The sequence below is a fragment of the Centroberyx gerrardi genome, chromosome 7, assembly GCF_048128805.1.
Source record: "Centroberyx gerrardi isolate f3 chromosome 7, fCenGer3.hap1.cur.20231027, whole genome shotgun sequence".
NCBI lineage: Eukaryota > Metazoa > Chordata > Actinopteri > Beryciformes > Berycidae > Centroberyx > Centroberyx gerrardi.
The window spans coordinates 32,763,472-32,835,560 of record NC_136003.1 but is presented as its reverse complement, the minus strand read 5'-3'; the positions used below and the strand labels follow the sequence as shown (position 1 = coordinate 32,835,560).

The following is a 72,089-nucleotide window of genomic DNA, read 5'->3' as shown; positions in this document are numbered from 1 at the left end:
GTCTCTCCAACATCACTGACATCCACTGAGAGAGAGAGAGAGAGAGAGAGAGAGAGAGAGAGAGAGAGAAACATTAAGGGCTTTAATTTAAATCCAGCCAACCAGCCACTAGATACGATGCATCCCACAACTCTTTACATATATGCAGGAGGCACTGAAGGGACTGAACATTCATCTTGTTTAGTATTAATTTGTGTCACTATTGTCTCACATGAATAGGTCACACACTTTTGTCAGCTATTTTTACTACTTTCACCACTGTACAGACATGCTGTACTGATCGGTCATAATCATGTCAGCAGATGAGTCAGTCAGCTACTCATTCATATCTGCATTCTGATTTAGTGAACAACAGGCCGTACAAACTTCAAACTGTTCACCTGTGTCATCATTATGTTCTTAGGTAGTTAGCATTCATCAGAATAACTACTATGGAAGGCAGAACCATTGCAAACTGTCTTCCTCTGTGCAGACATGTGTTCCTGTTTAATTAAACCTGAATTGACCTGCTGTTTATTTATTTATTGGGGCATCGCAGCCAAAATGTAAGGCACCAAGGCCAAACACAATGGTTATTAAAATCATTTTTTCATTCCTTTTTCCCTCAACAAAATAAATATCCTAATAGAAAAATTAAGTGTTGCAGTAAGATGGCTCAGACTGCAAAGTTAGTTACATGTCCAGTAACACACGATAACGTAAGTGTAACCCAGGTTATTTTCTGTAGCTACAAATTACAGATGTCCCCTAAACCTCACATGTAGACTATCGGTAGATGCTACAATGTTCCCTAAACGCCTCATGCAGACTACTGCTACTGATAGCGTTTTTGCTGCTCTCAACCCGGTTAATTTTGCAATATTCTTCATTACAGCGGCTAATTACCCGCTGTACATTTAAACTTACACTAGTTCTGCTCAAGCACTCATAGCTCTCTCCTTCTTTTAGCGACTTTCTCGCTAATCCCACAGTTGTTTACACGCTTTTCAGATCTGCTAGTTACTTAGCTTAGCAGTTAGCGATAGCTTAGCAGTTAGCAATAGCTTAGCAGTTAGCGATAGCTTAGCAGTTAGCGATGGCTTCTCTCTCTCCCTCTCAGTTTAATTAATAATTAGCTGTTAATGTTTACGTTAACGTTACACACATATATTTGCGAGAGTGGGAGGAATCTCGCGCTACTGTCGATGCCCAGCGTGATGACGGAGACACTGGGAAACGTGAACGTAAACGTTTGTTTATTTACTGCGTGGCATGTAGTTTTAAATGAGGAAATGCTCAACTTTCTTTTAACGGCACAACGGCCAGTTCAAAACAGGGCATGCCAAACTGGCCGTGTGGATAGTTCATTTTAGAAGGGGCATTACGGCCGTGGTATAATTCCTGCCCTGTGACTGAGGTCTGCTGGTCCTGGTCCTGGTCCTGGTCCTGGTCCGGGGTTGACTGCCATCTGAGGCCTTGTGGTCTGATGGAGCTCCAGACCCTTTTCTCTGCCTCTACAGCACTCGATAAATGGGACCAGAATCACAAGTCTCTAAATCTGTGACAAACGTCAGCTAGATTTCCTTAAATCTAGCCTGCCTATTATTGATATTCAGTCAAAAAATCCCTTTATTTTTTCATTGCACAGGATGTAGCTACTGACTGTCCCTAAGCAAGTGGCCCAGCGATAACAGCAGAGCTAACAGACAAACCTTTAACGGCAGATTGGGAGATTTCCTCTTTTTATAGTCTATAAACTGTTAAAATGCTGAGATAGAGTCTAAACTATAAAACACTTTAAACTGTCATGTGAGCTGCTGTTTACAATACCTTTGTTGGTGTCAATCAGTCGAGCTTCTCCAGCAGCCTGTAAGTGACATTAGGTCCGCCGCTTCAACAAGGAAGTCAACGAGGAAATTTCGAGAAAGAAGAGATGGCGCTTGTGCTCCGCGAGCCTGAGTAAGAATAAACACTTCTGGTCGGGTTTTTCAGAATAAAAGCGTAATTTCTACAAATCCGCATCACTCAAACATTCACTAAAAAACTTCTTTCTGCACAAAAAAACCCCAAATAATTAAGCAACAAAATGCAACTATATAATCTGTACAGTGTTCTTCCATGATAAGAATTGTTGTAATTGAAAATTCCCCTCTGCATTTCAACATCTGTTGATTTGTCACTTTTGGACTTCATAGGCTACACAGATTAAACATTATAGTTTGTAACACGCTTGGTCGTGTTTTAGTTTACATTATCTTTAGGGAAGTAGGCTGCTGCGGGATAGCATGACAGAGCCAGACGAGGTCAGTACTGGGATTTCACACAGGTACCACTTTATTCACCTGCACTTGTCAACCATGCAATGCCTGGTCTCTACGGCACTATAATCTCTCAACATACATGTAGATTGATATAGTTTAACACGTACCAAACCGTTACTGAAGAAGACAAGCTACTCGTCGGGAGACTGGGAGTAGTGTTCATCCTGCTGCTGCAACTCAGTCTCAGTAAAAACAAGGAGCGCCACCCAGCGACTTAATCTGTTACTGCAACCTAACAATGTTCCAAAAGCATAGTAGGCGTATTTGCGACTGTTACAAGTTCACCTCTCATTGCTATCACAAGATAGTTTATAGAGTCAAAACACTCCTACAGACACAACACACTGAGAGAGAGGGAGAGGGAGAGAGAGAGAGAGAGAGAGAGAGAGAGAGAGAGAGAGAGAGAGAGAGAGAGAGAGAGAGAGAGAGAGAGAGAGAGAGAGAGAGAGAGAGAGAGAGAGAGAGAGAGAGAGAGAGATTTGATTCAGGAAATACAACTGGTCTGGTGTCATTTTCGGCAACTTGACTGTGGGGAATTGCTAATGGCCAATGATCAAAAGTGTTATGAAATCAAAGGGCAAAAACGATGTTCAAGACTTCTGGATGTGATTTATTACACAAAATAATATATTGTCTGTCAAGATGGTAAGCATCAAAACAGGAGATTTCTGCAAAGTGCGCAGTGACTGTAGGCTTGTAATAAGTTCCATAACTCATATAATATAACTCAATAATGGACTAGAAATACTACACTTTCTCATTTCTCATTTATCTTGGCTAATTTTCAGTCATTGTGAATGGCACTAGCTGACAAAAAAAATAAAATAAAATAGTCGACCATGTTGCATAGCTTTGTGGGTAAATTGTTACTCTGCTAAATTCCAGTTAGTAGTATTACTAAAACCAGGAGAGCTGCTAGAAATATCAAAATACTGACTAGCCTCTGACAAGATGTCACACTGAATACGTATATTAACAGTTAATCACCCATTTTACTCTAGCGGAATAAGAGCTAGAATACTCTGTGTATGTAAACACGGGTTTTCACACCAGTCCTTTCCTTGTCAGTCCAGAGGGGGGAGCTGCTGATATTTGACATTATACAACAGTTAGTTCCGGTCGAGCTCGTGCTGTTGTACTGTATATCAGCATTAATATAGAACCTCCTTGATATCAGCACGGCTGTGATTATCTTCGACCGAATCACAGCCGTGCTGATATCAAGGAAACTATAAAAGATTTTTTATAGATATTATAGATCTTTTATAGTTTCCTTGGCTGATATACAGTACAACAGCACTCCCTCTCATGTGATATTGCTTAATTATACAACAGTTAGTTCCGGTCGAGCAATTTGATTGGACTAGAGGCATTCCATGAGCGCTGATATACAGTATAACAGCAGTGGGACCATAGAGATATAACACTGTTGTATCTCTATGACCGGGACGCTGTACTGTATGTATCACTCCGCTTCACAGGTGTTCTAATGTAACCTTGATCAGGTGCGGTCACACAGCGTTTTTCTGTGCTGAGAAAGCTGCCTGGAGCTTCTTGTGAGGAGAAATAAAAAGCGGATCACCACAACGTCATCAACGTTAGCACTTCTAGCAGACAATACAATGTTGTGCAACAAACAAATGCTTACCAGATATTCCCAGTACACGTCCACACACAACTCTTAACTTCACTCGCACCTAGGGTAGCGACAACGCAAATATGGAGACATTTTGACCGTAATCATGAACGGTCGGCCGAGGCGGAAGATTGGGAAGAAAGTAAGCTGAAATCGTCTGTGCTAACCTCAAAGTAACTAGCTAGCCTGCAGTCGGGAAACAGTTTACCTGTTGCTTGGCAACAAAAGTAAACAAAAAAAAAAAAAAAAGTATTATATACCTCTAAAGACCCATAATGTAATTTGGTTACCAGGTGTCCATTTGGAGTCTCCAAATCGCCATTTGGAAATCCGCCTAGATATTACCCTACAAAAAACATTGCTAAATACTCATTTTTTGTTGTTTTTCCATCTACTGTGAACCTGGATTTGGTCAGGCCTGTGGCTCCACTGAGTTTCTAGGCTGAAATACCACAGCCACAGGTAACTATACACTCAGAAAGTGTTTTTTCTTTTAGGCAGGAATGAAATTGCAATTTCCACTGTGTTTGAGCTGGTGTTGCTCACAGTAATTCTGACACTTGGAGAAGAAACTTCCAAGGCGTAGCTTTCAGGAATGATCAAGCTTTTGCCTGTAGGCATAGGGGTTCAAGAACAGTAACCATTTTATTTTGGGTATGTCATTTTCAGCCTTGTCTTCAGAAATAGGACGGCTATCCATCAGGTTAATGAACAAGTATCATTAATCCAGGGTAGGGCTTTAGGCCTGGATTTCTTAGTCTTATAAGATGCAATATCATTAAGAATTTTGATGACAATGCTTTTTCTTTAATGTGACTGAATGTATTTTGCCTTCTTACATTGATATTGTTTTTCTGCAACTTTTGTTTGTCATGATGTTGCTTTCTTTACCAGATCTCCCTTAAAAAAATATTCTAAATCTTATTGGGAATAAACTGGTTGACGGTTTAATAAAATAAAAAAATAAAAAATCCAAATGCATTACATGAGTTGGTTGAGAATACATTTTAAGGACTGTCATGCTCCTTCACTTACATTAAAAATCTATAGTGGTTTCTTCATAATTCTAGATGCTTTCCATGAATATGTGAATCTGAGTGTCACTGACATTTACTTTGGCAGTGTGAATCAACAATGTCATAGATTATATCTTCATCGACGATGAGAAGTGATGACTCACAACTTATAAAACAACAGAGCAATTTATTGGTTTATTTTAGGGTATAAAAAAAAAATTAAAATGCTTGTTTGAAAAGAAGATAAAACAATATTTAAATTGTAGCTCTGGAAAAAAAATGGTAGAAAACGAGTTGTTTAGGAGTGGTGAGATTAATAAAATACAAAATCAAAGAAAAGCCCAAAATAAAGATATTTTAACCTGTTAGCCATCAACAACAGATGAACAACAATAACTTGTTAACAATAATGAAAACCATGTTCAGTTAGCCAACAGAACACTCTCTATTTACAGAGATTGATGGATCATGTTTGCTTACAGTAAAACGAGTAGTAAACCAATACAAACATTACAGTAATATTATCACGTTAAGATGTAGGTGTGTGTGTGTGTGTGTGAGTGATCCTGTACAGAGTGAACTATCATTTCAGCTGCTGCCTTTGGTCAGCAGTGTGAGAGTTTCTCTACACAGGATGCGACTCTCCCTCCTCTATCTGACACAGAGACACTGAGACCTCGAAATCCACCAACGCAAGCCTAAACGCAGGGTAGAGGGGTTCAGCGAATGTGGAGTGGAAGGTGTAGATGTGGATCAGTGTGTCAGAGGAAACTCTGTAGAAGGACAGAGAGCCAGCAGACCAGTCCAGATACACTGCGACTCTGTCAGAGCCAGGGTCAGAGGAGCGGGGCGGTTGTGTTACTGTATTTCTGTTACTGTGCCAGACAGCGTAATGATGACTAGTGCATTCCAGACACCAGGAATTTTCATTCTCTCCAATCCTGCTGTCATAAGACCTCCTTATTCCTCTGTAAGCCACTCCTATATAAAACCATCCTTTCCTCTCAACCTCCCAGTAACAGCGACCAGTCAGACCAGTTCCACACAGCACCTGACAACAGCCATCAAATCTCTCTGGGTGATCAGGATATGGCTGCTTCTCTCCCACCGCTGTCACCTTTCTGTTGTCTTCAGACAGGAGGAGGTTTCTGTCCGCTGTGTTTGGGTCCAGAGTGAGTTCACAGGCATCTGATGGAGAGAACAAGACTCAATACAGCAGAAGTTTCTGATCTAATACACCTGTGTTCAGTGCCGGAGTGAACCTGGATGATTCCTGGTGGGGCCGCTGTTTTTCATTCATTCATTTTGTAAATGGATCATCATCTAGGCTGATCTTGCTGCAGCACGGCCCATTCATGTGACTTCTGCTCTCTGACAGCCCTCTCTCCTTTTCCTCTGTTTTCCTCACATTCACACACACACTGCTATTGACACACCTTAGTTTCCTCGACAACCTGCCACACCAAAAGCTCTCTGATTGGGGGGGGGGGAGGGGGGGGAGGGGGGGGGGGGGGGGCACTCTATAGACTGTGATTGGTCTAATCTGACGTGACAAGCTCATGTCAGACCTGTGCCAGACGAGACGAAAAGACAATGTAAAAAAATGGAGAATAAAAAGAAAAGGGGGGCAGAAAAGGCAAGGATTAAAAAAAGAATAATTAATAACAAATAATAATTAAAGTTTAGTAATTTAAAAGAAGTTCATCATTTTAAATGTCTTTTTGTGATTTCACTGGTAGAGATGTAACAGTTTCATGCATATAATCTATGGTGTGCTTCTGAAAAAGGTAATTCTGTTGCCTTTCTCTCCTCTATGTATGTACTGTATGTGTACATGTATGTGTAGGCCTCCTTGCTGATGTGTCCTCCTGTATGTACATCTATATATGTACTGTATATGTGCTGCATTTTTTACTTTAATTTGTTTGTGAACTATAACATGTATGATGGATTTAATATGAAATAAGTAGTGAATTGTGCATGTGAATTTATATATTACTTGTACTTTTTTGGAAGTAATCCTGTATCCCATTTGACTGAGTGCCACTCTGGTTAACCTGATTGGGTACCTGTATAAGATGGCCAAGTTTCCTCAATGTAGCGGTCCCAAGTGACAGTAACATTAAAAAGAAGGAATATGAGAAGCTGGAGAAATACCAGGGGCTTAAAGAGGAACGAGAGAGGATGTGGAAAATGAAGTGCAGAAGTGGTCCCAGTGGTATTAGGAGCACTCGGGGCTGTGACACAGCTCCACAACATGTTAATTATTGAAGCTACAGTATATTAATTTGCACTAAAAATATATTGTTTTCCTTAGAAAAGGGTACCATGAAATAACAGGGTTGCAGAGATTAGTGCCATAGGTATTTATTGTTAAGGGTTCTTTTCTTTTGTTCTTTTCTCTAACAAAATGGAGACAAATGCTATTTTATCCATTACCTGTTGCCTTTTACTTTTACATATTACCCAACCCCCCAAAAGTGGGTTGGTCTGATGCATGATCCCACTCCAGCCTGCCTGTGTTTATTATTTACTGATTCATTAACAGATTGATTATTTATTTTTTTCAGCTTCATGATGACACATTTTGTCAGCCGTTTTTTTTCTTCAGAGTAGTATTGAAATGAATAGAAATTGAATATGTGCTGCTTTGTTTTAATGAATAAAACTAAATACACACTTACACTTCCTCAGACCTGGTTTCAGCCTCTGCACTCCACCATGGTCCACACTGGAGAGAGAAGGGAGGGTGTTTCCATAAAACATCACTCATATCCACCACTAAACATTAATCAATATTCCTCATCTTCTCAGTGTGACAGAGAAAATGTGTGTGAGCTCTCAGCCTTCTAGCAGACGTCGCCTCTCCAGACCTGAGAGAGTCCAGTCTCCAGTGTGGATCCTCCAGTCCAGCAGAGAGCAGCTTCACTCCTGAGGCTCCTGGATGATTGTAGCTCAGGTCCAGCTCTCTCAGATGGGAGGGGTTGGAGCTCAGAGCTGAGGCCAGAGAAGCACAGCCTTCCTCTGTGAGCAGACAGCCTGACAGCCTGCACACACACACACACACACACAAACACAAAACATTGTGACAATGCAGTGAAATGCTAGCAAAATGTACAATAACTGTCTGAAATGCAAACATTTGACCCAATGATCGGCTTTGTGGCTTCATTTGGTTCAGTTTGAGGGTTCTCGACTCAGTTTGTGACAGAATCTTCGATACCCTTTCTGGTATTTTAGGTTTCAAAAACTGAGGCCACAAGAAGAGCGAATAGTGAAATATCCTCATGGAAGGTAATCTTGCATAGCCACACCTCCGTCTCAAGCTCATGAAGGTCTGGAGAAATTCTCATCAGAAAATGTTGGATAATGAGACCTTGCAGAGCTAGAGCCAGACATTCAGTTGGCTCCGAGTTTGAAAACACATTACGTCCCCGGAAACTGCACCTCTGTTTGTTTTTTTTTGTCAGTGTAGCTATACTAACCAGCTGTTCTGCTTGAACCTCTCTGGAGTTGTGGCTATGCGAGATTATGGAAAATAATTCACAGGGGCTACAAAGTGCTAAACGTTGTTATCAATTGCTTTAAAAATCATGGAAGCGGAAAAAATCCTACACAGGTCAGTTGTTTATTTACTGACGTTAACCTGCATGTAAAGCAGGAATTAAATGGTCATGTGTTGAGCAGGTTGAGGAATCCTGACCTGAGAGTTTCCAGTCTGCATTGTGGACTCTCCAGTCCAGCAGAGAGCAGCTTCAGTCCTGAATCCTGCAGGTCGTTGTTACTCAGGTCCAGCTCTCTCAGACTAGAGGACTGGGAGCTGAGAACTGAGGCCAGAGCTTCACAGCTTCTCTCTGACAGCTGACAGACACTCAGCCTGAAGGAGAATTAGTGATGAAGACAAACAACAACTTTAAAAATGTTTCTATTCTCTCCTCTGTAAAAAAACAAAAACAAAAAAAGAGATCATAATAAATATACTGTAGGTTGTCAATGGTGAAATAAAGATTAGTTACAGAACAGTACTAGTTACTAGTCTGTACTTCACAGTTACAGTAACACACACACTGTATATATACGTATATATACAGTATACCAGCAATGTAATCTCTTTGTACTTTTTGGTAATTTCATAACAAGCTGACGATTTCATACTTACCCACTCATCATGTTGTTGTTGCATTTTAATAGTCACAGCAATAACAACACTGGGTCAACTGTCCACTACAAATTTGCATCGTAGCAATGGATTCCTGAACTGCACTTTTTCCACTCATGACATTTCTTGTAAAGTTGCTATAATATATCTTTAGCTGTCTTGCATTGTCACAAGATCATGCAGACATAATTTGGTAAGTTGTTAGGCACTTTCATTGCTGAAGCTGAATCAGAAGAAAACTAATTCTGAAAACTTCCAAGATCTCCATTACAACAAAATTGAAAATACTTAAAAATACTTCCTGCTGTAAAATTGCTCTGAAAACCTGATTTAAAACTTGCAGAGCTAATCTTTGCAAATTCATGAATCCTAACCTGAGCGTTTCCAGTCTACAGTGTGGACTCTCCAGTCCAGCAGAGAGCAGCTTCACTCCTGAATCCTGCAGCTCGTTGTTACTCAGGTCCAGCTCTCTCAGACTAGAGGACTGGGAGCTGAGAACTGAGGCCAGAGCTTCACAGCTTCTCTCTGACAGCTGACAGACACTCAGCCTGAAGAAGAATTAGTGATGAAGAGGAACAAGAACTTAAAGAATGTGTCTATTTACTCCTCTGTACAAAAAAAAAAGATCACATTAAAGGTAGGTTGAATGGTGAAATAAGCCAGCAGTGGGAGCTTTGCCTCTGTGTCTTTCTATGAGCAGCAAATTCTCTTTTAAGCCTGTCATTCATATAGAAGTTTAAAATGCACTGGGAAGTCTAAATATAAGAAAATCGGTCAGAGAAGACAAGCTTGACCCTTGTCTTCTGCGTCTTAGGTCGTTTTCACACTTGGTACATTTGCTTGAGTCCGAACCCCGTGTTCAATTGTTCCCAAGTGTCCCGGCGTTGCTGGTCTGGTTTCACACTGTTATAATTCAGCCGAACCACGGTAGGTTTGCGTGAAACATTCGTCATCAACGTGAGTCCTTATGATGCACTTTATCGGTAAAAACGCCACAAATGGAGAACAATGTGTGCCTCGCATTGTTTGCAGTGATTTTGTTTATTTGTTGTCACTACTAAAATGTGCACAGCAGTGAGCGACTCTTGCACCTGTGTGCCTAGTAGTCGATATCGGCCTATTTGTTGCTTTACTTGCAGTGCATCATTCACGCCCCTCTGTTAGGTGAGCTTATCACTACAGCCCCGCTACTGGCCAGGCGTTACAGATTTATTTTCCATCACTTATGAAAACCTGATTTAAAACTTGCACAGCTAATCCTTGCAATTTCATGAATACTGACCTGAGAGTTTCCAGTCTACGGGGTGGACTGGAATAGAGCAGCGTCACTCCGAAATCCTCCAGTTCGTTGTTACTCAGGTCCAGCTCTCTCAGACTCGAGGACTGGGAGCTGAGAACTGAGTCCAGAGCTTCACAGCTTGTATCTGACAGCTGACAGCCACTCAGCCTCAATAGAGATGAAAAGATTTTAAACTTTTGTAAGGTGATTTGGATAATTACATCTACCAAATGGCATACGCTATGTTATGGAATACAGAAAGACAAAAATAAGAACAGTAAAATATATGAAGTGGATATATAGAAATATGGAAACACTTTGAAGTAGTTTTACATAATATTAAAAGCATAAAATACAAAATGACAAGCAACAAAAGCTTAAGAAGGGGGTAAAGAGAAAAACATTACACAAAAGCAAGTAAAAAAGAATAATTGTTTTAAAATTGTTTTAAAAGGTGATAGTGAATTTGCTAGTCTAAGTCCCTCACAGTCTAGATGGCATAAGTGTAATCACCTTTAGTCAGGAGTTTAGACTGAGTGTCAGTCAGAAGGACTTGAAGATCTCAGCTTGCTCTCCAGCTCATTCACTCTTTCAAACTTTATTTAGTTCTCGGAAGACACACTGAGGGTTGGAACCCTATTTTTCAATGATCCGAGATTACAAATAAATACAGTCATGGACAACTGGTTTGCTCTCCAGCTCATAGGGAACCAAGAGGTCCGCAGTGTAACTCAGAGCCAAAACTAGCCATATTCAGTGAAATCTTAATATTTATTCTATATCAGCAGGTACCCAGTGGAAAAATGCTAAATTTGGGGATATATAATATCTGCTTAGCATTAGTTAAAATCCTAGCTCCTTTACGCTGAACAAGCTGGAGATGTGACAGTCAATTTTGACTGAGACAGGAAGAGAGAGGTGCAGTAATCTAAATGACATGAGATCAAAGTATGGAGGATCTTCTCTTAGTCCTCCAGGTTCATGGCTGTGTATGAATTTGGATCAGGACAAAACACATTCTGGAAAAACCCCAAACTTTCTTTTCCGTGAAATTGAAAATGACACTGTAAAGTGGCTCTGAAGTCCTGATGTAAATCTGGCAGGGTCACCTTTTGCAGATTCAGGAATACTGACCTGAGAGAGACTGCACGGACCTTAGTGTGGAGAAATGTGTCAAATCAATTGACAAAAACTGTAAATTGATCTTACCTGAGAGTTTCCAGTCTACAGTGTGGACTCTCCAGTCCAGCAGAGAGCAGCTTCACTCCTGAATCCTGCAGGTCGTTGTTACTCAGGTCCAGCTCTCTCAGACTAGAGGACTGGGAGCTGAGAACTGAGGCCAGAGCTTCACAGCTTCTCTCTGACAGTTTACAGCCACTCAGCCTCAACGGACATGGAAAGATATGAAAATGTAATTCTCTTATATTTTATTGTCAGTGTTTTCTTTCAAATAATTACTACTAATAATGATAATGTTTATTTATGTAGCCCTTACCTAAAAGCAGAGTTTACAGTGCACTTTGCATGGAGCTGTAGCTCATTGAGTTTAGTGTAGCACTAACAATGCCAAGGATATTGGTTTGATTTCCACTGGGGTCACCAATGCCAAAAATGTATTCACATGTTACTGTAGGGTGATCTAGATAAATACATCCACCAAATGGCATACGCTATGTTATGCTTTACATTAACCCATAAAGAAGAATTTAAAGCTATATAAGGCAGATTCAAAGTGTTCTTAAAGATGATATTGAATTTGTTAGTCTACGTTCCTCAGGTAGGCATTCCACAGTCTAGAGGCGCTGATGGCAAAAGTGTAATCACCTTTAGTCTGGAGTTTAGACTGAGTGTCAGTCAGAAGGAACTGAAGATCTCAGCTTAATCTCCAGCTCATTCATTCATTCAACCTTTATTTAGTTCTTGGAAGACACACTGAGGGTTGGGACCCTCCTTTTCAATGGTGCCGAGATTACAAATAAACAGAGTCACAGACAACAAAGCCCCAAAGATCTCCAGATCTTCAGGTCCTTCGGGTCTGATTTGCTCTCCAGTTCATAGGAAACTAAGAGGTCTGCAGTGTAACTCAGGACCAAAACTAGCCAAATTCAGTGAAATCTTAATATTAATTCTATATCAGCAGGTACCCAGTGGAAAAATGCTAAAATTGGGGATATATGATCTCTGCTTAGCACTAGTTAAAAACCTAGCTCCTTTACTCTGAACAAGCTGGACATGTGACAGTCAATTCTGACTGACTTAGGAATAGAGAGAGGTGCAGTAATCTAAATGATATCAAAGCATGGATGATCATTTCTCAATCCTCCAGGTTCATGCTTGTATATGAATTTGGATCAGAATAAAACACATTCTGGAAAAACCAAAAACTTTCTTTTCAGTAAAACTGAAAATGCAAAATGTAAAATGGCTCTGAAGTCCTGATATGAATCTAACAGGGTCACCCTTTGCTGATTCAGGAATACTGACCTGAAAGACACTGTTTTGAAAGTACAGACCTTAGTGTGGAGAAATGTCTGAAATCAATTGTAAATTCATCTTACCTGAGAGTTTCCAGTCTGCATTGTGGACTCTCCAGTCCAGCAGAGAACAGCTTCAGTCCTGAATCCTGCAGGTCGTTGTTACTCAGGTCCAGCTCTCTCAGACTAGAGGACTGGGAGCTGAGAACTGAGGCCAGAGCTTCACAGCTTCTCTCTGACAGCTTACAGCCACTCAGCCTCAATAGACATGAGAAGATATAAAAATGTCATTCTCTTATATTTTAATGTCGATGTTTTCTTTCAAATAATTCCTACAAATAATGCTAATGTTTATTTACGTAGCCCTTATCTAAAAGTAGAGTTTACAGTGCACTTTGCATGGTGCTGTAGCTCATTGAGTTTAGTGTAGCACTAACAATGCCAAGGATATGATCTCCTTCAATATTATTGATCTCCTTCAATGTTATGAACCCACCAGACCCCTCAGGTCTTCAGATACTGGTCTGCTTACTGTTCCCAGGGTCAGAACAAAGCATGGAGAAGCAGCTTTTAGTTTTTCTGCTCCTCATGCCTGGAACAAACGTCCAGAACATCTGAGGTCTGCCTCCACTTTACAATCTTTTAAATCAGGGCTTCAAACTTTTCTGTTCACCAGGGCTTTTTAAGAAATCTAGGGCAACACTCATCTGCACTGGAATATTTATTTATTTTTATCTTTTATATTTTCCTTTAAATGTGATTTTAATGCACTTTCGCTTTTCTTCATCTTTTTAATCTTCTTGCACTGTCGTTTTATCTGTCGTTATTTTTATTTTATTTATGTAAAGCACTTTGAATTGCCGTTGTGTATGAAATGTGCTATATAAATAAACTTGCCTTGCCTTGACTGATTTCCACTGTGGTCACCAACACCAAAAATGTATACACACAATGGTACTGTAAGGTGATCTGGATAAATACATCCACCAAATGGCATGCTATGTTATGCTTTACATTAAGTCATAAAGATGAATATTAAGATATATAAAGCAAATTTAAAGTGCTTTAAAAGATGATATTGAATTTTCTAGTTTAAGTCCCTCAGAAACACATTCCACAGTCTAGAGGCGCTGATGGCAAAAGTGTTTTCACCTTTAGTCTGGAGTTTAGACTGAGTGTCAGTCAGAAGGACCTGAAGATCTCAGCTTGCTCTCTAGCTCATAGGGAACTAAGAGGTCTGCAGTGTAACTCAGGGCCAAAACTAGCCAAATTCAGTGAAATCTATTCACTATTAATAATATATATAATTCTGTACCAGCAGGTACCGAGTGGAAAGATGATAAAATTGGGGATATATGATCTGTGATGGCCCCGGCTGTCTGTCCTCCCCATAGTTGCCTCTCTGTTTGTGTCTGTCTGTCTCTATCTCCATGTCTCCTAGATGCTCTGCCAGCCCACTTGCCTTCCTGCTGGCCCGTCCTGCCCCGCCCTTGGTTGCTGACAGACTGCACCTGTGGGGAAGACCATGAAGGCCTGGCCACCCCACAGTTGTCTCTCTCTCCACTCCCTGGAAGGCTGGTGCCCTCTTTCGTTTGGTTTTCTTCTTCGTTTTCTTGTACCACACAACACTTGCCCTACCCATGCCGTTTTCACTGCATCTACCACCCACACTTCACACTGACACCCGCCTCCACACATCATAACTTTACTTTTTATTTAGTCTTATTAATAAAATAATGGGTTAACCGTTGCTTACATTGTGGATCTCCCCTATTTGTTATGGCCTGAATGAACCGGTCATAACAGATCACTTCTGAACACTAGTTAAAATCCTAGCTGCTTCACTCTGAACAAGTCAATTTTGACTGAGATAGAAATAGAGAGAAGTGCAGTAATATAAATTACATGATATCAAAGCATGGATGATCTTCTCATCATCCAGGTTCATGGCTGTGTATGAATTTGGATCAGAATTAAACACATTCTGTAAAAATCCAAAACTATTTTAAGTGAAATTGAAGTCCTGATACCTGTCACCCTATGCAGATTCAGGAATACTGACCTGAGAGAGACTGTTTTGAAAGCGCGGGCCTTAGTAGAGAAATGTGTCAAATGAAATGAGAAAAACTGTAAATTGATCTTACCTTAGCGTTTCCAGTCTACAGTGTGGACTCCCCAGTCCGGCAGAGAGCAGCTTCACTCCTGAATCCTGCAGCTCGTTGTTACTCAGGTCCAGCTCTCTCAGACTAGAGGACTGGGAGCTGAGAACTGAGGCCAGAGCTTCACAGCTTCTCTCTGACAGCTTACAGACACTCAGCCTGAAAAAAGATTAGAAAAACCTTGAAAACATTTATTTTTTTCCCTCCTGTACATAAGACAACATTTAATGTATTTACCTACAAAAGGTACCTATGTACCTACAAAGATTTATTGGAGGCTTTGACCACTGGCAGCAGTCTCAGCAGACCCTCCTCTGAAGCAGAGTATTTCTTCAGGTCAAACACGTCCAGCTCTTTTTCTGATGACAGTAAGATGAAGACCAGAGCCGACCACTGAGCAGGGGAGAGTTTGTCTGTGGAGAGACTTCCTGATCTCAGGTACTGTTGGATCTCCTCCACTAGAGAACGGTCATTCAGCTCATTCAGACAGTGGAACAGATTGACGCTTCTCTCTGGAGACGGATTCTCCATGATCTTCTTCTTGATGTACTGGACTGTTTCCTGATTGGTGTGTGAGCTTCCTGTCTTTGTCAGCAGGCCTCGTAGGAGAGTCTGATTGGTCTCCAGTGAAAGACCCAGGAGGAAGCGAAGGAACAAGTCCAGGTGTCCATTTGGACTCTGTAAGGCCTTGTCCACAGCACTCTGGTAGAGGTATTTTACTGCTGATTTGTCTCTGAATAGTGTAGACCACCAGGAGGCTTCTGACAGCAGATTGACACCAGAGCTGATGAATGAGACGATGACATAAACAGCAGCCAGAAACTCCTGAATGCTCAGATGGACAAAGCAGAACACCTTGTCCTTGTACAGCTCACACTCCTCTTTAAAGATCTGTGTGAACACTCCTGAGTACACTGAGGCTGCTCTGATATCAATGTCACACTCTGTCAGGTCTGCTTCATAGAAGATCTGGTTGCCTCCCAGTTGGTCAAAAGCCAGTTTTCCCAGAGAGAGAATCATCTCCCTGCTCTGTGTAGTCCAGTGTGAGTCTGTCTCATCTCTCTCATGATACTTGACGTTCCCCTGTTTGGACTGAACCACCAGGAAGTGGATGTACATCTCAGTCAGGGTCTTGGGCAGGTCTCCTCTCTTACTGGTTTTCAACACCTGCTTCAGAACTGTAGCAGTGATCCAGCAGAAGACTGGGATTTGGCACATGATGTGGAGGCTTCGTGAAGTCTTGATGTGGGAGATGATTCTGCTGGCCAGCTCCTCATCTCTGAATCTCTTCCTGAAGTACTCCTCCTTCTGTGGGTCAGTGAACCCTCTCACCTCTGTCACCAGGTCAACACACTCAGGAGGAATCTGATTGGCTGCTGCAGGTCGTGTGGTTATCCAGAGGCGAGCAGAGGGAAGCAGTTTCCCCTTGATGAGGTTTGTCAGCAGCACGTCCACTGAGGTTGACTCTGTCACATCGGTCAGGATCTTGTTCTTCTTGAAGTCTAGAGGAAGTCGACACTCATCCAGACCGTCAAAGATGAACACAACCTGGAACTTGTCAAACCTGCAGATTCCTGCTTCTTTGGTCTCAGTAAAGAAGCGATGAAGAAGTTTCACCAAGCTGTACTTTTCCTCTTTCAGCAGATTCAGCTCTCGGAAAGTGAATGGAAATGTGAACTGTATATCCTGGTTGGCTTTGTCTTCAGCCCAGTCCAGAGTAAACTTCTGTGTTAAGACTGTTTTCCCAATGCCAGCCACTCCCTTTGTCATCACTGTTCTCATTGATTCATCTTGTCCAGGTACGGGTTTAAAGATGTCTTCACTTTTGATTGTGTTTTCTGGTCTCACTGGTGTCCTGGATGCTGTTTCAATCTGTCTGACTTCATGTTCATTGTCGGCCTCTCCAGTCTCTTCCTCTGTGATGTAGAGCTCTGTGTAGATCTCGTTCAGAAGTGTCGACTTTGATTTTTGTGATTGTGATTTTGTGATTCCTTCAAACAAAGGCTGGAACTTCTTCTTCATGTCGGATTTGAGTCTACGCTGGCACTCGGCAAGAGTCTCTGAATGAATAAACAACAGATGACATCAGTAAGAGGATGTTATAGTAAATATGAGTAGTATTTCTTGTTAAATATACATTTCCCAACCCCATGGTATCTATTCAACTCATTACTGTTTTGTGGACAATCAGATTCTGACCACATTGTCATCACCATTTTCATTTCCACTTTGCACACTAAAGAAGGGCGTCTGGCCCAAAACGTCTGTGCGGCAAATTAACATACATGAAGGAGTGCTGTCCTGTAATCTTAAATAGAACATATTGCACTGGACCATCTCTGAGGAAAACATTGTTTTGAACATTTATACCATTAAAAATAAACTGACATCACACTAAGCTCACCTCCCTCAGTTGTTGAAGCTTGTTCATCAGATAGGTGTGGTAGGTCGGCACTTGGTCTTGGTCTGCCTAACAATTCATCCCTATTTAGTGCCCATCGTCCTGACTGCGTATAAGGTATAAAGTAACTGTTGTTGTGCCATTCATTATTATTCAGCAGTTTTCATTGAAGTAACCTGATTTGGCAAAGACACATTCAAGCCACGCTGCTAATTCCCATTAAGCACTTCTAGCTGTGCTTTATTAGTTGAGCTGTTGCACTTTTCTTACTTTCTGTTACTTACATTTCAGACAGTACACTTGTGTTGGTAACCCTTGTTTAAAAGCCACAATAAAATGGTTACAATGGTGATGCAGCATGTACAAGGCTGTGTAGCCCATCAAAAAGCAGTCACTCTCTCACTCTCTCTCTCTCTCTCTCGCCCTACAGTTTCAATGTGAGATACAGAGCAGGCAAGATGAACCTATTTGCTGACTACCTGTCCTGCCTGCCTGAGCTTCCTCCACAACATTTTGCTGTGGGTAGATCTGCCTGCCACTAACTGTTTTGTCATAACAACTTACTTTCGGGTGCTGAGCTGGTGTTTGACAAACTCTGCACTAGATCATTCTTGTTGATCTTCATTAAAACCTCTTTGGTCACCTCCAGAGTGTATTCGCTGTAGGTCTGCACCATCTGATCCACTGTGTCCAGCCTGTCTGTCTTCTCCAGCCGGCTCTTTGGGATGGCTGGGAAGCCTTCCAGGATGTCATCCTGCTGCAGGAACCACTTGAACTTCTTAAACTCTTCATCTCCCAAATCCTCCAAAGTTCCCAAGAGCAGCTCTATAGGCGTCGTCATCGTTTCTCCCTGGTAAAATCAGGGGACATTTTCAACTCTATGGACAATTTTGAAATTTCCCCACCTGAATGATTAAAGATTCATCTCATCTAAACTCATCAATACCATTGTTTTAGACATGTGGGTCTAGTATTCGTATATATATACATATGAATGTCTTCAGGAAGGTCAGAGGACAGGGTAATTTTTTTCTCTTTCCATTTCCCTTTATTCCTGTGAACTGATAAAAAAAAAAAATTCTATTACCAGGCCTATTCAACTAGTGGCCTACAGGCCAGATACGGCCCGTTTCTATGCCAAATAACTATTCCATCGCCCTGTATGCAATAAACTGGTGCACATTCATGCAAACAGCCACTGAGTAATTCTGAGACCTCGAACCAATGACAAGTGATGCACAGTATTCGCAACCTAACTACCTACAACCTAACTGATATTTATCAGGCTACCACTAAGTATAAAATGCATGATCTTTAGCACCATGTCTTGCAAAAGTCTACCATAGCATACAGTGCCAGCTAGCCTATTCATCAAATGTTTATAATTTTACCTTGGAAGATGTTCGCCTGGTGAATTCACATCCAGATCAAGTCACAGAGACTTCCTAACTTCATCTGTAGAGGAAACAGAGAAGGTGCTGCTTATTCTCCTTTGTCAGTCCTGAGTGTCTTTGTTCATTTGATCTGAGGCTGCTGTCACATCCTCATAACTTCACTATCAAACTCTAGAAACATCAGTATGACGTCAAACCAGTCTAACCTGTGGCCAGAAACCGTAAGTTATGCATAAAACTATGGATCTGTGAGACCGAAGGATGACCATCACTATGGTCTTTTATTGACTGATAGCCTTCGTTCCGCCTATCCTTGAGACCATATATCAACAGCATCATGCCCATGACCCTTGGAGGCGGGAGCTCCTACTATATAAAAGCGGGGTTAAGTTCCAGCTCCTCCTCTTGCCTTGAATGCCTCAGGGTGTTCCGAGCGACAAGGATAGTGACGGTCATCCTTTGGTCTCACAGATTCATAGTTATATGCATAAATTACAATTACAGTAATTACATTACTGTTGTGAGGAAGAGAAGAACCCTAGTTGTCAGAACCTCGCTGGGCAGGCAGCAGACATCAGGATCGTAGAGCTCAGTGGCATTGAAGAAGCCACATCAACCCCGTAAAACCTAAGGTACATGGGGTAGACCAAGTTGCTGCAGCACAAATCTCCCCCAAGGGGACCCCTTTCAGAGCAGCCCATGAAGCGGCCACACTCCTGGTTGAGTGTGCCTGCACCCTGCTAGGAGCTGGAAAGCCCTGTCCCACATCAGCTTGGGAGATGGCATCAACCAACCAGTGCGACAGGTGGTGATTGGAAAGAGGCAGCCCCAGAAATTGATGAAATTGAAGTCTGTACCCATGAACTACTATAGTCAGTACCCAAGGACCTGACACCTTTCTCTCCCTACTGGCCCGAGAAAGTTGAGATGGAAAATCGGCAGCCGGCCCCCTGGCTATCCTGCCAAGAGGAGAGCCAGGGCATTACCCGCACGGGCTGCCGCACACTGGTATTGAACCCACAGGAAACCAGGTGGTCAGTCTTGGCACACTCCTTCCTGGGCCAGTGTGGGTTAGCAGTAGCCAGTGCCGGTCCCAGTGATGTCCAGGAGGCTATCTCCTGTTCCCCAGCCCCGTCTCCACTGGGTAGGGTGCATTGGCCAACCGCCTACAGCCTGCATTGAACTGAGGCTTCTGAGTTGAGTTGCCCCATGCTGTCTTCAGCATTGAAGAGTAGTCTTCTGCCACTGCCAGGTGGGGAATGCACCTGTGTTATGCCATCCCAGACTCCTCCGGCTGGGCCCCTGGCTGGGGCTCAGGGGAGTCATGGGGATCCATTAGAATCTGGCAAAAGCATCAGCACTGTGAGGCCATGATGCCACCTGAGCAGAAATGGCTGGCCAAAGTACGTGAGAGTAGCAGGACCGAAATATAAACCCTAACGGCTGCTAACAGTGGTATAGGATGCACTAAGCCCACACTTAAATAGAAAATGGCGGGTAACAGTATGTGAACATATCCAGCAGGACCAACAATTAGCCCACACCAACTGCAAACAGTGGTATGGGGCAAACTAGAGGCTTGCGGTACTTAACTAAATAAGAAACAGGGTGTATGTATGTGTGCCTTCAGCCAACTAGTAAACCTGGAAACAAAGAGATTAGCACAAAGAGTTCCCAGGTAGCAAATATCTACAAGCAAGCTAGCAATTAGCATTCCAAAGTACACAAACAAATTATGTAGGGCTAGCAGCTAATGTGCTAGCAAACTAGCTTCTAGCTTAGCAACAAGCTAACAATTAGCATACAGCTGGCTAGCTGTCACAACAAACCAAGTGGTTATCTTCCAGCTAGAAGAGGGACCACAAATGTACTAACACAATGCAATGATAAGCCACCACAATACACAGGGACACAAGGCACCTGCACCCCACGGGTGATATCGAGAAGGCAAAGAGGAGGAGCCGGAACTTAACTCCACTTTTATACAGAGGGAGGTGCTGCTTCCTAGGGTCATGGGCATGATGAAGGCTATCATTTAATATTAGACCATAGTGACAGTCAGAGTGAGGTTGAAACAGATCATGTCTAAGGCAGAGAAATCACAGATCAGTTGATGTAGTTCTACTACGTGTCCACTAGATGGTGAACCACATCATCTACAGTGAACTAAAGAGCAGCCCAGCACAGAGCACGGAGCCCCTCTGGGATCACATGGTAGAAAAAAAAACTCGATGTGTAAACTGTGCAAACGGATTTCAAAACCGTGCCCTCGGATTCACAATCCGTGCGAACAGTTTTGTAAACTGTGCGAATAGATTTGTAAACTGTGCGAACGGAAACGGTTTACAAATCCGTTCGCACGGATTGTGAATCCGAGGGCACAGTTTACAAATCCGTTCTCACAAGAAGCGCTCCAGGCAGAGCTTTCCCACACAAAAAACGCTATGTGTGAACGCAGCCTAATCAAGGTTACATTAGAGCACTTGTGAAGCAGAGTGATACATACAGTACAGTGTCCCAGTGCTGTTATACTGTATATCAGCACTCATGGAATGCCTCTTGTCCAATCAAATTGCTCGACCGGAACTAACTGTTGTATAATTTAATATTCTATTTGTATCCTTCGCTGTAAAGTGTCTTTGAGTGCCACGTAAAGTGCTCTAGAAATAAAATGTATCATTATTATTATTATTATAATTGTCTTCACTCAGATTTTGCTCACAATATCGGTATAATATTGAACCATGAACCCAGGATCATGTATCGAACCGTGAGTTGAATGTATGAATGTAGAATCTTTGCATTTTTCAAATTAAGGTTTATACACAGAGAAGATTTTTTTAAGTCTTGGGGACAGCTAAGACTTTAATCGTACGGTGACCAGAAGTCCTGGTTTGTCCGGGATTGACACCAAATGTTGCATATTTTGGCACTATGAACGCCATATGCAAGCAACAGTTGCATGAATGGAAAGACTTGAGCACCATGTCTTGCAAAAGTCTACTATACAGTCATAGCATGCACTGCCTCAAACGAAATAATTTTACCTTGGAAGATGTTTTCCTGGTGAATTCACATCCAGATCCAGTCACAGAGACTTTCTACCTTCATCTGTGGAGGAAACATTGAGAGAGAAGGTGCTGTTTATTCTCCTTTGTCAGTCCTGGCTGTCTGTGTTCATTTGATCTGAGGCTGCTGTCACATCCTCATGACGTCACTATCACAGTCTAGAAAACTTCACTATGACGTCAAACCAGTCTATAAGTCTATATATGAATTGTATCTTTTTATCTGTCTTTTATCTGCCTTTTATCTGGAGAAGACATTTGTATTACTTTAAAATGGGTCACATGACTTTGAAGCTATTGGGGACAAAAAAATCCATTATTTCTGCATTAAAATGTTTATTGAAAATAAATAAAGCATTTATTGACAACAGAAAGAGAGTGTCCCATGTGAGCCTTGTATTAGAATTGTTTGATATTGATATTGAGTCATTGGGTCACATGACCTGGAAGCTATAGCTTTATTTTTTAATTACACAGGATGTAGCCTACTGACTTTCCCTAAGCAAGTGGCCCAGCGATAACAGCAGAGCTTCCCCGAGCTCTGACTACTAACACTGAGTAAACGTGTCGGAGAACACACCGCCGAGTTCAGTAAGTTGAATCTGAATATCTGTCGGATATCCAACATCAATCTGTCTTTACCGGAGGGTTTTCAGACAGACAGACAAACCTTTAACGGCAGATTGGGAGATTTCCTCTTTTTATAGTCTAATAAACTGTTAAAATGCTGTGACAGAGTCTAAACTATAAAACACTTTAAACTGTCATGTGAGCTGCTGTTTACAATACCTTTGTTAGTGTCAATCAGTCGAGCTTCTCCAGCAGCCTGTAAGTGACATTAGGTCAGCCGCTTCAACAAGGAAGTCAACGAGGAAATTTCGAGAAAGAGAGTGGCGCTTGTGTGCCGCCAGCCTGAATAAATACTTCTGGTCCGGTTTTTTCAGAATAAAAGCGTAATTTCTACAAATCCGTATCACTCAAATATTCACTAAAAAACTTATTTCTGCACAAAAAACCCCAAAATAATTAAGCAACAAAATGCAACTATATAATCTGTACAGTGTTCTTCCATGATAAGAATTGTTGTAATTGAAAATTCCCCTCTGCATTTCAACATCTGTTGATTTGTCACTTTTGGACTACATAGGCTACACGGATTAAACATTACACAGTTCACCTCTTGCTACTTCACAATGGCCTATAGTGTCAAAACACTCCTACAGTAGGCTACTTTCACCACACAGTGAGAGAGAGAGAGAGAGAGAGAGAGAGAGAGAGAGAGAGAGAGAGAGAGAGAGAGAGAGAGGTTTTGACTCAGGAAATACAACTGGTCTGGTGTCATTTTCGGGAACTGTGGGGAATTGCTAATGATCAATTGTGCTTTTAAAAAAAAAATTAAATCAAGTGTTATGAAATCAAAGGGCAAAAACAATGTTCAAGACTTCTGGATATGATTTATTACACAAAATAATATCTTGTCTGTCAAGATGGTAAGCATCAAAACAGGAGACTACTGCAAAATAGTATAATGGGCTAGAAATACTAGCTTTCTCATTTCTCATGGCTAATTTTCAGTCATTGTGAATGGCACTAGCTGACAAATAAATAAATAAATAAAATAAAATAGTTGCCCATGTTGCATAGCTTTGTGGGTAAATTGTTACTCTGCTAAATTCCAGTTAGTAGTATTACTAAAACCGGGAGTGCTGCTAGAAATATCAAAATACTGACTAGCCCCTGACAAGATGTCACACTGAATACGTATATTAACAGTTAATCACCCATTTTACTCTAGCGGAATAAGAGCTAGAATACTCTGTGTATGTAAACACGGTTTTTCACACCAGTCCTTTCCTTGTCAGTCCAGAGGGGGGAGCTGCTGCTATTTGACAATGAATGTTTCCTGAAGCTGCCCTCATTAGTTTGCAGTAGTACAACATTGTCTAGCCTACATGCTGTCTATCAAGACACCAACCAAAACCATTTACTATACTACTCCTGTATCTGTACAGGCAGAAAAAGAAAATTGTCAACATAGCGCTTCTTTACTTTCAGAGTAGAAACAGAATGCAGAGCCATAAAAATAGAAGACCCCTATACTGACCTGCATCATGCTGTAGCCTGCACACTCCACTAGAGGGCGACGTCACTCCACACAAAAACCTCATGCTTAATATTTAGCAAAGGCAGACAAAATGCAGAGAGATGAGGGGGAGAAAGAAGAGGACAGTGAGACAGAAAGACAAGAGATGGAAGCAAATATAACAGATGAGTAAAGTAAAGGGAGATAACAACACTGCACTCCTAAAACACAGAGATTATTCCACAGACTGTTTGACACTGTAGATGCCCCTTTTTTTCATCTGAGCACCTGAAGGACTCTCTGCACGTCCCTGTTCCAGTATGGTCTGGTCTTTGTTAGTGAATTGGACAATCGTTGGAAGTTCAGCGCTGATTTGTGAAAAAGAACAAGGTTGCCTCATAGCTAGAAGCGAGAGAGCCAAGACAAGACAAGCAATAAATCCTGGAGTTCCTCCATAAAGGGAGTGGACCTGTGATTTATTTGTCTTCATTATCTCACTTTTGATGACCGCAGCTCTGAATAATGTGGAGGTGATGAAAGATTATCAGTTCCCTGTGTGTGTGTGTGTGTGTGTGTGTATGTGGCAAAGAAAGAAACTGGCAGCAAATGGCACTGTTGAGATAGAGTAAAGAAAACAGGATATGAAGGGTATGAGAAGAAAACAAATGTGAATTTACAGCATATACATGCGGGATGTGTAAATAAGCCACATATTCACATCAACGTCTGCAGAAGGTTGTGTTTACTGAAGTTGATCACATATTCTTTATTGTCATAATTTGATAGAGACGCTGAATATTCTGCTGGGTCTCAAGAGAAAAAGAAAACAATGTGAATTTACAGCCTGGTTTTTGGTGTTTCATCATTTATGTTTAGTGACTTGTTCCTTCCATTGTACACTCGGTACAAAGCAGAACGACTGCTAGTGCAAAGCTTGTTTTGTTTCGTTACACAATTTTAATGATTTTCACCATAAACATGGTGAAAAACATGGTACAATCAATTATTATCATGTCAGACACAGGAGAAGCAGAGCAGAGTGCTGCAGGCAGCAGCAGCATCCAGGCGGGTTGCTGTAAAGGATTTGGGAAGTTATGTTCATCTAGAACCATGATGGAGTCAGAAAGATGCTTTTAAACATCAGCACTGTCACACTGACCATCTGCTTTATTTCAGATGATGGTAGAGGAGGGGACCAGGGGAGGTGGAGAGCACGGCAAGGCATGCCGACATAACAATATTTTCAGTTTGTAATAAACAAAACTCTGAAATAAACTTGAACCTTGCTTTAAAATAAATCAATAAATAAATACTTACATTAATAAATGGATAAAAAAAAATGTATAGGGCTAAATGGGAGAATAGGACATGAACCCGGGATAGGGTAAGGGATATGGTGGGGCATTTTTTGCAATTTTTCTTTTCGTTTGTTTTCCTCTTTTTCCTTTTTTCCCCCGTTATTAGAATAATAATGGTAAAATAGCAAATAGTAATAAATAATGTAATAATAAAAGAGCTAAACAGACAAATAAAAGAAGTGTGTGTGTGTGTGTGTGTGTGTGTATGTTGAATGGTTGAAAGTCCAGACAGATGGTGGATGTACAGCCTGTTGATGTTGGGTGGTAATCTGAAAGTCGGAATTAAATTTTATTGCCTTGTTTTGATGTTTTGAATGATTTGGAGTCTGTTCATTCAATATGGTGCGGCTGTTATCCAGGATGAACTACGAAACGTCCTTTATTTCTCATTACATAAACATGAATTATCCATTAAAAATAACAGCTTTAATAAAGTAAGGTTAGTATCATGAGTTTATAAGGGATTTATTCATGGGTTAGTTTCACAGAGACTCTAGAAATTAAGGGATTTTTTTGTGTCTTTTGTGCAGGTTTACATGTTATTAATGAGTTATTAATGGAAAGTTCCTGTCTCCCTGAATTTTACATTAAATTAGGAAGTAAGCAGTCAAACATTAGTATGTCAGTATCAGTAGGTCAGTATGTAGACAGTCAGTAGATACTATTGTACCAGTATAAACTGGAGAGGGCAGTTTCAGGAAACATTCACTGTCAAATGTCAGCAGCTCCCCCTTCTGGACTAATAAGGAAAGGACTGGTATGAAAAAAAAATGTGTGCTTAGTATTCTGGATACTCGGTCAAATCCCCATTAGAGTATTCATATCTATTTTAATAAATCCATGCATACATGAATCAACAGAATAATCTGAATATTACCATGGAAATAGACCTTACACAAACAGTAAAAAACCAACAGTAAACAGGATAAGATCACAGGATCCTGACTGAAAGGCTTAGGCAGTGGGTGGGTGTCTCTGGCAGCACCCTGGACTGGTTCTCCTCCTGTCTCTCTGATAGGAGTTTTTCTGTGTCGCTTGGTCCCTACACGTCTGAAACTGCTGCTCTTTCCTGTGGTGTGCCTCAGGGTTCTGTCTTGGGTCCTGTATTATTTGCTTTGTATATGCTTCCCTTAGGTCATATTATCAGCAAATTTAAAGGTATCTCATATCACTGTTACGCTGATGATATCCAGCTGTATGTCTCTTTTAAGCCTGATGAGACTGACAAACTGACTGTTTTGCATGATTGTCTGACTGCCATTAAGGACTGGATGGCGAACAACTTTTTACAGCTGAATGCAGACTGAGGTCCTTATCATTGCTTCAGATAGCATAGCTTCCAAGATTGCTCAGTGTATTGGGTCCCTTTCTTCAGCTGTACAGTCTAATCCTAGAAATCTCTGTGTTATATTTGATCAGTCTGTGTACTTTGATCAGCATATCAAATCATTGACCCGTACATGCCTCTTCCATTTAAGAAACATTGCCAAACTCAGGTCAGTTGTATCACAACCCGAGCTAGAGATGATCATTCACGCTTTTATATCATCCCGGCTAGACTACTGTAATTCCCTTTTCACCTGCCTCAGCAAGTCGTCTCTGGACCGTCTCCAGATGGTCCAGAACGCTGCTGCAAGGCTGTTGACCAGGTCCAGCAGGACGACTCACATCACACCCATCTTAGTTTCATTACATTGGCTTCCCATCAAGTTCAGGATTCATTTTAAGGTTCTTGTTTTCACATATAGAGCCCTGCATGGTCAGGCATCTGTGTACATTTCTGACCTGCTCCATCCTTGTATCACCAGTAGGTCACTTAGGTCCTCTGACCAGGGCTGTCCCTTGCGCCCGCCTGAAAACAAAAGGGGATCGTGCCTTTGAAGTGGTGGCTCCGACACTGTGGAACACTCTTCCTATAGACATACGATCTGAGGTCTCTGTTGATGCCTTTAAAAAGCAGCTGAAGACTCATTTATTCAAACTGGCCTTTGTCTCGCCTTGTGCTGTCTAGTGGTTTCTCATAATTATGATACTAAGTCATAATTACAAGAAGACTATGTCGTAATTATGAGATACATACAACATGGGTTGTAAAGCTCTTGGTTTCCTAAGTTTGTATCGGCCTCGTAGCCTCCGGCATGAAGCTTGTGCCCAAGATTTAATTTGGTTGTATCAAAATATTTTATTACATTTTAACTTAGTTGCTACTTACGCATTCAATTGATCAGCAATTTCTTGCCAGGCGTTCTCTCTTGTTTTGTTTATGGCAGCTGTATTACCTTTTTTGGTTACTATATGTTTCATTTCTTCATATATTTCTACTAATAAGCGCCACTCGGTGGCCGTGAACATCACTGCTCTCTCTTTACCGTTGCTTTTTGCCATGGTGTATCGATTGGATCCATGATCGACCTCTCGGGCTGCTTAAGAATGGTGTGCACACGCAATTATCTTGACTACTTGAACCTGTCTTGAATTAGTCTGATTGCGTGAACTTGAATTGAGCTTTATGGAACCGCCCGCTTTAGCCCCGACTGATTTGTAAGGTTCATTCAAGTCAGGTTTTGGATTTTAATCCCCACTTTTCTTAGCGCGCTTTATGGAACGGGCCTCAGGTGTGCAAAAGTTGAGCTGGAGCTACAAGTTGTGTAAAAGTGTAAACTTAGACATAGAATGAGCCTAACTAGATCCAACTAATCAACCATAGAACAGAATTAATCATTATCATTAATAGACACACACACACACACACACACACACACACCACAAACTGAGCAGTTAAATGGTCACTCTCCTGTGTGGACTCTCATGTGTCTCTTCAAGTTTCTTTTATGACAAAAACTTTTACCACAGACCGAGCAATTACATGGTTTCTCTCCTGTGTGGATTCTCATGTGTGTCGTCAAGTGTTTATTTTGACCAAAACGTTTACCACAGACTGAGCATTTGAATGGTTTCTCTCTTGTGTGGCTTCTCATGTGTAACTTCAAGTGTTTATTTTGCGTATAACGTTTACCACAGACTGAGCATTTGAATGGTTTCTCTCGTGTGGCTTCTCATGTGTCTCTTCAAGTGTATATTTTGCTTATAACTTTTATCACAGACTGAGCAATTAAATGGTTTCTCTCCTGTGTGGACTCTCATGTGTGTAATCAAATCTTTTTTAGAACCAAAACTTTTACTACAGACTGAGCAATGAAATGGTTTCTCTCCAGTGTGGATTTTCATGTGTCTCATCAAGTATTCTTTACTACCAAAACCTCTGCTACAGACTGAGCAATTAAATGGTTTCTCACCTGTGTGGTTTCTCATGTGTGTCTTCAAGTGTCTATTTTGCGTATAACTTTTATCACAGACTGAGCAATTAAATGGTTTCTCTCCTGTGTGGACTCTCATGTGTATAATCAATTGTATTTTACAACGAAAACTTTTACCACAGACTGAGCAATGAAATGGTTTCTCTCCTGTGTGGATTCTCATGTGTGCCTTCAAGTGCTCTTTATAACCAAAACTTTTACCACAGACTGAGCATTTAAATGGTTTCTCACCTGTGTGGACTCTCATGTGAATCTGCACAGTTCCCTTGCGGCCAAATCTTTTACCACAAACTGTGCAACTAAAGCGTTTCTCCCCAAGTACTTCACTGTTTTGCAGTGAGTCTGAACCTGACTGAGGTTCACTAGTTTCCATCCAATCATCATCACTGTCTTGAGGTGCAGGTTCAGAAGAGTCTGAAGTGTTTCCATCACTAATTGGTTGTAAATCACTAGCTGGATCTAAGTTCCTGGCTGGTTCTGATACTCCACAGTCCTCTCCATCAGCTTCTGTTTTCATCTGTTCAGTTGAGCTGCTGGCTAGAGGCTCTGCCTTTCTGTTCTCCTCAGTTTGGCTTTGATGAAGCTGTGAGGACTGAGGTTTCTCTTCATCATCATCTTCACTCTTCACAGGGACAGTAGTGAATGGGAACTTGGTTATATCAGCCTCCAGCCCTTGAAGCTGCTCTCCCTCCTGACTGGTCCAGAGTTCCTCCTGTTCCTCTTTAATGTGTGGGGGCTCTGGGTCCTCCTGGTCCAGACTGGGGCTCCACTCCTGCTGCTCAGGGGGAACCTCTTCTTTACTGACCAACAGCTGCTGGAGGTCTGGAGGTACGGCTGAAATACAGACATATTCACATTAAGGAAAACTGTGACTGTAAGTCAATCTAAACTTGTTACTGGGGATGGGATGATGTGGTATCTCACGATGCGATTCAGACCCGTCTGTTCTCCTCCCATTACACACGCAGGCGTGCGGGATATTTTTTTTTCCATGTCAAGAAGACGGCTGGCTGAATTCCCGAAAACTAAAATGAACAGTTAACGTTCCTCGGAATACAGCAGGGTTTCCGAGATTAGCACGCGGTCTAGCTGCTAGTCAGTGTTGCGTTAATATTACCTTTTTAACTCTGCATGTTTGCTCCCTCAATCCAGATTAATATAGAAACATATTTTCAAAGAAGGCAAAGGACTTGTCCTGAGGAGGAGCAGGGACAGTCTAGACCAGAGGAGCTGCTGAGCAGTAAAACAAAGTAGATAATGTCACAATGTTAAAGGCTAGCAATTTAACGATGTAAAGATACAGGTGAGACTGACAGCACAGAGAGATGCAGCAGGGCAGAGGGGTAGAAAAGATGATTTTTCTGTAAAAGGGGCCTCATTTCTATTCTTCTGTGCCTTGTACACAAAAGCAATCAACAAACAGAACAGTGTAGCACTGTTTCTATTTTGAAGTTAGGTTCTTTGACACAACATTGAAAGGGAGCACTTTAGATATTTACAGGTGGGCCCACGTGGGTCTGAGAGTATCTGTCCAATCAGTTGTCAGAATTACATGTCAATCTATGATGACATCACAGCTGGATTAGCCTACTAACACAGGAGTAGCCTATGGAGCAAATTGTGGAATTTTAAGTTTCACTTTCAGACTCTGCTGCTGCTGCTCTGGAATCACCAAATGGCAAACATAACGTGATGCGCACATTGGCGCATTAGAGATCGATTTGGATCAATTTGACCAACCACAAACCGATTTTGTGGCTTCCATGTTGATATTGAGGCAGTGCGCCGCAGAAGAGCCCGACGTCGCTCACCTCACACAGCAGCAGAGAGCCGGTAGGACCAAAACAACTTTTTGTTCCCACAGCAGCGACCTCTCAGTGAGTTCAGACAGGCACAGAGCAGTAGCTAAAACATCTGGGGTAGTGATGCGAGGGTCAGGTTCACCTGCGCATCACTATTTGGGTGTTTATAGCAAAGATTTGTAGCCCTATTCAGTAGTGGAAGATTTCAGGAGGTAGGCTACATGATTTAAGTTGCATTTTATGTTGATGCCCTGGAGTAAAACCACTGAAGGTTGCATTTTATGTTGCTGTTGGCCTATATAGCCTACAATGCAGGGATATTATGTTAAAATAACAAAGAGCCAGTAGTATTTACTTTACTTTTGAAAGAAAGTCTGTTGATTTAGTTATACTGAACTTTAATTTTCAGTGAAAAAGTTTTAATTCAGGAAAACTTAAGATAAATACATTGTGTAAATTGGAATTTGCAATTGTACTTCCCCTGCCCAGTGGTGCACCAGATATAGGCCTATATACCGAACCGAAACAGTGACCCCAAAGCCGCGATAGGAACCGAACCGTGAGTTTTCTGGACAGTTACACCCCTAGTCGGTACTGATAATAATAAAAGAAACTGAATGATACCTCTTGGGAGATGTAACTGTAAGTACTGTCTAACTCGGACCATGAGCACTAACCACCAGGTAAGTTCTGCAAGTTCTATCAACGGTACTCGCATTCGTCTTGCAATATCCGACAGCTACCCTGTTCTTACAGCACCGTATGTTAAAGTTGTACCATTACCATTATAGTTAATCGTTCTAGATGTGAATCGACCGAATACAGCCAATCTCCTCAACCGTCCTGTTTTCCTCCAACTCCAAATTTCCTCCAACTGTGTCGAGGCCAACAAGTCTAACAGACATCGAGTTACAACGTGAGTTTATTTCGACCATTTGCCGACATGACAGTATATAATCTTCGGGGAATGGTAATTTCAAGGAAAACTTGTTTTACAGTGGTTTAACCGAATAAACACTGTATTAAATTACAAGGATATCATTTTGTAACATGAGTGCGAACGGTAATGTTTAAGCATGAATTGCAAAGGTTATTATTCTAAACGCAGTATGCTATCATGTATATCATGCTATATTTAGTTTGGCAACTTCTAATCATTTAATTCCATTCTCTCCCTTGTAAAACATTTCAGTCTTTAGTCAAGAGGTTATGTTTAACTGTAAACTAGCTAAAAAGTGTTCTCTGTCTGTAGAACACAGACTGTGTAGAAAACTGTTATTGTTACAGTGTGCTGGAGTCACACACAGTACCAGAAACAAGACCAAGACCGCGACGCTGAAGTTTGTGGAAGCGTCCCTGCCGGGAATCGTACTCTGCTCTCCCGATTGAGAGTCTGTAATCTAACTGCCTGCGGCACACTTTTACCCACGTGACCATAAAATGGTGAACAAAGAACGACCACAAAGCGACCCATAGAGCCGCTGCTGTCGCGGGGATAAAAAGTAACATAATGCAATTAAATGGTAACACTCTGGAGCTCTGGTTTTAGGATTAATAAAATCACCTTTTGTGGATCAGAAGTAGAAGGAAACCCACAGACCGCTGGCCAAATTGTGTCCGCAAACAATGACGCCCATGGTCTACTGCCCTGCTTTGCTCACAAGAATATCATAGCATGTGTGTGAATTATTTATGTGAAAGTAACATTTAATTGTCACAAACCTGCTCTGTGTAACCGCACTTCAGGATTTAAAAGAGCGTCCAGCAGCTTTCGTTGTCGGTCGATCTCCTCTTTTGAACGAGAAGCTTCCTCCTCGTACTCTGCTATCGTTCTTTCAAACAGCCCAAATATCTCTTCAACAGCCGCAGTTAGTCGCTGCTTCACCAACGCTCTCAGCTTTTGGACTTTAGACATTTTCACACAGTGACAGGAACTTTTCCTCCTGAACTATTTACTGACAAACTTTGTCCTTCAAAGCTCCAATAGCTGCACAGCTAAACCATTCATCTGAGTCCATAAGAGAGAGGAGCTTCTTCTTCTTCCTCTCAGAGCTAAACGGAGCCTCGGCTCCAGCTTCTTTATCCGTGATAGTATCATCCATACATACAGAGTCTTCTGTTGGTCAGGTGAAGGTGTAAACTATACTTTTGAATGGAAAAAATCGGGAAGTAGGTCTCGTTCAAGCATGCTTGCATACACCGTCCGCCATCTTGCGCAACGTCACAAAGCTTTTTTCCTGACTCCACCTTTCCTTCACGCTTCTTTTTTGCAGTAGTTTAGACGCTTCCAGGCGTGTTACCTCCCTCTACAGGTCAATGTAAAAAGGTTATAATGCCGTGGTTTTCAAAAACTGCACAATTCTTCATTCAGTTAGTTGATGGTTCTTTCGGCCGAGCAAAGTTTAAAAAGAAAAGGAAGAAACTCCTAAATGTTTAACATCTTTTAATTAAACCTCCCTTTCTTTACTGTGTTTCTGGAAGCTAAAATGAAGTGGTGGAAAGAGTACTAAAATGTCCAAGTCCTACTAGAATAGAACAGAACAGAATACTTTACTATCACACAGGGAAATTTGTTTTGCAATAGTAAGCATTAGATAGATAGATAGATAGATAGATAGATAGATATTTTTATTAATCCCGGAGGAAATTTAGGCAGCCAGTAGCTTAAATATGGCACACAATTAAATACACACAATAAAAATGTATGTATTGTATTTGTGTATGCTAATGCATACATAAAGGCGTAACTTTGGTTTGAGTACTGGGGGGTTTGAGATGCATAGTCCCCAAGAACACCAACCCGGGGGTCCGTGGCCGTGCCCCCTGGGAGATTTCTTTTTAAAGAACAGCTGTGAAATGATCATTGAGGTGAATTTTCGGGGGAAAATACTTAAAGACTACCGATCAATAAATCAAACATGAAATCACAAGATTTGTAAACAGTGGATCAAACCAACAGTTCAGAAAGTCACAGACTTCAGTGGGCTGGTCGGTGGTCAGCTGAGAGAGATGACTGGAGCTTCTGACTTCTCTAACTTTTACTAATTAATAGATTAAAGTAAACTTGTTCTTAAAATAACTTTTGAAACAGTAGTCACCGATGTTAACAATAAAAAAAGGAGGTTCCCCTTCAGAGTAGGCTATGTGGCTTGTAGAGAGGCAGAATAAAACTAGGACTGCAAGCGGTCATGGACGGGGCCGGCCAGATGTAGCGTAAGACGAAAAAGAGAGTTACAGCAAACAAAGCACATTTACTCAGCATCACCCAGGACTCCAACTCACAACCTTTGACACCATGGGAAGTCATGAACTTGTTGAGCTATCTGTCAGTGGTTTAAAGACAGGAGGCGTCACGCTATGACTGAGGCAACCAGCAGGGTGCATGATAAGATCTGTCCATCCATATTAAGGCAGATTTCAAGCTAGTGTGAAATATTCTGTTTTCAAGATAAAATTCTGAGAATTTGCGTACTTTATCTAGACAACATAGAGCTGTATGTAATTTATTTGTACAAGTATGGAATGCTCCATAAGAGAATAACTGATGTTTAAAGATGCTCCATTTTCCATTGACTACAATGGTTTCCATAAGGGCAGAATTCAAATCATTTTCAAAAATTCAAAAATTCTGTTTTTCAGATAGAACTTGAGAAATTTTGTACATTTCATCTACCAAGACAGGAAAATATTTTCTATTTTTTACATGAAGATTGGACATCAAGTAAGCAGCAATTCACCGTGGCTGTGTACAGTACCATTTACAGTCAGACATTTTGATGAGCTGTGGGCTCAATTTTTGATCAAATGAAAAACCCAACGATTGCTTTATTTGGGCAGGTCTAATGATGATCTGTAGTGATGTGATAATGTGATAGTGCTAATGATTTTCATGTAATTTGTGCAAGTATGTGGGACTAGTTAGAATTAATTAGTTTTACAGTTTTTAATAAAAACAGAGTGGTGGACTTCATAATTTAATATAGGTAAGAGTGTATGAAAGTTTTGTCTTGTTTGGGCCGATAACCTCAGAAAATTACAGCGCTGTAGCATGGATTGTTGATTTTTTATGATTTTCTAAAGTTTTAAACTTTAGGCCGCTGCTGTAGCGCCACCATCTGGGCTATTTGCCCCATACTTTAGTGAGTGTCGTTTGGCATGGAACTGGAGCTATGTGCTCCAGCAGCGGAGCTGCTGCCGGCCCCTAATGAACGACAAAGAGTACAAAGCAGTGAAATTTGAATCTCCGATCTTAAGTCTTAGTTTGTTGGTCTTGACATTTCGTATTGCCGTTTATGGCCTCCGGCATGCAACATGGGTTGTAAAGCTTTTAGTTTCCTAAGTTTGTATCGGCCTCGTAGCCTCCGGCATGGAGCTCAGGGTGTGAAGCACACAAGGGAACAATACGGCAGTCCATAGAGGACATACATAAAAACTGGAACCGCTGCACACTGCCTCGACATCCACACATAACGTGGCACCTTTCAGCAGCATGGAGCAGGCCGGTTCTAGTCTGCTTTGATTAGGTGCAGGAACTACGGAGCCCCCCTGGGGTCACCTGAAAAAAAAGAAGAAAAAAAAAAGACATGGAAATCTGTAACCTCGGATTTGTAAACCGTGCCCTGAATACGAGGGCATGGTTTACCAATCTGTGGGTACTGATTACCAGGTCTTTTTTTTTTTTTCCTCAGGTGACCCCAGGGTGGGCTCCGTAACAAACATTTATGGATTGCCTAAAACAATTACATGCTGGAGTTGGGGAGAGTTGGGTAGTAGTAATAATACTACTAATAGTAGTTGCAGTACTAGTTATGTAGAGCTGGGCAGGACAGCTGCTGTCAAATCTGTTGAAGGGCAAATTCACATTATTGGCCCTATCTAGGTTCTTAAACTGTAAGTAATAGAGTACTAATACCATTTCTGGTCCTATCCACTACCTAAAGTTAAAATTAATAAAGTACTACTATACTATTTCTAGCCTGTCATCTTTATGCTATTGAATGAAAACGGTTGCACTCCACATAAATAGTTCTATAGCAGATCACTTTATTTCCATTGCAGACACACAGAGTACAAAATTAAGTATCCAATCACGTGTAATACCACCCAAGTGAGACATTTTATTTTGCCAGTGCAAAATATAGTATGTTGGTCAAACGTCCCGTAAACTAAAGCCTGTAGCATAAAAAGAGATAGTTAGATAAGATAGAGATATGACATTTCCTGTAGCCCGCCACTTTATAGAGTGGGCACATGGTGGAGGACCTAAAATTTATCGGGATTGAAAAAGTGGCAAAAACGATGGCGATATTGAAACAGGGACACACCGTGTCACAGATGTGAAGCATGAGGTGAGTGAATAATCCTGGTTCAGTGTGTCTGTAGACATTGGAATGCCACCTAACGGCCGCAAGGCAAGGCAAACGTTATTTTTATATAGCACATTTCATACACAAGGCAAATACAATGTGCTTCACATAAAACAGAAAAAATACATAAAACTCCTCATAAGCCAACTTGCTCAGGGCCACACACCACAACTATTTAAAATGACGTAAAAAAAAAAAAAGATAAAATAGGTAAAACATAAATAAAAGAAATAAATGATAAACATCTTACATCTTTTGAATACCTTGCTTTTACTTAAATGTACTCTGAAATGTACTCTTCAAGTTTTATTTCTGATTGAATATAGACACCTAAACAGTCTAACAATTTCTTTGACGATTTTGTTGAACTACTGTCCAAAATCTCCACAGATTGTCTGCCTATATCGGTTGATCATTGATAATCCAAATGATAACCATGCTATAGAGCTGACTAGCATGCTTGAGGCTTTTGGTCTGTCTCAGCATGTGTCGGGGCCCACCCACAATCAGGAGCATACCTTGGACTTGATTATCACTAGGGGTCTCAATATCACTAAAACTGCTGCTACTGATGTTGTCATATCTGATCATTTCTGTGTTTTCTTTGATGTGTCTATACATCTGGAACAAGAAGCTAGGCCAAAAATAAAAAAAACAAAAAAAAAAAAAAAACGCTACATCAACAGCTTTTATGAATGCCACGTCGCCAATGACCACTGCGAATTGTACTAATAACCTTGTTGAAAACTTTGTCAAATTAGGAATGCCACTGATGACATTGCACCAGTTAAGGTGGAAATCTCTGGTGAGCAAAAAGCACCCTGGAGAAATGCTGTGTCTGAAACACAACGGAAAAGAAAATGCCAGCGACCACCTACAACAGTGTTTCTCAGCTCAGTCCTCAAATGCCATCTGTCCTGCAACTGCACTTTCGTACACCTGATTCAATTTAGGGCCACCCGTTCTCATGACACCCTAACTGAATCAGGTGTGCAAAAGTTGAGCTGGAGCTACAAGTTGTGTAAAAGTGTAAACTTATTGTTCCACTCTGGCTGAACATTTTACAACAAGTTTTGTTTATTTCTATAGCACTTCATCACATGCATGTCTCAAAGAACTTTACATAGAATGAGCCTAACTAGATCCAACTAATCAACAATCAACCATAGAACAGAATGAATCATTATCATTAATAGACACACACACACACACACACACACACACACAACACAAACTGAGCAGTTAAATGGTCACTCTCCTGTGTGGACTCTCATGTGTCTCTTCAAGTTTCTTTTATGACAAAAACTTTTACCACAGACTGAGCATTTGAATGGTTTCTCTCTTGTGTGGCTTCTCATGTGTAACCTCAAGTGTTTATTTTGCGTATAACGTTTATCACAGACTGAGCATTTAAATGGTTTCTCTCCTGTGTGGACTCTCATGTGTGAAGTCAAGAGTTCATTTTTACTAAAACCTTTACCACAGACTGAGCAATTAAATGGTTTCTCTCCTGTGTGGACTCTCATGTGTAACTTCAAGTGTATATTTTGCGTATAACTTTTATCACAGACTGAGCAATTAAATGGTTTCTCTCCTGTGTGGACTCTCATGTGTATAATCAATTGTATTTTAGAACCAAAACTTTTACTACAGACTGAGCAATGAAATGGTTTCTCTCCTGTGTGGATTCTCATGTGTCTCGTCAAGTATTCTTTACAACCAAAACCTTTGCTACAGACTGAGCAATTAAATGGTTTCTCACCTGTGTGGTTTCTCATGTGTGTTTTCAAGTGTTTATTTTGACGAAAACTTTTACCACAGACTGAGCAATTAAATGGTTTCTCTCCTGTGTGGATTCTCATATGTGCCTTCAAGTGTCCTTTATAACCAAAACTTTTACCACAGACTGAGCAATTAAATGGTTTCTCACCTGTGTGGACTATCATGTGAATCAGCACAGTTCCCTTGCGGTCAAATCTTTTACCACAAACTGAGCAACTAAAGCGTTTCTCCCCAAGTACTTCACTGTTTTGCCGTGAGTCTAAACCTGACTGAGGTTCACTAGTTTCCATCCAATCATCATCACTGTCTTGAGGTGCAGGTTCAGAAGAGTCTGAAGTGTTTCCATCACTAATTGGTTGTAAATCACTAGCTGGATCTAAGTTCCTGGCTGGTTCTGATACTCCACAGTCCTCTCCATCAGCTTCTGTTTTCATCTGTTCAGTTGAGCTGCTGGCTAGAGGCTCTGCCTCTCTGTTCTCCTCAGTTTGGCTTTGATGAAGCTGTGAGGACTGAGGTTTCTCTTCATCATCATCTTCACTCTTCACAGGGACAGGAGTGAATGGGAACTTGGTTATATCAGCCTCCAGCCCTTGAAGCTGCTCTCCCTCCTGACTGGTCCAGAGTTCCTCCTGTTCCTCTTTAATGTGTGGGGGCTCTGGGTCCTCCTGGTCCAGACTGGGGCTCCACTCCTGCTGCTCAGGGGGAACCTCTTCTTTACTGACCAACAGCTGCTGGAGGTCTGGAGGTATGGCTGAAATACAGACATATTCACATTAAGGAAAACTGTGACTGTATGTCAACCTAAACTTGTTACTGGGGATGGGATGATGTGGTATCTCACGATTCGATTCAGACCCGTCTGTTCACCTCCCATTACACACATTTTTTCCATGTCAAGAAGACGGCTGGCTGAATTCCCGAAAACTAACGTTACACGGAATACAGCAGGGTTTCCGAGATTAGCACGCGGTCTAGCTGCTAGTCAGTGTTGCGTTAATATTACCTTTTTAACTCTGAATGTTTGATCCCTCAATCCAGATTAATATAGAAACATATTTTAAAGAAGGCAACGGACTTGTCCTGAGGAGGAGCAGGGACAGTCTGGACCAGAGGAGCTGCTGAGCAGTAAAACAAAGTAGATAATGTCACAATGTTAAAGGCTAGCAATTTAACGATGTAAAGATACAGGTGAGGCTGACAGCACAGAGAGATGCAGCAGGGCAGTACAGCCAATTTCCTCAACCGTCCTGTCTTCCTCCAACTCCAAATTTCCTCCAACTGCATCGAGGCCAACAAGTCTAACAGACGTCGAGTTACAACGTGACTTTATTTCGACCATTTGCCGACATGACAGCATATAATCTTATGGGGAATGGTGATTTTGAGGAAAACTTGTTTTACAGCGGTGTAACCGAATAAACACTGTATTAAATTACAAGGATATCATTTTGTAATATGTTTACACATGAATCGCAAAGGTTATTATTCTAAACGCAGTATGCTATCATGTATATGGCCAATATAGGGGCTAAAATAATATTATTAAGACAGCATTCAGGATATAAAGAAAAGACAAAAAACATTGAAAATAAAGTCCTAGGGCTGCTTTTTTGTTTCCTGTGGCCTTCACCTTCCATCTCTTCACAGCAGCTGGAAAAAAGGCACAAAAAAAAAAAATATTCATCTTGACAGAGCCTCTTCTGATGCTGGAGCATGTTTTGACTGAACGGCGGAGGCGCCTGTCTGCGGCCAGGTCCTGTTGGAAATTAACGCCATCTAGCGTCCCAGTCTAAAGGGCTTTCTGTCGGCTACACCAGCTCCATTTAGCTAGCAACATCAGAAGCTACCACCCCCCTCGCTATGAATAAAGACTTGAAAATAGAGAAGAGTGGGTCCTGAAAACAACCAAAAGCTCACAGGATTAATGCACGGGAAAACGGCTTTGCCACACGAACACGCACGTTTCATTTTCCACTAAAGAACACATACCTAGCATGCTAGCTGTGTCGCCCCCCCTTCTTATTTACGAATACGAAAACCAGCTATCTAGAAAAAAAAGCAACGTAGCCTCAATCTCAAAAGTTTTGAATGCAAAGGGTAAAAGTACATTACGTCTTTGCAAATAAATTTGCATTTTAAATCGAACTGCCTTGTTAACTCACCTGACCAGCTGAAAGCGCCTGATTTCACCGGTTTGATTGATGCGCAAGGACAAATAGTTCCTATAAAAGGCAACTAGAGGAAATGCTGGAATAAAAGATAAACCTATTTTAGCCTATATATTGGACATATACATGATAGCATACTGCGTTTAGAATAATAACCTTTGCGATTCATGTGTAAACATTGCTGTTCGCACTCATGTTACAAAATGATATCCTTGTAAATGAATACAGTGTTTATTTGGTTAAACCACTGTAAAACAAGTTTTCCTCGAAATCACCATTCCCCGAAGATTATATGCTGTCATGTCGGCAAATGGTCGAAATAAAGTCATGTTGTAACTCGACGTCTGTTAGACTTGTTGGCCTCGACGTAGGTTGAGGAAATGTTTGCAGGGAAGTCAGATAAGAAAAAAAAAAGACCTAAATATCCTTGTTTAGTTTGGCAACTTCTAATCATTTAATTCCATTCTCTCCCTTGTAAAACATTTCAGTCTTTAGTCAAGAGGTTATGTTTAACTGTAAACTAGCTAAAAAGTGTTCTCTATCTGTAGAACACAGACTGTGTAGAAAACTGTTATTGTTACAGTGTGCTGGAGTCACACACAGTACCAGAAACAAGACCAAGACCGCGACGCTGAAGTTTGTGGAAGCGTCCCTGCCGGGAATCGTACTCTGTTCTCCCGATTGAGAGTCTGTAATCTAACTGCCTGCGGCACACTTTTACCCACGTGACCATAAAATGGTGAACAAAGAACGACCACAAAGCGACCCATAGAGCCGCTGCTGTCGCGGGGATAAAAAGTAACATAATGCAATTAAATGGTAACACTCTGGAGCTCTGGTTTTAGGATTAATAAAATCACCTTTTGTGGATCAGAAGTAGAAGGAAACCCACAGACCGCTGGCCAAATTGTGTCCGCAAACAATGACGCCCATGGTCTACTGCCCTGCTTTGCTCACAAGAATATCATAGCATGTGTGTGAATTATTTCATTATTTATGTGAAACTAACACTTGTCACAAACCTGCTCTGTGTAACCGCACTTCGGGATTTAAAACAGCGTCCAGTAGCTTTCGTTGTCGGTCGATCTCCTCTTTTGAACGAGAAGCTTCCTCCTCGTACTCTGCTATCGTTCTTTCAAACAGCCCAAATATCTCTTCAACAGCCGCAGTTAGTCGCTGCTTCACCAACGCTCTCAGCTTTTGGACTTTAGACATTTTCACACAGTGACAGGAACTTTTCCTACTGAACTATTTACTGACAAACTTTGCCCCTCAATCCTCCAATAGCTGCACAGCTAAACCATTCATCTGAATCCATGAGAGAGAGGAGCTTCTTCTTCTTCCTCTCAGAGCTAAACGGAGCCTCGGCTCCAGCTTCTTTATCCGTGATAGTATCATCCATACATACAGAGTCTTCTGTTGGTCAGGTGAAGCTGTAAACTATACTTTAGAAAGGAAAAATAGGGAAGGAGGTCTCGTTCAAGCATGCTTGCATACACCGTCCGCCATCTTGCGCAACGTCACAAAGCTTTTTTCCTGACTCCACCTTTCCTTCACGCTTCTTTTTTGCAGTAGTTTAGACGCTTCCAGGCGTGTTACCTCCCTCTACAGGTCAATGTAAAAAGGTTATAATGCCGTGGTTTTCAAAAACTGCACAATTCTTCATTCAGTTAGTTGATGGTTCTTTCGGCCGAGCAAAGTTTAAAAAGAAAAGGAAGAAACTCCTAAATGTTTAACATCTTTTAATTAAACCTCCCTTTCTTTACTGTGTTTCTGGAAGCTAAAATGAAGTGGTGGAAAGAGTACTAAAATGTCCAAGTCCTACTAGAATAGAACAGAATACTTTACTATCACACAGGGAAATTTGTTTTGCAATAGTAAGCATTAGATAGATAGATAGATAGATAGATAGATTGATAAATAGATAGATAGATAGATAGATAGATATTTTTATTAATCCCGGAGGAAATTTAGGCAGCCAGTAGTTTAAATATGGCACACAATTAAATACACACAATAAAAATGTATGTATTGTATTTTGTGTATGCTAATGCATACACAAAGGTGTAACTTTGATTTGAGTATTGGGGGGTTTGAGATGCATAGTCCCCAAGAACACCAACCCGGGGGTCCGGGGCCGTGCCCCCTGGGAGATTTCTTTTTAAAGAACAGCTGTGAAATGATCATTTAGGTGAATTTTCGGGGGAATATACTTAAAGACTACCGATCAATAAATCAAACATGAAATCACAAGATTTGTAAACAGTGGATCAAACCAACAGTTCAGAAAGTCACAGACTTCAGTGGGCTGGTCGGTGGTCAGCTGAGAGAGATGACTGGAGCTTCTGACTTCTCTAACTTTTACTAATTAATAGATTAAAGTAAACTTGTTCTTAAAATAACTTTTAAACAGTAGTCAACAATGTTAACAATAAAAAAAAACGGAGGTTCCCCTTCAGAGTAGGCTATGTGGCTTGTAGAGAGACAGAATAAAACTAGGACTGCAAGCGGTCATGGACGGGGCCGGCCAGATGTAGCGTAAGAGGAAAAAGAGAGTTACAGCAAACAAAGCACATTTACTCAGCATCACCCAGGACTCCAACTCACAACCTTTGACACCAAGGGCAAGTCATGAACTTGTTGAGCTATCTGTCAGTGATTTTAAAGAGAGGAGGTGTCACGCTATGACTGAGGCAACCAGCAGGGTGCATGATAAGATCTGTCCATCCATATTAAGGCAGATTTCAAGCTAGTGTGAAATATTCCGTTTTCAAGATAAAATTCTGAGAATTTGCATACTTTATCTAGACAACATAGAGCTGTATTTCATTTAATTGTACAAGTATGGAATGTTCCATAAGCGAATAAGTGATGTTTAAAGATGCTCCATTTTCCATTGACTACAATGGTTTCCATAAGGGCAAAATTCAAATCATTTTCAAAAAACTCTGTTTTTCAGATAGAACTTGAGAAATTTTGTACATTTCATCTACCAAGACAGGAAAATATTTTCTATTTTTTACATGAAGATTGGACATCAAGTAAGCAGCAATTCACCGTGGCTGTGTACAGTACCATTTACAGTCAGACATTTTGATGAGCTGTGGGCTCAATTTTTGATCAAATGAAAAACCCAACGATTGTTTTATTTGGGCAGGTCTAATGATGATCTGTAGTGATGTGATAATGTGATAGTGCTAATGATTTTCATGTAATTTGTGCAAGTATGTGGGACTAGTTAGAATTAATTAGTTTTACAGTTTTTAATAAAAACAGAGTGGTGGACTTCATAATTTAATATAGGTAAGAGTGTATGAAAGTTTTGTCTTGTTTGGGCCGATAACCTCAGAAAATTACAGCGCTGTAGCATGGATTGTTGATTTTTTATGATTTTCTAAAGTTTTAAACTTTAGGCCGCTGCTGTAGCGCCACCATCTGGGCTATTTGCCCCATACTTTAGTGAGTGTCGTTTGGCATGGAACTGGAGCTGTGTGCTCCAGCTGCGGAGCTGCTGCCGGCCCCTAATGAACGACAAAGAGTACAAAGCAGTGAAATTTGAATCTCCGATCTTAAGTCTTAGTTTGTTGGTCTTGACATTTCGTATTGCCGTTTATGGCCTCCGGCATGCAACATGGGTTGTAAAGCTTTTAGTTTCCTAAGTTTGTATCGGCCTCGTAGCCTCCGGCATGGAGCTCAGGCTGTGAAGCACACAAGGGAACAATACGGCAGTCCATAGAGGACATACATAAAAACTGGAACCGCTGCACACTGCCTCGACATCCACACATAACGTGGCACCTTTCAGCAGCATGGAGCAGGCCGGTTCTAGACTGCTTTGATTAGGTGCAGGAACTACGGAGCCCCCCTGGGGTCACCTGAAAAAAAAAAAAAGACATGGAAATCCGTAGCCTCGGATTTGTAAACCGTGCCCTTAATACGAGGGCATGGTTTACCAATCTGTGAGTATGGATTACCAGGTCTTTTTTTTTTTTCCTCAGGTGACCCCAGGGTGGGCTCCATAACAAACATTTATGGATTGCCTAAAACAATTACATGCTGGAGTTGGGGAGAGTTGGGTAGTAGTAATAATACTACTAATAGTAGTTGCAGTACTAGTTATGTAGAGCTGGGCAGGACAGCTGCTGTCAAATCTGTTGAAGGGCAAATTCACATTATTGGCCCTATCTAGGTTCTTAAACTGTAAGTAATAGAGTACTAATACCATTTCTGGTCCTATCCACTACCTAAAGTTAAAATTAATAAAGTACTACTATACTATTTCTAGCCTGTCGTCTTTATGCTATTGAATGAAAATGGTTGCACTCCACATAAATAGTTCTATAGCAGATCACTTTATTTCCATTGCAGACATACAGAGTACAAAATTAAGTATCCAATCACATGTAATACCACCCAAGTGAGACATTTTATTTTGCCAGTGCAAAATATAGTATGTTGGTCAAACATCCCGTAAACTAAAGCCTGTAGCATAAAAAGTGGAGATATGACATTTCCTGTAGCCTGCCACTTTATAGAGTGGGCACATGGTGGAGGACCTAAAATGTATCGGGATTGAAAAAGTGGCAAAAACGATGGCGATATTGAAACAAGGACACACCGTGTCACAGATGTGAAGCATGAGGTGAGTGAATAATCCTGGTTCAGTGTGTCTGTAGACATTGGGATGCCACCTAATGGCCGCAAGGCAAGGCAAACTTTATTTTTATATAGCACATTTCATACACAAGGCAAATACAATGTGCTTCACATAAAACAGAAAAAATACATAAAAATCCTCATAAGCCAACTTGCTCAGGGCCACACACCACAACTATTTAAAATGACTTTAAAAAAAAGACAGATAGAGATAAAATAGGTAAAACATAAATAAAAGAAATAAATGATAAACATCTTACATCTTTTGAATACCTTGCTTTTACTTAAATGTACTCTGAAATGTACTCTTCAAGTTTTATTTCTGATTGAATATAGACACCTAAACAGTCTAACAATTTCTTTGACGATTTTGTTGAACTACTGTCCAAAATCTCCACAGATTTTGATTGTCTGCCTATATCGGGTGATCATTGATAATCCAAATGATAACCATGCTATAGATCTGAGTAGCATGCTAGAGGCTTTTGGTCTGTCTCAGCATGTGTCGGGGCCCACCCACAATCAGGAGCATACCTTGGACTTGATTATCACTAGGGGTCTCAATATCACTAAAACTGCTGCTATTGATGTTGTCATATCTGATCATTTGTGTTTTCTTTGATGTGTCTATAAATCTGGAACAAGAAGCTAGGCCAAAAAAAAATAAAATAAAATAAAATAAAAAAAAAAACACTACATCAACAGCTTTTATGAATGCCACATGTCACCAATGACCACTGCGAATTGTACTAATAACCTTGTTGAAAACTTTGTCAAATTAGGAATGCCATTGATGACATTGCACCAGTTAAGGTGAAAATCTCTGGTAAGCAAAAAGAACCCTGGAGAAATCCTGTCTGTAACACAACGGAAAAGAGAATGCTGAAAGACTGAAGGTAAATGGCGAAAAACAAAACTCCAGGTCCACTATGATATCTATAAAGAGGAGCTTCAAAACTACCTGTAAATGAGCGAAATGAAACTGACATCAGAATGCCAGTTTCGACCACCAACAACAGTGTTTCTCAGCCCAGTCCTCAAATACCATGTGTCCAGCAACTGCACTGTTGCAAACCTGATTCAATTTAGGGCCACCCGTTCTCATGACACCCGAACCGAATCAGGTGTGCAAAAGTTGAGCTGGAGCTACAAGTTGTGTAAAAGTGTAAACTTATTGTTCCACTCTGGCTGAACATTTTACAACAAGTTCAAGTTTGTTTATTTCTATAACTCTTCATCACATGCATGTCTCAAATAACTTTACATAGATAGAGCCTAACTAAATCCAACTAATCAACAATCAACCATAGAACAGAATTATATCATTAATACACACACACACACAACAAAAACTGAGCAATTAAATGGTCACTCTCCTGTGTGGACTCTCATGTGTCTCTTCAAGTTTCTTTTATGACAAAAACTTTTACCACAGACTGAGCATTTGAATGGTTTCTCTCTTGTGTGGATTCTCATGTGTCTCATGAAGTATTGTTTACAAACAAACCTTTTACTACAGACTGAGCAATGAAATGGTTTCTCTTCTGTGTGGATTCTCATGTGTCTCATGAAGTATTGTTTACAAACAAAACTTTTACCACAGACTGAGCAATTAAATGGTTTCTCTCCTGTATGGTTTCTCATGTGTGTCTTCAACTGTGTATTTTGACGAAAACTTTTACCACAGACTGAACAATTAAATGGTTTCTCTCCTGTGTGGGCTCTCATGTGTTCCTTCAAGTATGCATTACGACCAAAACTTTTACCACAGACTGAGCAATTAAATGGTTTCTCACCTGTGTGGATTCTCATGTGTGCCTTCAAGTGTCCTTTATAACCAAAACGTTTACCACAGACTGAGCAATTAAATGGTTTCTCACCTGTGTGGATTCTCATGTGTGACTTCAAGTGTCCTTTATAACCATAACTTTTACCACAGACTGAGCAATTAAATGGTTTCTCACCTGTGTGGACTATCATGTGAATCAGCACATTTCCCTTGCGGTCAAATCTTTTACCACAAACTGTGCAACTAAAGCGTTTCTTCCCAAGTACTTCACTGTTTTGCCGTGAGTCTGAACCTGACTGAGGCTCACTAGTTTCCATCCAATCATCATCACTGTCTTGAGGTGCAGGTTCAGAAGAGTCTGAAGTGTTTCCATCACTAATTGGTTGTAAATCACTAGCTGGATCCAAGTTCCTGGCTGGTTCTGATACTCCACAGTCCTCTCCATCAGCTTCTGTTTTCATCTGTTCAGTTGAGCTGCTGGCTAGAGGCTCTGCCTCTCTGTTCTCCTCAGTTTGGCTTTGATGAAGCTGTGAGGACTGAGGTTTCTCTTCATCATCATCTTCACTCTTCACAGGGACAGGAGTGAATGGGAACTTGGTTATATCAGCCTCCAGCCCTTGAAGCTGCTCTCCCTCCTGACTGGTCCAGAGTTCCTCCTGTTCCTCTTTAATGTGTGGGGGCTCTGGGTCCTCCTGGTCCAGACTGGGGCTCCACTCCTGCTGCTCAGGGGGAACCTCTTCTTTACTGACCAACAGCTGCTGGAGGTCTGGAGGTATGGCTGAAATACAGACATATTCACATTAAGGAAAACTGTGACTGTAAGTCAATCTAAACTTGTTACTGGGAATGGGATGCTGTGGTATCTCACGATTCGATTCAGAGCCGTCTGTTCTCCTCTGTAATGTAACGATGTAAAGATACAGGTGAGACTGACAGCACAGAGAGATGCAACAGGGCAGAGGGGCAGAAAAGCTTATTTTTCTGTAAAAGGGGCCTTATTTCTATTTTTCTGTGCCTTGTAGACAAAAGCAATCAACAAACAGAACAGTGTAGCACTGTTTCTATTTTGAAGTAACATTCTTTGACACAACATTGAAAAGGAAGCACTTTACATATTTACAGGCTAGTTATTTGTTTGACAAATGGACCTATTTAAAATGGAGTACATTAGATACCACCCCCACTACCCACCACAAATAGATTTGAATTCTGTGGGAAACACTGTCCTGTAAGCACCGGGTAGTAGTTCATAATTATAAGGTCGACAGTAGGGGTGAACGGATACCGGAAAAAAATGGAACCGTTCGGTTCGCCACACACGGTTCGGGTCGCGCATGCGTGCCGAGGTTCATTCGGTTCTGTGTGTCCCCACTCCCAACGTGGGTCTGATCTCCCTGGAGAGTATCTGTCCAATCAGTTGTCAGAATTACATGTCAATCTACGATGACATCACAGCTGAATTAGCCTACTAACACAGGAGTAGCCTATGGAGCAAATTGTGGAATTTGAAGTTTCACTTTCAGACTCTGCTGCTGCTGCTCTGCTGGTCTGTGAATCACCAAATGGTAAGTTCTGCAAGTTCTATCAACGGTACTCGCATTCGTCTTGCAATATCCGACAGCTACCCTGTTCTTACAGCACCGTATGTTAAAGTCGTACCATTACCATTATAGTTAATCGTTCTAGATGTGAATCGAAAACAAGTTTTCCTTGAAATCACCATTCCCCCTAAGATTATATGCTGTCATGTCGGCAAATGGTCGAAATAAAGTCACGTTGTAAGTCGACGTCTATTAGACTTGTTGGCCTCGACATAGGTTGAGGAAATGTTTGCTGGGAAGTCAGATAAGAAAAAAAAATTGACCTAAATATCCTTGTTTGGTTTGGCAACTTCTAATCATTTAATTCCATTCTCTCCCTTGTAAAACATTTCAGTCTTTAGTCAAGAGGTTATGTTTAACTGTAAACTAGCTAAAAAGTGTTCTCTATCTGTAGAACACAGACTGTGTAGAAAACTGTTATTGTTACAGTGTGCTGGAGTCACACACAGTACCAGAAACAAGACCAAGACCGCGACGCTGAAGTTTGTGGAAGCGTCCCTGCCGGGAATCGTACTCTGTTCTCCCGATTGAGAGCCTGCAGTCTAACTGCCTGCGGCACACTTTTACCCACGTGACCATAAAATGGTGAACAAAGAACGACCACAAAGTGACCCATAGAGCCGCTGCTGTCGCGGGGATAAAAAGTAACATAATGCAATTAAATGGTAACACTCTGGAGCTCTGGTTTTAGGATTAATAAAATCACCTTTTGTGGATCAGAAGTAGAAGAAAACCCACAGACCGCTGGCCAAATTGTGTCCGCAAACAATGACGCCCATGGTCTACTGCCCTGCTTTGCTCACAAGAATATCATAGCATGTGTGTGAATTATTTGATTATTTATGTGAAAGTAACACTTAATTGTCACAAACCTGCTCTGTGTAACCGCACTTCAGGATTTAAAACAGCGTCCAGCAGCTTTCGTTGTCGGTCGATCTCCTCTTTTGAACGAGAAGCTTCCTCCTCGTACTCTGCTATCGTTCTTTCAAACAGCCCAAATATCTCTTCAACAGCCGCAGTTAGTCGCTGCTTCACCAACGCTCTCAGCTTTTGGACTTTAGACATTTTCACACAGTGACAGGAACTTTTCCTCCTGAACTATTTACTGACAAACGTTGTCCTTCAAAGCTCCAATAGCTGCACAGCTAAACCATTCATCTGAATCCATGAGAGAGAGGAGCTTCTTCTTCTTCCTCTCAGAGCTAAACGGAGCCTCGGCTCCAGCTTCTTTATCCGTGATAGTATCATCCATACATACAGAGTCTTCTGTTGGTCAGGTGAAGTTGTAAACTATACTTTTGAAAGGAAAAAATCGGAAAGTAGGTCTCGTTCAAGCATGTTTGCATACACCGTCCGCCATCTTGCGCAACGTCACAAAGCTTTTTTCCTGACTCCACCTTTCCTTCACGCTTCTTTTTTGCAGTAGTTTAGACGCTTCCAGGCGTGTTACCTCCCTCTACAGGTCAATGTAAAAAGGTTATAATGCCGTGGTTTTCAAAAACTGCACAATTCTTCATTCAGTTAGTTGATGGTTCTTTCGGCCGAGCAAAGTTTAAAAAGAAAAGGAAGAAACTCCTAAATGTTTAACATCTTTTAATTAAACCTCCCTTTCTTTACTGTGTTTCTGGAAGCTAAAATGAAGTGGTGGAAAGAGTACTAAAATGTCCAAGTCCTACTAGAATAGAACAGAACAGAATACTTTACTATCACACAGGGAAATTTGTTTTGCAATAGTAAGCATTAGATAGATAGATAGATAGATAGATAGATAGATAGTTTTATTAATCCCGGAGGAAATTTAGGCAGCCAGTAGTTTAAATATGGCACACAATTAAATACACACAATAAAAATGTATGTATTGTATTTGTGTATGCTAATGCATACACAAAGGTGTAACTTTGGTTTGAGTATTGGGGGGTTTGAGATGCATAGTCCCCAAGAACACCAACCCGGGGGTCCGGGGCCGTGCCCCCTGGGAGATTTCTTTTTAAAGAACAGCTGTGAAATGATCATTTAGGTGAATTTTCGGAGGGAAATACTTAAAGACTACCGATCAATAAATCAAACATGAAATCACAAGATTTGTAAACAGTGGATCAAACCAACAGTTCAGAAAGTCACAGACTTCAGTGGGCTGGTCGGTGGTCAGCTGAGAGAGATGACTGGAGCTTCTGACTTCTCTAACTTTTACTAATTAATAGATTAAAGTAAAGTTGTTCTTAAAATAACTTTTAAACAGTAGTCAACAATGTTAACAATAAAAAAAGGAGGTTCCACTTCAGAGTAGGCTATGTGGCTTGTAGAGAGACAGAATAAAACTAGGACTGCAAGCGGTCATGGGCGGGGCCGGCCAGATGTAGCGTAAGAGGAAAAAGAGAGTTACAGCAAACAAAGCACATTTACTCAGCATCACCCAGGACTCAAACTCACAACCTTTGACACCAAGGGCAAGTCATGAACTTGTTGAGCTATCTGTCAGTGATTTTAAAGACAGGAGGCGTCACGCTATGACTGAGGCAACCAGCAGGGTGCATGATAAGATCTGTCCATCCATATTAAGGCAGATTTCAAGCTAGTGTGAAATATTCCGTTTTCAAGATAAAATTCTGAGAATTTGCATACTTTATCTAGACAACATAGAGCTGTACGTAATTTATTTGTACAAGTATGGAATGCTCCATAAGCGAATAAGTGATGTTTAAAGATGCTCCATTTTCCATTTACTACAATGGTTTCCATAAAGGCAGAATTCAAATCATTTTCAAAAAATTCTGTTTTTCAGATAGAACTTGAGAAATTTTGTACGTTTCATCTACCAAGACAGGAAAATATTTTCTATTTTTTACCTGAAGATTGGACATCAAGTAAGCAGCAATTCACCGTGGCTGTGTACAGTACCATTTACAGTCAGACATTTTGATGAGCTGTGGGCTCAATTTTTGATCAAATGAAAAACCCAACGATTGTTTTATTTGGGCAGGTCTAATGATGATCTGTAGTGATGTGATAATGTGATAGTGCTAATGATTTTCATGTAATTTGTGCAAGTATGTGGGACTAGATAGAATTAATTAGTTTTACAGTTTTTAATAAAAACAGAGTGGTGGACTTCATAATTTAATATAGGTAAGAGTGTATGAAAGTTTTGTCTTGTTTGGGCCGATAACCTCAGAAAATTACAGCGCTGTAGCATGGATTGTTGATTTTTTATGATTTTCTAAAGTTTTAAACTTGAGGCCGCTGCTGTAGCGCCACCATCTGGACTATTTGCCCCATACTTTAGTAAGTGTGGTTTGGCATGGAACTGGAGCTGTGTGCTCCAGCTGCGGAGCTGCTGCCGGCCCCTAATGAACGACAAAGAGTACAAAGCAGTGAAATTTGAATCTCCGATCTTAAGTCTTAATTTGTTGGTCTTGACATTTCGTATTGCCGTTTATGGCCTCCGGCATGGAACATGAGTTTTAAAGCTTTTTGTAGCTGCCATCAGAGTCAGTTATGCGGTTTGAGTTAATTTAATAGATTGAGTTAAATATAAGAATAATTTACGTTTTTTAATACAGGTATATCCTTTGTTGATTAACATAAATTATTTTGGGCACATATGTCTAGGGGGACCTGTCTGGTGTTTCCATGGCGGAACATGTGTTCTTGTGTTGCAGTGTGGTCAGGTTATTGTTGTTGGTTGCGCATTACCACGAGAGGCAGACCGCCTGCCGGTTTCAACTGAGGAGGTTGTTTTGGGTTGTGTTGCTGTGCAGTGGTGTTTCATGAAGTTGGAATTAAGTGAAGACTTATAAAGCTGAAGGTTTCCTTTCTTACTCCCCTTGAGTTAACGCGGCCAATGAGGTATGCAAGGTTATCTGTACGTTTTTCTACATTATGCTTATAGCTATTGGATATGCTAGCGGAGTTCATGATAGCAACGTGATAGCCTACCTACGTTTCAATGAATGTTAGCAAGTTAATTTTCCGTAAATTTAACAGCTTATAGTTTCAAAGTTAATGGATTATGCAAACTACATATTTGTGTTTGTTTAGATATCTGTTTTATGGTTATTCTCTATGAGAATGTTCTGTATTGCACTGAACTCATTTTATGATTTTGTGTATTTTATGCTATAGTTCTCACGGCATGTTTGACGGCATGGATGTGCAAAATAAATGCCTGTAACCGAAAGGACGCCTTGTGTTCGTGATTTTAACCGGAGGGGAGCTACACTTTTGGTTTCCTAAGTTTGTATCGGCCTCGTAGCCTCCGGCATGGAGCTCAGGGTGTGAAGCACACAAGGGAACAATACGGCAGTCCATAGAGGACATACATAAAAACTGGAACCGCTGCACACTGCCTCGACATCCACACATAACGTGGCACCTTTCAGCAGCATGGAGCAGGCCAGTTCTAGTCTGCTTTGATTAGGTGCAGGAACTACGGAGCCCCCCTGGGGTCACCTGAAAAAATAAAAAGACATGGAAATCCGTAACCTCGGATTTGTAAACCGTGCCCTTAATACGAGGGCATGGTTTACCAATCTGTGGGTATGGATTAGGTCTTTTTTTTTTTCCCCAGGTGACCCCAGGGTGGGCTCCATAACAAACATTTATGGATTGCCTAAAACAATTACATGAAACATGATCAGACAATAGCTGTATCTGTCATGCTGGAGTTGGGGAGAGTTGGGTAGTAGTAATAATACTACTAATAGTAGTTGCAGTACTAGTTATGCAGAGCTGGGCAGGACAGCTGCTGTCAAATCTGTTGAAGGGCAAATTCACATTATTGGCCCTATCTAGGTTCTTAAACTGTAAGTAATAGAGTACTAATATCATTTCTGGTCCTATCCACTACCTAAAGTTAAAATTAATAAAGTACTACTATACTATTTCTAGCCTGTCGTCTTTATGCTATTGAATGAAAACAGTTGCACTCCACATAAATAGTTCTATAGCAGATCACTTTATTTCCATTGCAGACATACAGAGTACAAAATTAAGTATCCAATCACGTGTAATACCACCCAAGTGAGACATTTTATTTTGCCAGTGCAAAATATAGTATGTTGGTCAAACATCCCGTAAACTAAAGCCTGTAGCATAAATAGTGGAGATATGACATTTCCTGTAGCCCGCCACTTTATAGAGTGGGCACATGGTGGAGGACCTAAAATGTATCGGGATTGAAAAAGTGGCAAAAACGATGGCGATATTGAAACAAGGACACACCGTGTCACAGATGTGAAGCATGAGGTGAGTGAATAATCCTGGTTCAGTGTGTCTGTAGACATTGGAATGCCACCTAACGGCCGCAAGGCAAGGCAAACTTTATTTTTATATAGCACATTTCATACACAAGGCAAATACAATGTGCTTCGCATAAAACAGAAAAAATACATAAAAATCCTCCTAAGCCAAATTGCTCAGGGCCACACACCACAACTATTTAAAATGACATAAAAAAAGAAAGATAGAGATAAAATAGGTAAAACATAAATAAAGAAATAAATGATAAACATTTTACATATTTGGAATACCTTGCTTTTACTTAAATGTACTCTGAAATGTACTCTTCAAGTTTTATTTCTGATTGAATATAGACACCTAAACAGTCTAACAATTTCTTTGATGATTTTGTTGAACTACTGTCCAAAATCTCCACAGATTTTGATTGTCTGCCTATATCGGGTGATCATTGATAATCCAAATGATAACCATGCTATAGATCTGAGTAGCATGCTTGAGGCTTTTGGTCTGTCTCAGCATGTGTCGGGGCCCACCCACAATCAGGGGCATACTTTGGACTTGATTATTACTAGGGGTCTCAATATTACTAAAACTGCTGCTATTGATGTTGTCATATCTGATAATTTGTGTTTTCTTTGATGTGTCTTAAAATCTGGAACAACCTAGGCCAAAAATTGTAATAAAAAAAACAACAATACTGCTGCAGCTTTTATGAATGCCATATCTATGTTACCAATGACCACTGCACATTGTTCTAATAACCTTGTTGAAAACCTGTCAAATTAGGAATGCCATTGATGACATTGCACCAGTTAAGGTGAAAATCTCTGGTGAGCAAAAAGAACCCTGGAGAAATCCTGTCTGTAACACAACGGAAAAGAGAAGGCTGAAAGACTGAAGGTAAATGGCGAAAAACAAAACTCCAGGTTCACTATGATATCTATAAAGAGGAGCTTCAAAACTACCTGTAAATGAGCGAAATGAAACTGACATCAGAATGTCAGTTTCGACCACCAACAACAGCGTTTGTCAGCCCAGTCCTCAAATACCATGTGTCCAGCAACTGCAATGTTGCAAACCTGATTCAATTTAGGGCCACCCGTTCTCATGACATCCGAACTGAATCAGGTGTGCAAAAGTTGAGCTGGAGCTACAAGTTGTGTAAAAGTGTAAACTTATTGTTCCACTCTGGCTGAACATTTTACAACAAGTTCAAGTTTGTTTATTTCTATAACTCTTCATCACATGCATGTCTCAAATAACTTTACATAGATAGAGCCTAACTAAATCCAACTAATCAACAATCAACCATAGAACAGAATTATATCATTAATACACACACAACAAAAACTGAGCAATTGAATGGTCACTCCCCTGTGTGGACTCTCATGTGTGACGTCAAGTTTTTATTTAGACCAAAACTTTTACTACAGACTGAGCAATTAAATGGTTTCTCTCCTGTATGGTTTCTCATGTGTGTCTTCAACTGTGTATTTTGACGAAAACTTTTACCACAGACTGAACAATTAAATGGTTTCTCTCCTGTGTGGATTCTCATGTGTTCCTTCAAGTGTCCTTTATAACCAAAACTTTTACCACAGACTGAGCAATTAAATGGTTTCTCACCTGTGTGGACTCTCATGTGTGCCTTCAAGTGTCCTTTATAACCAAAACTTTTACCACAGACTGAGCAATTAAATGGTTTCTCACCTGTGTGGACTCTCATGTGAATCAGCACAGCTCCCTTGCGGTCAAATCTTTTACCACAAACTGAGCAACTAAAGCGTTTTTTCCCAAGTACGTCACTGTTTTGCTGTGAGTCTAAACCTGACTGGGGTTCACTAGTTTCCATCCAATCATCATCACTGTCTTGAGATGCAGGTTCAGAAGAGTCTGAAGTGTTTCCATCACTAGTTGGTTGTAAATCACTAGCTGAATCTAAGTTCCTGGCTGGTTCTGATACTCCACAGTCCTCTCCATCAGCTTCTGTTTTCATCTGTTCAGTTGAGCTGCTGGCTAGAGGCTCTGACTCTCTGTTCTCCTCAGTTTGACTTTGATGAAGCTGTGAGGACTGAGGTTTCTCTTCATCATCATCTTCACTCTTCACAGAGACAGGAGTGGATGGGAACTTGGTTATATCAGCCTCCAGCCCTTGAAGCTGCTCTCCCTCCTGACTGGTCCAGAGTTCCTCCTGTTCCTCTTTAATGTGTGGGGGCTCTGGGTCCTCCTGGTCCAGACTGGGGCTCCACTCCTGCTGCTCAGGGGGAACCTCTTCTTTACTGACCAACAGCTGCTGGAGGTCTGGAGGTACGGCTGAAATACAGACATATTCACATTAAGGAAAACTGTGACTGTAAGTCAACCTAAACTTGTTACTGGGGATGGGATGATGTGGTATCTCACGATTCGATTCAGACCCGTCTGTTCTCCTCCCATTACACACGCAGGCGTGCAGGATATTTTTTTTTCCATGTCAAGAAGACGGCTGGCTGAATTCCCGAAAACTAAAACGAACAGTTTACGTTACTCGGAATACAGCAGGGTTTCCAAGATTAGCACGCGGTCTAGCTGCTAGTCAGTGTTGCGTTAATATTACCTTTTTAACTCTGACTCTGAATGTTTGCTCCCTCAATCCAGATTAATATACAAACATATTTTAAAGAAGGCAACGGACTTGTCCTGAGGAGGAGCAGGGACAGTCTGGACCAGAGGAGCTGCTGAGCAGTAAAACAAAGTAGATAATGTCACAATGTTAAAGACTAGAAATTTAACGATGTAAAGATACAGGTGAGGCTGACAGCACAGAGAGATGCAACAGGGCAGTACAGCCAATTTCCTCAACCGTCCTGTCTTCCTCCAACTGCGTCGAGGCCAACAAGTCTAACAGACGTCGAGTTACAACGTGACTTTATTTCGAAAACTGCTTTGCCACACGAACATGCACGTTTCATTTTCCACTAAAGAACACATAACTAGCATGCTAGCTGTGTCCCCCCCCCCATTGTTATTTACGAATACGAAAACCAGCTATCTAGAAAAAAAAGCAACGTAGCCTCAATCTCAAAAGTTTTGAATGCAAAGGGTAAAAGCACAATACGTCTCTGCAAATATATTTACATTTTAAATCGAACTGCCTTGTTAACTCACCTGACCAGCTGAAAGCGCCTGATTTCACCGGTTTGATTGATGCGCAAGGAAAAATAGTTCCTATAAAAGGCAACTAGAGGAAATGCTGGAATGAAAGATAAACCTACTTTAGCCTCTATATTGGACATATACATGATAGCATACCCACGTGACCATAAAATGGTGAACAAAGAACGACCACAAAGCGACCCATAGAGCCGCTGCTGTCGCGGGGATAAAAAGTAACATAATGCAATTAAATGGTAACACTCTGGAGCTCTGGTTTTAGGATTAATAAAATCACCTTTTGTGGATCAGAAGTAGAAGGAAACCCACAGACCGCTGGCCAAATTGTGTCCGCAAACAATGACGCCCATGGTCTACTGCCCTGCTTTGCTCACAAGAATATCATAGCATGTGTGTGAATTATTTGATTATTTATGTGAAAGTAACACTTAATTGTCACAAACCTGCTCTGTGTAACCGCACTTCAGGATTTAAAACAGCGTCCAGCAGCTTTCGTTGTCGGTCGATCTCCTCTTTTGAACGAGAAGCTTCCTCCTCGTACTCTGCTATCGTTCTTTCAAACAGCCCAAATATCTCTTCAACAGCCGCAGTTAGTCGCTGGTTCACCAACGCTCTCAGCTTTTGGACTTTAGACATTTTCACACAGTGACAGGAACTTTTCCTACTGAACTATTTACTGACAAACTTTGTCCTTCAATCCTCCAATAGCTGCACAGCTAAACCATTCATCTGAGTCCATAAGAGAGAGGAGCTTCTTCTTCTTCCTCTCAGAGCTAAACGGAGCCTCGGCTCCAGCTTCTTTATCCGTGATAGTATCATCCATACATACAGAGTCTTCTGTTGGTCAGGTGAAGTTGTAAACTATACTTTTGAAAGGAAAAAATCGGGAAGTAGGTCTCGTTCAAGGATGTTTGCATACACCGTCCGCCATCTTGCGCAACGTCACAAAGCTTTTTTCCTGACTCCACCTTTCCTTCACGCTTCTTTTTTGCAGTAGTTTAGACGCTTCCAGGCGTATTACCTCCCTCTACAGGTCAATGTAAAAAGGTTATAATGCCGTGGTTTTCAAAAACTGCACAATTCTTCATTCAGTTAGTTGATGGTTCTTTCGGCCGAGCAAAGTTTAAAAAGAAAAGGAAGAAACTCCTAAATGTTTAACATCTTTTAATTAAACCTCCCTTTCTTTACTGTGTTTCTGGAAGCTAAAATTAAGTGGTGGAAAGAGTACTAAAATGTCCAAGTCCTACTAGAATAGAACAGAACAGAATACTTTACTATCACACAGGGAAATTTGTTTTGCAATAGTAAGCATTAGATAGATAGATAGATAGATAGATAGATAGATATTTTTATTAATCCCGGAGGAAATTTAGGCAGCCAGTAGCTTAAATATGGCACACAATTAAATACACACAATAAAAATGTATGTATTGTATTTGTGTATGCTAATGCATACATAAAGGCGTAACTTTGGTTTGAGTATTGGGGGGTTTGAGATGCATAGTCCCCAAGAACACCAACCCGGGGGTCCGGGGCCGTGCCCCCTGGGAGATTTCTTTTTAAAGAACAGCTGTGAAATGATTATTTAGGTGAATTTTCGGGGGGAAATACTTAAAGACTACCGATCAATAAATCAAACATGAAATTACAAGATTTGTAAACAGTGGATCAAACCAACAGTTCAGAAAGTCACAGACTTCAGTGGGCTGGTCGGTGGTCAGCTGAGAGAGATGACTGGAGCTTCTGACTTCTCTAACTTTTACTAATTAACAGATTAAAGTAAACTTGTTCTTAAAATAACTTTTAAACAGTAGTCAACAATGTTAACAATAAAAAAAAACGAGGTTCCACTTCAGAGTAGGCTATGTGGCTTGTAGAGAGACAGAATAAAACTAGGACTGCAAGTGGTCATGGACGGGGTTGGCCAGATGTAGTGTAAGAGGAAAAAGTGTCACAGCAAACAAAACACATTTACTCAGCATCACCCAGGACTCAAAGTCACAACCTTTGACACCAAGGGGGAAGTCATGAACTTGTTGAGCTATCTGTCAGTGATTTTAAAGACAGGAGGCGTCACGCTATGACTGAGGCAACCAGCAGGGTGCATGATAAGATCTGTCCATCCATATTAAGGCAGATTTCAAGCTAGTGTGAAATATTCCGTTTTCAAGATAAAATTCTGATAATTTGCATACTTTATCTAGACAACATAGAGCTGTACGTAATTTATTTGTACAAGTATGGAATGCTCCATAAGCGAATAACTGATGTTTAAAGATGCTCCATTTTCCATTGACTACAATGGTTTCCATAAGGGCAGAATTCAAATCATTTTCAAAAAATTCTGTTTTTCAGATAGAACTTGAGAAATTTTGTACGTTTCATCTACCAAGACAGGAAAATATTTTTTATTTTTTACATGAAGATTGGACATCAAGTAAGCAGCAATTCACCGTGGCTGTGTACAGTACCATTTACAGTCAGACATTTTGATGAGCTGTGGGCTCAATTTTTGATCAAATGAAAACCCAACGATTGTTTTATTTGGGCAGGTCTAATGATGCTCTGTAGTGATGTGATAATGTGATAGTGATAATGATTTTTATGTAATTTGTGCAAGTATGTGGGACTAGTTTGAATTAATTCGTTTTACAGTTTTTAATAAAAACAGAGTGGTGGACTTCATAATTTAATATAGGTAAGAGTGTATGAAAGTTTTGTCTTGTTTGGGCCGATAACCTCAGAAAATTACAGAGTTGTAGCATGGATTGTTGATTTTTTATGATTTTCTAAAGTTTTAAACTTTAGGCCGCTGCTGTAGCGCCACCATCTGGACTATTTGCCCCATACTTTAGTGAGTGTGGTTTGGCATGGAACTGGAGCTATCTGCTCCAGCAGTGGAGCTGCTGCCGGCCCCTAATGAACGACAAAGAGTACAAAGCAGTGAGATTTGAATCTCCGATCTTAAGTCTTGGTTTGTTGGTCTTGACATTTCGTATTGCCATTTATGCCTCCGGCATGGAACATGGGTTGTAAAGCTCTTGGTTTCCTAAGTTTGTATCGGCCTCGTAGCCTCCGGCATGGAGCTCAGGCTGTGAAGCACACAAGGGAACAATACAGCAGTCCATAGAGGACATACATAAAAACTGGAACCGCTGCACACTGCCTCGACATCCACACATAACGTGGCGCATTTCGGTAGCATGGAGCAGGCCGGTTCTAGACTGCTTTGATTAGGTGCAGGAACTACGGAGCCCCCGTGGGGTCACCTGAAAAAAAAAAAAAAGACATGGAAATCTGTAACCTCGGATTTGTAAACCGTGCCCTGAATACGAGGGCATGGTTTACCAATCTGTAGGTACGGATTACCTTTTTTTTTTTCCCTAGGTGACCCCAGGGTGGGCTCCGTAACAAACATTTATGGATTGCCTAAAACAATTACATGAAACATGATTAGACAATAGCTGTATCTGTCATGCTGGAGTTGGGGAGAGTTGGGTAGTAGTAACAATACTACTAATAGTAGTTGCAGTACTAGTTATGTAAAGCTGGGCAGGACAGCTGCTGTCAAATCTGTTGAAGGGCAAATTCACATTATTGGCCCTATCTAGGTTCTTAAACTGTAAGTAATAGAGTACTACTACCATTTCTGGTCCTATCCACTACCTAAAGTTAAAATTAATAAAGTATTACTATACTATTTCTAGCCTGTCGTCTTTATGCTATTGAATGAAAACGGTTGCACTCCACATAAATAGTTCTATAGCAGATCACTTTATTTCCATTGCAGACACACAGAGTACAAAATTAAGTATCCAATCACGTGTAATACCACCCAAGTGAGACATTTTATTTTGCCAGTGCAAAATATAGTATGTTGGTCAAACGTCCCGTAAACTAAAGCCTGTAGCATAAAAAGAGATAGTTAGATAAGATAGAGATATGACATTTCCTGTAGCCCGCCACTTTATAGAGTGGGCACATGGTGGAGGACCTAAAATTTATCGGGATTGAAAAAGTGGCAAAAACGATGGCGATATTGAAACAAGGACACACCGTGTCACAGATGTGAAGCATGAGGTGAGTGAATAATCCTGGTTCAGTGTGTCTGTAGACATTGGGATGCCACCTAACGGCCGCAAGGCATGGCAAACTTTATTTTTATATAGCACATTTCATACACAAGGCAAATACAATGTGCTTCACATAAAACAGAAAAAATACATAAAACTCCTCATAAGCCAACTTGCTCAGGGCCACACACCACAACTATTTAAAATGACATTAAAAAAAAAGATAAAATAGGTAAAACATAAATAAAAGAAATAAATGATAAACATTTTACATATTTGGAATACCTTGCTTTTACTTAAATGTACTCTGAAATGTACTCTTCAAGTTTTATTTCTGATTGAATATAGACACCTAAACAGTCTAACAATTTCTTTGACGATTTTGTTGAACTACTGTCCAAAATCTCCACAGATTTTGATTGTCTGCCTATATCGGGTGATCATTGATAATCCAAATGATAACCATGCTATAGAGCTGACTAGCATGCTTGAGGCTTTTGGTCTGTCTCAGCATGTGTCGGGGCCCACCCACAATCAGGAGCATACCTTGGACTTGATTATCACTAGGGGTCTCAATATCACTAAAACTGCTGCTATTGATGTTGTCATATCTGATCACTTGTGTTATATTTGATGTGTCTTAAAATCTGGAACAACAACCTAGGCCAAAAATTGTAAAAAAAAAAACACAAAAAAAAAACAATACTGCTGCAGCTTTTATGAATGCCATATCTATGTTACCATTGACCACTGCACAGAACAGAATCATGTCATTAATACACACAAATGGTCACTCTCCTGTGTGGACACTCATGTGTAACTTCAAGTGTTTATTTTGCGCGAAGGTTTTATCACAGACTGAACATTTAAATGGTTTCTCTCCTGTGTGGCTTCTCATGTGTGAAATCAAGTGTTTATTTTGCGTATAACTTTTATCACAGACTGAGCAATTAAATGGTTTCTCTCCTGTGTGGCCTCTCATGTGTATAACCAATTGTATTTTAGAACCAAAACTTTTACTACAGACTGAGCAATGAAATGGTTTCTCTCCTGTGTGGATTCTCATGTGTCTCATGAAGTATTGTTTACAAACAAACCTTTTACTACAGACTGAGCAATGAAATGGTTTCTCTTCTGTGTGGATTCTCATGTGGCTCATGAAGTATTGTTTACAAACAAAACTTTTACCACAGACTGAGCAATTAAATGGTTTCTCTCCTGTGTGGTTTCTCATGTGTGTCTTCAACTGTTTATTTTGACGAAAACTTTTACCACAGACTGAACAATTAAATGGTTTCTCTCCTGTGTGGATTCTAATATGTTCCTTCAAGTATCCTTTACGACCAAAACTTTTACCACAGACTGAGCAATTAAATGGTTTCTCACCTGTGTGGATTCTCATGTGTGTCTTCAAGTGTCCTTTATAACCAAAACTTTTACCACAGACTGAGCAATTATATGGTTTCTCACCTGTGTGGACTCTCATGTGAATCAGCACAGTTCCCTTGCGGTCAAATCTTTTACCACAAACTGAGCAACTAAAGCATTTCTCCCCAAGTATTTCACTGTTTTGCCGTGAGTCTGAACCTGACTGAGGTTCACTAGTTTCCATCCAATCATCATCACTGTCTTGAGGTGCAGGTTCAGAAGAGTCTGAAGTGTTTCCATCACTAGTTGGTTGTAAATCACTAGCTGGATCTAAGTTCCTGGCTGGTTCTGATACTCCACAGTCCTCTCTATCAGCTTCTGTTTTCATCTGTTCAGTTGAGCTGCTGGCTAGAGGCTCTGACTCTCTGTTCTCCTCAGTTTGGCTTTGATGAAGCTGTGAGGACTGAGGTTTCTCTTCATCATCATCTTCACTCTTCACAGTGACAGGAGTGGATGGGAACTTGGTGATATCAGCCTCCAGCCCTTGAAGCTGCTCTCCCTCCTGACTGGTCCAGAGTTCCTCCTGTTCCTCTTTAATGTGTGGGGGCTCTGGGTCCTCCTGGTCCAGACTGGGGCTCCACTCCTGCTGCTCAGGGGGAACCTCTTCTTTACTGACCAACAGCTGCTGGAGGTCTGGAGGTACGGCTGAAATACAGACATATTCACATTAAGGAAAACTGTGACTGTAAGTCAACCTAAACTTGTTACTGGGGATGGGATGATGTGGTATCTCACGATTCGATTCAGACCCGTCTGTTCTCCTCCCATTACACACGCGGGCGTGTGGGATATTTTTTTTTCCATGTCAAGAAGACGGCTGGCTGAATTCCCGAAAACTAAAACGAACAGTTTACGTTACTCGGAATACAGCAGGGTTTCCGAGATTAGCACGCGGTCTATCTGCTAGTCAGTGTTGCGTTAATATTACCTTTTTAACTCTGACTCTGAATGTTTGCTCCCTCAATCCAGATTAATATACAAACATATTTTAAAGAAGGCAACGGACTTGTCCTGAGGAGGAGCAGGGACAGTCTGGACCAGAGGAGCTGCTGAGCAGTAAAACAAAGTAGATAATGTCACAATGTTAAAGACTAGAAATTTAATGATGTAAAGATACAGGTGAGACTGACAGCACAGAGAGATGTAGCAGGGCAGTACAGCCAATTTCCTCAACCGTCCTGTTTTCCTCCAACTGCGTCGAGGCCAACAAGTCTAACAGACGTCGAGTTACAACGTGACTTTATTTCGAAAACTGCTTTGCCACACAAACATGCACGTTTCATTTTCCACTAAAGAACACATAACTAGCATGCTAGCTGTGTCCCCCCCATTGTTATTTACGAATACGAAAACCAGCTATCTAGAAAAAAAAGCAACGTAGCCTCAATCTCAAAAGTTTTGAATGCAAAGGGTAAAAGCACAATACGTCTCTGCAAATATATTTACATTTTAAATCGAACTGCCTTGTTAGATAGATAGATAGATAGATTTAGATTTATTTCGAACATGTTAAAAAGACAAAAAAAAACAATAAATATACACATTTATATATATATATATATACATACATACATATATATACATACACATATATATATACATACATACATACATACACATATATATATATACACATACATACATACATACATATATACATACATATACATATACATATATATATATATATATATATATATATATATGTATATATATATATATATATATATATATATATACACACATACGTAAGAAAACAAAACAAGAATAACCAATAAAATTAACAGTAAACGTATACAACAAATTCTCATTAAACAACATAAATAAATAAATATTACATGTCCGAAATGGAGTAGGAAGAAGTAAAATACTTATTTGGTCCTACCCCTTTGCTAAGCTTAATCAATGAACTTACTGTTTATAGTCCAACTATCCACCCCAGTATCCATCATACACAACTTAAATAATTACTTCTATGTTCATCGTCTTTATACATCGTCTTTATACATAATCAACTTGTAGGCGCCCATCCAGCATGTCCCAACACTCACAGCGAGAAAACAAAAAAAGAAAAAAAAACCAAAACAAAACAAAAAACAAAACAAAAACAATAACAACATCATCATCATCAGCGAGCGTCACATTCTTGAGACTAACAAGGGCCCTTCCTCATCCCTGTACCTCGCGAAAATCATTTTTTGTACATCTTCTTAAACTGTTTGCTATTCTTACTCTGCTTGAGTTCTACATCAAGACCATTCCACAAAGTCACCCCACAAATTGTAATACACATACTCTTAAGATTGGTACGAACACAACGTTTTTTCAGATTCAGGTTTCCTCTTAAGTTATACCCCCCCTCTCTGTCTAAGAACATTTTTTGTATGTTGCCAGGAAGTAAATTATTTCTTGCTTTATACATTATTTGTGCAGTCTTAAATTCCACCAGATCCATGAATTTCACAGCATGTGTCTTTAAAAACAGCATGTTAGTGTGTTCACGATATCCTACATTGTTTACTATCCTTATGGCTCTTTTTTGTAGTATACATAATGAGTGTAAGGTGCTTTTGTAGGTGTTACCCCACACCTCCACACAGTAATTCAGATACGGTAATACAAGTGAACAATACAGAGTGTGCAATGCTTTATGATCCAAAATATGCCTTGTTTTTCCCAGAACTGCAACACTCCTTGCCAACTTTGCTCGCACATATTTTATATGAGGTTTCCAGCAGATTTTGTGGTCTAATATCACACCCAGAAATTTATTTTCATATACCCTTTCTATATTCTATATTTCTATTCTATATTTATTTTTCGATTTCCAAATAGCATAAGTTTGGTTTTGTTCAAATTTAATGATAACTTGTTTATGTCAAACCACCGTTTTAATTTACTCATTTCTGCCGTAACCACCTCCAAAAGCTGCTGCAAATTCTCCCCAGAACAAAAAATATTGGTATCGTCCGCAAATAAAACACATTTCAGTATCTTTGATACCCTGCATATGTCATTTATGTACAAAATAAACAATTTCGGGCCTAATACTGACCCCTGTGGGACTCCACAAGTAATATCCATACATGTTGATTTGTAGTCATCTATCTGTACAAATTGTTGCCTATTTCCTATATAGCTTTTCAACCAATTCAGCACAACCCCTCTGATACCATACCTTTCCATTTTATTGAGTAATATATCATGATCAATGGTATCAAATGCTTTTTTTAAATCTATAAATACTCCCACTACATACTTCTTTTTTTCTATACAACTAGTTATTTCTTCTATTAGCTCAATTAATGCCATAGATGTTGATCTGTTTGTTCTGAATCCATATTGACTGTCATTCAACAATTTATGCTTCTCAATAAAACTGTCTAACCTTTCAATGAATAGTTTTTCCAATACCTTAGAGAACTGGGAAAGTAAGGAAACAGGCCTATAATTGGTAAAGTGATGTCTATCCCCAGCTTTATATAATGGGATAACTTTAGCAATTTTAATTTTACCTGGAAATGTGCCCGTTTTGAAGGACAAGTTACAAATGTAAGTTAGTGGTTTTACAATGCCGTCAATGACTTTCTTGACTAGTGTCATATTAATTTCATTCCAGTCAGTAGACGTTTTATTCTTACACTTACTAACAATATCGATAATTTCCTGTTCTTCTACTGCTCTTAGAAAAATTGAGCTTGGATTTCTATCCCCATAAACATCAACAGCCCCCCCCTCTTCTGGCTGTGGGCCATTGATTTCTTCTGCCAATTTTGGTCCCACATTTACAAAAAAATTGTTAAACCCATTAACCACATCATTCTTATTATTTATAGTCTTATCATTATCAATAAAATACTGAGGGTAACTTATGTTTGTTGATCCATTTCTAATAATGCTATTTAATGCACTCCATATGCCCTTGATGTTGTTTTTATTATTCTCTAATATTTTGTTATAATATTCCTTCTTACATATCCTCATAATATTAGTTAACTTATTTTTATATTTTTTATATTTATTTTCTGCATCTATAATTCTATATTTTATGAATTCTCTATATAGGGTATTTTTTTTTTGCAGGCATTTTGTAGTCCCTTTGTGATCCACGGCCTATCTGTATAATTTTGCTTTCTGTTGTCCTGCTTTATTGGACAGTTTTTGTCATATAATGATTTGAATATTTTTAGAAATGTTTCATAGGCTTTGTCAGTATCATCTTCTTCATATACTCTTTTCCAGTTTTGTGTTAGTAATTCATCTCTAAATGCACTCATGGATTCCTCCGTTCTCACTCGCCTGTATTTAAATTTATTGACATCCTTATCCTTCCCATCGCCACAGTCATAGATCACAAAAACTGGCAAATGGTCACTGATGTCATTCATTAGAAGCCCACTCGCTGTATTGTCTTCCATAATATTTGTAAATATATTATCTATTAGAGTGGCACAGTGTGATGTTATTCTGCTTGGTCTAGTGATCGTTGGATATAAACTCATACTATACATTGCATCAATACACTCATCAGTCATTTTGTGCTTATTAGGATTTAACAGGTCTATATTGAAATCTCCACAAATGAACATAACATTCTGATTTGTCTTAGCAAACATACCCTCCATACTATCCTTAAATATTTCAATGTTAGATCCGGGTGCTCTATATACACAACTAACAATTACATTTTTCTTTTTTCCCATACAGATTTCAATGGTGACACATTCCAGCACATCATCAATAGTAGTTGTCATACTTTCCAGTACCTTATAATTAAAGCTTTTATCCACATAGAGAGCCACACCCCCTCCTTTTTTATTCTCCCTGTTCATGTAAGTCAATTCATATCCATTCAACTCAAAATCCACACCCTTCTCAGAGTTGAGCCAGGTCTCAGATATAGCTATGACATTGAATGGTTTCTTGAATTGACTTAAATATTCTTTGATGTTTTGAAAATTTGCATATAAACTTCTGCTGTTAAAGTGAATAATTGACATTCCATGATCTGAATTAACCTTCATGTTAAACTGATCCTCTGTGTAGTAACAGCAATTTTTGCTTAGATTGTTGAAGAAATTATTCTCAGGGTCAATATTTTGAAAAAATTCATATATATTATGTTCAGTGTATTTGAATGTTTTGAGATTCCAACCATCTCCATTTACATATAAGCCTTCCATCCCTCTGCAGCTAACTTGCGAATTTACACACTTGATCTCTTCATCATCAGCGCTGTTAAATGGAAGAATGATATTACCTTCTTTGCAAGGCTCATTTTCTGGTGTTTTACAATTTAAACAATCCATTCCTTTGCAAGGCTCCGTCATCATTCCAGTCCACAGTCAGTCACGCTCCATGCTCTTAGCGAGCTGTCCTTGTGTGTTGCTCTCCCAGGAGTTGTCATCACTGGTACTGGTCCAATTCTGCAATCTCCCTGATGACCAGCACCTTTGCCTCCTCTGGAGATCCATTCAGTTTTATGAACACCTTGCAATTTGCTGTCCACGTCGATTGTATCTTGTTCTGTTTTCTCAGGATGCGTGACCGTCTGGCAATGTCAGCATTTTTCTTTGTCAGGTGTTCGTTCACATACACGTTGGATCCCTTCAACTTTCTTCCTTGTCTGAGCAGTGCGTTTTTTTGTTTTCTGTTCACAAAGCGAATTATTATGGCAGGTTTCTCGCTTTTGTTTTTTCGGGGGAGAGAATGACACCCCTCAATATCATTGCTGTCCATGGATATGCCTTTGCTGTCGAAGAATGCGATCACCTGTTGTTCAAGAGAGTCCAGATCAGGCACGGTGGGCTCTCCAACCGCCTTTGCCGCAGCCCTGGCATATGACCGGGGCCTGGTCTCCAACCCGCTAACAATAAGGTCGTTCATGCGGGAATACTGCTCCAGGTCTGCTACTCGGCATTCCAAGTTGGCAATCCTCTTATCCTTCTCGACATTTTGTCTTTTCAGTTCCTTGATCTCTCCCATCAAATCCATTATCATTTCTTGTTGTTTAGAGATAGTTGCAATTTCTTCCGACATAAAGTCGAGCGCTCTCTTTATCTCTTCGACTTCATCGTTCTTCTTTGGTGGCATTTTGTTTGCGTGATAGTATCATCCATACATACAGAGTCTTCTGTTCCACATTCAGAGTCTTCTGTTGTTCAGCCAATGTGTCAGGCAGACCAACTCCCATGACAGAAATTCAATAGTTTTGGTTCCTGTGTTGACAGGTAACAACCCCAGTCTGCATGTCTTCAAATCAACCAGCGCAACGGCCGCCTTTGCCGCCTTTGTTAACTCACCTGACCAGCTGAAAGCGCCTGATTTCACCGGTTTGATTGATGCGCAAGGAAAAATAGTTCCTATAAAAGGCAACTAGAGGAAATGCTGGAATGAAAGATAAACCTACTTTAGCCTCTATATTGGACATATACATGATAGCATACCCACGTGACCATAAAATGGTGAACAAAGAACGACCACAAAGCGACCCATAGAGCCGCTGCTGTCGCGGGGATAAAAAGTAACATAATGCAATTAAATGGTAACACTCTGGAGCTCTGGTTTTAGGATTTATAAAATCACCTTTTGTGGATCAGAAGCAGAAGGAAACCCACAGACCGCTGGCCAAATTGTGTCCGCAAACAATGACGCCCATGGTCTACTGCCCTGCTTTGTAGTTGCTCACAAGAATATCATAGCATGTGTGTGAATTATTTATGTGAAACTAACACTTAATTGTCACAAACCTGCTCTGTGTAACCGCACTTCAGGATTTAAAACAGCGTCCAGCAGCTTTCGTTGTCGGTCGATCTCCTCTTTTGAACGAGAAGCTTCCTCCTCGTACTCTGCTATCGTTCTTTCAAACAGCCCAAATATCTCTTCAACAGCCGCAGTTAGTCGCTGCTTCACCAACGCTCTCAGCTTTTGGACTTTAGACATTTTCACACAGTGACAGGAACTTTTCCTCCTGAACTATTTACTGACAAACTGTCCTTCAATCCTCCAATAGCTGCACAGCTAAACCATTCATCTGAGTCCATGAGAGAGAGGAGCTTCTTCTTCTTCCTCTCAGAGCTAAACGGAGCCTCGGCTCCAGCTTCTTTATCCGTGATAGTGTCATCCATACATACAGAGTCTTCTGTTGGTCAGGTGAAGTTGTAAACTATACTTTTGAAAGCAAAAATCGGGAAGTAGGTCTCGTTCAAGCATGCTTGCATACACCGTCCGCCATCTTGCGCAACGTCACAAAGCTTTTTTCCTGACTCCACCTTTCCTTCACGCTTCTTTTTTGCAGTAGTTTAGACGCTTCCAGGCGTATTACCTCCCTCTACAGGTCAATGTAAAAAGGTTATAATGCCGTGGTTTTCAAAAACTGCACAATTCTTCATTCAGTTAGTTGATGGTTCTTTCGGCCGAGCAAAGTTTAAAAAGAAAAGGAAGAAACTCCTAAATGTTTAACATCTTTTAATTAAACCTCCCTTTCTTTACTGTGTTTCTGAAGCTAAAATGAAGTGGTGGAAAGAGTACTAAAATGTCCAAGTCCTACTAGAATAGAACAGAACAGAATACTTTACTATCACACAGGGAAATTTGTTTTGCAATAGTAAGCATTAGATAGATAGATAGATAGATAGATAGATAGATAGATAGATAGATAGATAGATACTTTTATTAATCCCGGAGGAAATTTAGGCAGCCAGTAGCTTAAATATGGCACACAATTAAATACACACAATAAAAATGTATGTATTGTTTCTTCCCTCTGTATCTCTCCTCCTGCAGCTCCACTCACATAAACCCAGTGTTTCCCCTGTATATATTCTACTGTGGCCAGCCGCCACGGTAAGATCATGACATGCCATGCTAAAAATATTTTCTATTTGGCCGAAATGGTTTCACTTGGCTGTGCTGCTGTGCACTGAGAACTCTAGAACCAGTGTTTCTAGGCGCTGCTGCTGAAAATGCGACAGATTTTGTATTTTTTTTTGTTTTTGTTTAAATCAAATGTATTTCTGCCTACAGAACAGTCATGATCAAAGTGACAAATAGCAACATGTGGTCGCGGACAGAGAGAGAAGCACACAGACACACTGCTGCCTCATTCAATCATTCCTATAGTAACTGTAAACTTTCTATGATCATTCAATCATTCCTATATTAACTGCACTGTAAACTTTCTATGATCATTCAGTCATTTCTATAATAACTGCACCGTTTGCAACGTTTCTATAATAGTTCAGTAATAGTAATAATTGTCAAAAAAAGCCAAAGCAGCCACTGTATTTTTACTCACAGCCATTACACACGGCACCGCAGAGAGAGAGAAGCACACAGACACACTGCCGCCTCATTCAATCATTTCTATAATACCTATACCGATCACTGCACCCCATAACGGTGCAGTGATCGATTGCACTTGCCTTGCTGTCACATGCTCTCTTGCTCATTAGCATATGCCTGAGGAAATGGAAAAGGAAATCTAATGTCCCAAGAAATGAATGGATGAATGAATGAATTAAAAAAAATTAATAACTGTTAAATAAATTAATAAACAAAAATGTTAGGTATTTATTCATGATTTATTTTTGAAATTATGAATTTATTTACACATCTCTATAAATATTAATTTGACAATTTATTAATTAGTGGTGGACTTCAAAATTTAATATAGGTAAGAATGTATGAAAGTTTTGTCTTGTTTGGGCCGATAACCTCAGAAAATTACAGAGCTGTAGCATGGATTGTTGATTTTTTATGATTTTCTAAAGTTTTAAACTTTAGGCCGCTGCTGTAGCGCCACCATCTGGACTATTTGCCCCATACTTTAGTGAGTGTCGTTTGGCATGGAACTGGAGCTATGTGCTCCAGCAGCGGAGCTGCTGCCGGCCCCTAATGAACGACAAAGAGTACAAAGCAGTGAGATTTGAATCTCCGATCTTAAGTCTTGGTTTGTTGGTCTTGACATTTCGTATTGCCGTTTATGGCCTCCGGCATGCAACATGGGTTGTAAAGCTCTTGGTTTCCTAAATTTGTATCGGCCTCGTAGCCTCCGGCATGGAGCTCAGGGTGTGAAACACACAAGGGAACAATACGGCAGTCCATAGAGGACATACATAAAAACTGGAACCGCTGCACACTGCCTCGACATCCATACATAACGTGGCACCTTTCAGCAGCATGGAGCAGGCCAGTTCTAGACTGCTTTGATTAGGTACAGGAACTACGGAGCCCCCCTGGGGTCACCTGAAAAAAAAAAAAAGACATGGAAATCCGTAGCCTCGGATTTGTAAACCGTGCCCTGAATACGAGGGCATGGTTTACCAATCTGTGGGTATGGATTACCAGGTCTTTTTTTTTTTTCCTCATGTGACCCCAGGGTGGGCTCCATAACAAACATTTATGGATTGCCTAAAACAATTACATGCTGGAGTTGGGGAGAGTTGGGTAGTAGTAATAATACTACTAATAGTAGTTGCAGTACTAGTTATGCAGAGCTGGGCAGGACAGCTGCTGTCAAAGGGCAAATTCACATTATTGGCCCTATCTAGGTTCTTAAACTGTAAGTAATAGAGTACTAATACCATTTCTGGTCCTATCCACTACCTAAAGTTAAAATTAATAAAGTACTACTATACTATTTCTAGCCTGTCGTCTTTATGCTATTGAATGAACACGGTTGCACTCCACATAAATAGTTCTATAGCAGATCACTTTATTTCCATTGCAGACACACAGAGTACAAAATTAAGTATCCAATCACGTGTAATACCACCCAAGTGAGACATTTTATTTTGCCAGTGCAAAATATAGTATGTTGGTCAAACGTCCCGTAAACTAAAGCCTGTAGCATAAATAGTGGAGATATGACATTTCCTGTAGCCCGCCACTTTATAGAGTGGGCACATGGTGGAGGACCTAAAATCTATCGGGATTGAAAAAGTGTCAAAAACGATGGCGATATTGAAACAAGGACACACCGTGTCATAGATGTGAAGCATGAGGTGAGTGAATAATCCTGGTTCAGTGTGTCTGTAGACATTGGAATGCCACCTAACGGCCGCAAGGCAAGGCAAACTTTATTTTTATACAGCACATTTCATACCCAAGGCAAATACAATGTGCTTCACATAAAACAGAAAAAATACATAAAAATCCTCATAAGCCAACTTGCTCAGGGCCACACACCACAACTATTTAAAATGACATAAAAAAAGACAGATAGAGATGAAATAGGTAAAACATAAATAAAAGAAATAAATGATAAACATCTTACATCTTTTGAATACCTTGCTTTTACTTTGAAATGTACTCTTCACATTTTATTTCTGATTGAATATAGACACCTAAACAGTCTAACAATTTCTTTGACGATTTTGTTGAACTAC

At 40.4% G+C, this 72,089-nt stretch overlaps 5 protein-coding genes and 1 pseudogene across 5 annotated transcripts in view; all 6 read right to left on the bottom strand.

Moving 5' to 3' along the window:
* Positions 1-1,840, bottom strand: part of LOC144539498 (NACHT, LRR and PYD domains-containing protein 3-like) — a 306,969-nt gene extending 305,129 nt beyond the window's left edge. The window contains exon 1 of the mRNA XM_078284789.1: positions 1,810-1,840. The gene's annotated coding sequence lies outside the window, so the exon portion shown is untranslated. The remainder of the gene's footprint in view (positions 1-1,809) is intronic.
* Positions 1,841-5,293: 3,453 nt separating this feature from the next.
* Positions 5,294-18,880, bottom strand: LOC139914927 (NACHT, LRR and PYD domains-containing protein 3-like). The gene is made up of 12 exons (XM_078284764.1): positions 18,816-18,880; positions 17,989-18,274; positions 15,286-17,083; positions 15,009-15,182; positions 12,949-13,122; positions 11,600-11,773; positions 10,394-10,558; positions 9,486-9,659; positions 8,656-8,829; positions 7,826-7,999; positions 7,637-7,683; positions 5,294-6,140 (listed from the first exon to the last, which is right to left on the bottom strand). The coding sequence occupies exons 2-12, from the start codon at positions 18,263-18,265 to the stop codon at positions 5,578-5,580; spliced, it is 3,894 nt and encodes a 1,297-aa protein (XP_078140890.1). The 5' UTR covers positions 18,266-18,274; positions 18,816-18,880; the 3' UTR covers positions 5,294-5,577.
* A 9,233-nt stretch (positions 18,881-28,113) lies between these two features.
* On the bottom strand, positions 28,114-29,017 carry LOC139914929 (uncharacterized). Its single transcript, XM_078284542.1, has 2 exons — positions 28,408-29,017; positions 28,114-28,319 (listed from the first exon to the last, which is right to left on the bottom strand). The coding sequence occupies exons 1-2, from the start codon at positions 29,015-29,017 to the stop codon at positions 28,114-28,116; spliced, it is 816 nt and encodes a 271-aa protein (XP_078140668.1).
* A 7,889-nt stretch (positions 29,018-36,906) lies between these two features.
* On the bottom strand, positions 36,907-38,066 carry LOC139914935 (uncharacterized). The gene has a single exon (XM_071903370.2). The coding sequence runs from the start codon at positions 38,026-38,028 to the stop codon at positions 37,063-37,065; it is 966 nt and encodes a 321-aa protein (XP_071759471.2). The 5' UTR covers positions 38,029-38,066; the 3' UTR covers positions 36,907-37,062.
* A 7,459-nt stretch (positions 38,067-45,525) lies between these two features.
* Positions 45,526-48,424, bottom strand: LOC139911462 (uncharacterized; annotated as a pseudogene).
* Positions 48,425-61,063: 12,639 nt separating this feature from the next.
* On the bottom strand, positions 61,064-68,643 carry LOC139932785 (uncharacterized). Its single transcript, XM_078284541.1, has 4 exons — positions 68,451-68,643; positions 61,963-62,346; positions 61,465-61,902; positions 61,064-61,299 (listed from the first exon to the last, which is right to left on the bottom strand). The coding sequence occupies exons 1-4, from the start codon at positions 68,641-68,643 to the stop codon at positions 61,064-61,066; spliced, it is 1,251 nt and encodes a 416-aa protein (XP_078140667.1).
* Positions 68,644-72,089: the final 3,446 nt, after the last annotated feature.

Coding starts and splice junctions, on each gene's coding strand:
- LOC139914927 (XM_078284764.1), bottom strand. CDS start 18,265: ATGACGACGCCTATAGAGCTGCTCTTGGGAACTTTGGAGGATTTGGGA. Junction 9,660..10,393: donor CGTAGACTGGAAACTCTCAG/GTCAGTATTCAT, acceptor ATTCTTCTTCAG/GCTGAGTGTCTGTCAGCTGT. Junction 8,000..8,655: donor TGCAGACTGGAAACTCTCAG/GTCAGGATTCCT, acceptor GTGTGTGTGCAG/GCTGTCAGGCTGTCTGCTCA.
- LOC139914929 (XM_078284542.1), bottom strand. CDS start 29,017: ATGGAAACTAGTGAACCTCAGTCAGGTTCAGACTCACTGCAAAACAGT. Junction 28,320..28,407: donor TGATAAAAGTTATAAGCAAA/ATATACACTTGA, acceptor CGCAAAATAAAC/ACTTGAAGTTACACATGAGA.
- LOC139914935 (XM_071903370.2), bottom strand. CDS start 38,028: ATGAAAACAGAAGCTGATGGAGAGGACTGTGGAGTATCAGAACCAGCC.
- LOC139932785 (XM_078284541.1), bottom strand. CDS start 68,643: ATGTCTAAAGTCCAAAAGCTGAGAGCGTTGGTGAAGCAGCGACTAACT. Junction 61,903..61,962: donor CAGGAACTTAGATCCAGCTA/GTGATTTACAAC, acceptor CTGCACCTCAAG/ACAGTGATGATGATTGGATG. Junction 61,300..61,464: donor ACCATTTAATTGCTCAGTCT/GTGGTAAAAGTT, acceptor TTCATTGCTCAG/TCTGTAGTAAAAGTTTTGGT.